Genomic DNA, 71,601 nt, shown 5'->3' with positions numbered 1-71,601 from the left:
CTAGACGTGGGACACCCCCTTGGGAAGGTCCACGAAGAATCAACAGAAGGGAAGGAGAACTGGGCAAAACCTCTTAGCATGTGAGCAGGAATCTTTCTAGTATCACGGGTTTGACCCCGGCCTTGGCAACACATTAGCTATTTAAATTACAAGTGCCTTAACCTGGCTGCTTGGCTTTTAGGAGCTTTGGTTCCCTCAGCGGTAAAGTGTAAATGACAGCACCACCCACCTCACAGGGCTTGTGTGAGACTTAAACGCAGGTAACCCGCAGCGCCTGACACCTCACTGTTGTTTCTTGCTGTCCTCTCACCAGGCTGACCCCTCCCACCTCTAAAGAAGACTCAGTTTCTTCCTCTTTCTGAAGCTCTCAGGAGTCTTGTCTGGCCAGGGAGGTTTCTATGTGCTTTTCCTTCGTGAGAGGAAAGAAGGACCGTGAAAAAGAGAATAGGAACAAGGACTCACACTGAGGGAGAAATTTTTCATGGAATTTTGAGGAATGAAATTCAGGATAGTTCAGGTGTGTGAACCAAGATATAGGAGAAGAGAAAAAAAAAGTAGGTTTTCTAAGACAAATCCTTCACGTGGTTCAAAAAATACAATTATGAACTGGAGTTCGTTTTTAATTAGCTTTTGGTTGTTGGGGATATTTTTTTGATCAGGACACTGCTCAGAATTTGGACCATGTGGAAACAGTTTAGTGTGTGTTACATATTTTTAACTAAAACTAAGGCTCAGAACTGTTGGTATAACTTGATTCCATTTGCATATGCTTTTGCATAGAAAACTTCTGGAGGAAACACAAGCCACTATGAACAGTAGTTTCCTTTGGGCTGAAGGAGAGGCTGTTATTTTGTACTCTTTGATTCCATAAATTTTTCTTTAATAAGGGCATATATCACTTTCTGGATCTACTTAAGTTAGGTGTTTGTTTTTGTAAACAAGTTACCCATACACTGCAGAGAAGATGAGCCACTGCTTGCCCCAACTAGAGAAAGCCTGTGTGAAGCTTTGAAGACCCAGCACAGCCATAAATAAATAAATAAATAAAGAAGTAAATGATGGATATACCTGTGTTCAAAAAAAAACCAAACTGTTTACAAAAACACATGATGTTTTTGTAGTTTGCAACCCTTTCTCTAGACTACTTTCCTTGCAAATAGAAGAAAAACCAGCTCTAATTTGTTGGATATTAAAAAAAAAAAGTTTTCAACTGTCAACTCAGAAGCTGCTCTCTTGATGCAGCTTAAGATTTGGAGGCACTGGGAGGGAACATCCCCAGGCAGAATGACATCAACTCAGAGGGAGGGCCAGCTCCCAGGTCCCTTCCCGGCAAGGACCACCTCCTTCACCTGCATCTCAGCTCATTAAGGCCCCTGGAGATTGCTCCTCCCACATTTCAGGGCTCCTGATCAAGAGGAGACACATCTCACTGTGAAAAACTTGTTCTAGTTCATTCAAGGAACAGCATTTTCTTCCCTTGTCTGATGTATTGATTAGATTTCAGACAGGATAAGTGGGGTTGATGTCATTAAGTAAAAAGTCATCTCCTCTGGAAACAACCCAGACATTCTGGATTCCATGTTTAAAAGCCTTGGATCCCGTTAAGATGAAATATTGAGAACCACGTGGGTTCCGATTCAATAGGAAGTGAGAACTCCAAGTACCAGCAGGTTCGTGTGGACACCTAAGGGGCAGAGACGGGGAGGGTGGGAAATGAGGACAGCATAATTTGTCAGTAAGGTCAGAGAATTCTCAGCCACTTTTCCTCAAGAACAAGTGATCAATAAATCAAAAACAGCCCATTTGCCAGGGAATGGCTGAATAAATTACAGTACATCTCTTACTTCTTTCCGCCATAGTGTGAAGTCTTCAAGCAGAACTGAGAACAAACAACACCTGAGTGAAGCATTTGACATTTTAGTCATATTTCAGATGAGGCAGCTGATATAGTGGGGACAACATGGTGCTATAGGTTGAACTTTGTCCCCTCAAAAGATATGTTCAAGTCTTAACCTCTGAAACCTGTGAATGTGACCTTATTGGGGAACAGAATCTTTGCAGCTGTAATCAAGTTAAAATGAAGCCATACAAGATTAGGGTGGTCCCTAAGTCCAAAGTGATTGGTATCCTTATGAGCAGAGGGAGAAGTTATGAAGGAAACCTATTAGCATTACTGAGTAAAAGAAGTCAATCCGGAAAGGCTACATACTGTATGACATTCTGAAAAAGACAAAATGATGAAGATAGTAAAAAGATCAGTGGTTGCCAGGGGTTAGAGGGGAGGGAAGGCTGAATAATCTGAGTACAGAGGACTTTAAAGGCAGTGAAGATGCTGTGTGATATCACAATGATGGTTACATGTCATTATACACTTTTCCAAACCTACAGAGTGTACAGAACCAAGAGTGATCCCTAATGCAAACTAAGGACTCTGAGTGAACATGAGGTGTCAATGTAGGTTCATCGATTGTAACAAACATATCTCACTAGGGGTGGGGGCAGGTAGGCTGCTGTGGAGGAATTTTGAGCATATGGGGGCCACAGGGGATATGGGAATTCACTGTACTTTTCACTCAATTTTGCCGTGAACCTAAAACTGCTCTAAAACATATAGTCTATTTGAAAAAAAGAGAGAGAGAGGGAGAAGCCAGTGCTCATCTCTTGACGAATAGAAAAATGCCTCTCCCAGTTCTCTTGTCTCTAGTCACTAAAGTGTTTCCTGTTAGCAGTGGCCAGTGGATGGGATAACACTGAGTCCAGGTATAGGAAAAGAAACATGTGGCTGCCTTCCTCACTTGTTAGCTTGAAAACACAAAGGTGAGGGACTTTCCTGGTGGTCAGTGGCTAAGACTCCACGCTCCCAATGCAGGAAGCTGGGGTTTGATCCCTGCTCAGGGAACTAGATCCCACATGTCACATCAAAGAGTTAGCATGCCTCAATTAAAGATCTCACTTGCTAAGTCCTGGCACAGTCAAATAAATATTTTAAGAAAGAAAGATCCGGAAATGTGCTTTCTCTGTGTTGTTTGATGAGGGGCCAGCAGGGGGCGCTCTTTAGCAGGAGCACACACCACTGCACTGTTCCCACTGAAATAGAAGCATGATATTTTTAGCAGAGCTGGTGTCACCTTCACCCTGAAGTGAAAGTGCCTGGATGGTGGCAGAACATCCTGCTGGGGGTTAAGGGGTCAGTCATTCCAGGGCTGTGGCCGTGGGCCTGGATGACAAAGCATGACCCAGAGTTGAGGGAGGGGAAATGTCACAGTATCCCTCCCCACCAATGATACCCTGTGTCTTAAAGGTGGTGAAACCAGAGGGAGGGAGGCAGCTGTGACAGAGGGGTGTTGCCTACTCCCCTCCGCCCACCTTTCCTGCCTCCTCCTCCTCATTTTGGAGCTGTGCTAAGCATTTCACATGCATTTCTTTCTTTTTTTTGTCTTGCTACTTTCTTTTAGTTGATCTACAATGTTATGTTAATTTCTATTGTACAGCAAACTAATTCAGTTATTTATATAGTGAATACATTTATATATATATATATATATACACACACACACATATTCTTTTTCATATTCTCTTCCATTGTGGTTTATGACAGGATATTAAATATAGTTTTCTATGCTCTACAATAGGACCTTGTTTATCCATTCTATATATAATAATTTGTCTCTGCTAATCCTAAACTCCCAATCCATCCATCCTTCCCCTTCTCTCTCCCCTTTGGCAACCAAAAGTCTGTTCTCAATGTCTGTTTCACATGCATTTCCTAGTCTCTGACAGAGTCTAAAGATGACCCCTTCCCCTGTATGTATAAGGGATAGGGCCCCTGAGCCTATCACTTAGACTCTCTGAAGCTCAGTTCCCACATCTGAAATGGGGACATCAGCACCTGCTGGGGTTACTGAGGGTGTGGAGTAGTGGAGACAACTCAGGCTTTGAGTGGGACAGCTCTTGATGTTCTGCTACCAGGTCCCTTCCTCTCCTTGCACTCACAGAGATAATCATACCTCCTGCATAGGATTTAGGGGAGAATTTAAAGAACTTAATGGAGAGCTGCCATTTGAACAACCATCACACCATGGTTCCAACACACACCCATCTAGCATAGTGCCCAATGATAGCATATGTGAGATTAAGCTGTTCCCATTTCACAGATTAAGACACCAAGGGCAGATAGGTTAAGTCCCAAAACTTGAACCTAAAGCCAAGCTGGGGTGCACTTTCTAGGATAAGCATCCACAGTACAGCAGGCACTCGGAGCCGTTAGCGCCCTGACACTTAACTCACAGGGCTGACACAAGAATCACATAACAAGGCATTTGTAAACAACACAAGGAAAACAGTGCTTTGTAAATATAGGCAGCTTAAAGAAAGAGAATTATTTTTTAACTTGACGTTTAAAACCAAGAGAACATCACAAATGTTGTATTCTTGTGGATAGCCTTATTTAGACTAAGATTACCAAAAAATGTTCACCAGTGGAAAATATTTTTACAGCTCCCCCAAACTGTTTACTAACAAGCATCCACAGATTAATTTTTATGGTGCTGATGTAGTTTTGAATGTCAAATGACAGTCTGCTGGGACAGAAAATCAAAATAGAGCTTTTTGTTAAAACAACAACGACAGGACATCATTTAGCCTGTGTGAAAGATATGCAGTGAAAAAAATACACCTCTTTTTTTCCCTTGGTGGCTGTCACATGTAGTCTTATCTCTACCTCCCTCTCTCCCTGTCTGCGCTGACTTCCCTCAGCTTCACCTCCTCTATGAGCATCTGCACTGATTTCCGGCTTCACGTCTTCTGTTCCCTCTTCACTGGGCATTGACCGTTGTTAATGACTGGTTGGTGGGGATGGAGCTCTCTAGGATGGAAGTGAGGGCTACAGGCAAGGTGCCCTGGGCAGGGCCAGCATGACGGACATGTGGCCTGTGCAGCCACACAGGGTTCCACACATTCAAGGCGACTCCCCCACTCTTGGCTTAGAGCTCTGCAGTTGCTGTCATGAAATTCTTAATAATTCTGTCTCTGGATTTGCGTTTTTGAGTGAAGTGTGACGGGACAGTGGATCCTGGTTTCCTTTATGGTCCTTCCCCTTTCTGCCTCCCAAGGATGCTCTTCTCTGGCCCCTGGGGCCCCAGGCCTTGCCTGCCTGCCCCTCCCCACCGCTGTCCGGCAACCACTGTCATCTTCTGCCCAGGGGGTCTCATTGGAGGTACAGTCCCGTGGACCTGATTAAAGGTTTGGGGAGGGTCATGGTCAGACACATACTCCCCTCCTGCCCCAGAAGATCTCAGGGTGCAGCTGCCACCAGCTGTCCTCCGTCAGGGCTGGCATGGGTGGCCTGCCCAGAATCTCAACACTTGATGGAGGCACAAGTGTGTCCCATTGTGGAGATTGCAATCCCTTGAGGTCACCTGGCCCCTGTGGCTTGGGGTGGTAGACAGTGACCTGCTGAAAGGGGAGAATGACCTTCCTAAACCATCAGGGGCCCTGCATTTTTATTTTGCATGGGGTCCCCAAATTATGCTGCCAACTCTTCCTCAGGGGTCTCTCTTCCAGTACTTAAGAGGACCCCAGGGTCTCAGGTTTTGTTTCATTCTTTCCTTGCCTCCTGGCTTCCCTCTCCCCATTGTCCTTGCCTGCTTCCTCCTGTTCATTCAGAGCTCAATTTTGATGCCATCTTGGTACCACCCCCCCCATCGCCAGCCTTCACTGGTGTCTCCTTCCTATCTCTGCCTACAGCACTCGATGCAGCCTGTGCTACCAACTCTGGCTCTTGTCCTTGTACTCTTGACCTCTTTGGGCCTCAGTTTCCTCTTTATAATGGGTGCAGGGTTGATGAGGCCCCTTCCAGCTCTGCCTTCCAGTCTGTGATTCCACACGTGTGGGTCTCGACTCCCAGCAAAAGTGTAGCAGCTTGCAGGATGAGACCTCGACTTTCCGTTCTCTGTGCCTTAGTTCCTGCCTCTGTGCTCAGCCCATCACCAACACCTGACAAATGTGAATTGAACTGTGGATTGTGAGTCTGTAAAAGGCTCAATTTTGAACAAAGGCACAGCAGCCCTTTCAGACTCTCCTGTGAAGGGATCTCTTTAGGTGTGTGACTCAGTGAGGCTTCAGCCTCTCAGATCCATCTTGTGTCCATCCAGCTGTTCCCAGTGGTCTGAGGGCATCAGAGTGCAAAGCCTGGGTCAACCTAGAGGTGGCCTTTCCTGGCTGTGTGTTCAGTGGAGTCCACTGCTCTTCCGATGTGGTCACCCTCTGTGAGCTTCCCTGATACGCTGGCAGGCCTGTATTCAAGCAGAATACACTCCTGACCTTTCTCCCCAGCCTGAGTCAGTTGCCCTTTGCCCCTGGCAGCCAAGTGGCAGCAGCCTGGCCAGAGGCTAAGGGGGATGATCTCTGGAAGGCAGGCAACCGGCCTGGAAGTCCAACCTTCAGATGTCAGCCCATTCCAGGGGAAGGAGCCCAGGTGATGAGAAAAAGCAAGAGATAAGCACCTCCTCCAAAGGGCGTTGATGTCAGAGATACAGAACAGATTTGAACAAGTAGTGAGGGGAAAAGAAGGCCAACTCTTCTCTGTTGGGCTTCTTAAACTTTAGAGTGCAGAGGAAACATTTGGGCAGAGTATAAAATTCAGGTTTCTAACCTCACAGATGAGAGAGTCTGACTCAGGAGGTCTGGGGTAGGCCCTGGAACCTGCATTTGTAACTTCCTGTCTGGACATGATAGAGAAATCCTGCCTTCTACAGCCTCCATTGCCTTGGACCCTGATGATGTCAATGGCAGAATGTAACTGTGCACCCCTAATCTCTCATTCCTCAGGATAGTTTCCTGGAAGCGGGGTCATTGAATCTGAGGGTGTTTCTTCTTTTTCTTTTAAAAATATGAATTTATTTAGCTGCTTCGGGTCTTAATTGCAGCATGCAGGCTCTCTAATTCTTCTTGGCATGTGGGATCTTAGTTCCTCGACCATGGATCAAACCTGCGTCTTCTGTGTTGAATGGCAGATTCTTAACCACCAGACCACCAAGGAAGATCCCTGAGGATGCTTCTTTACCAGAAACCCTGATCTCATGCCTCCTCTGTGGTTACACACTGGGCAAGAAAATTCCCTTTCCAGCTGGAATGACTCAAGATTTTGGGAGCCAAACAGGTCTGCAAGATACTGGATGGGAAAGACTCTCTTTACTGTTGAGCTCAATCTCTGTAGGTCCTGTTTTCTTCAAAGAAAGCATATTCCAACTCTACCAAGCTAAAACACTTTCAAGTGACTGTGCCAATCAGAGGTTTCTGTTGTAAACAATTGAAACTGTTCTTGGTTTTCTGTAACAGAGTGAGAATTATTGGAGAGAAAGATCAGCAGAATAATCATACTCAGAGATGCTCATGTCCTAATCTCTTGGTCCTGTGAATATGTTGTCTTACCTGGTAGAAGGAACTTTGCAGATGTGAGTAAATCCTTGAGATGGGAGCGTACCCCTCAATTATTTGGGTAGGCCTGATGCAATCGCAAGAGTTCTTACAGGAGAGAAGCAGGAAAGTCAGTCAGAGGAAGAGATGTGACATTGGAAGGGGAAGTCAGAGAGAGATTTGAGGATACTCGTCTGCTGGCTTTGAAGATGGATAGAGAGAGGACATGAATCAAGGTATGCAGGAAAAGGCATCATCCAGAAGCGGGAAATGGATTTTACCTGAGAGCCTCAGAAGGAACCAGCCCGGGACTTCCCTGCTTGTGGTCCAGTAGTTAAGACTCTGCGCTTCCAAAGCAGGGGATGAGGGTTCAAGGCCTGGTAGGGAAACAGGCCCCACATGCCATGCAAGGTGGCCAAAAAGTTAAAAAAAAAAAAAAAGCCTAATGCAGAAGGAAAGAGCCTTGCCAACACTTTGATTTTATTCCCAGTAGACCTGTTGGCTCAAGTGGTAAAGAATCGGCCTACAATGCAGGAGACTCAGGAGTCACAGGTTCAATCCCCGAGTCAGGAAGATTCCCCTAGAGTAGGAAATGGCAACCCACTCCAGTATCCTTGCCTGGGAAATCTCATGGATAGAGAAGCCTGGTTGGCTACAGTCCATGTGGTTGCAAAGAGTCGGACATGACTGAACACACATACATACACATAGAACTGTTTTAGACTTCTGACCTCCAGAATTATAACAAGTTTATGTTGTTTTTAAGTCACTAAGGTGGTGATTTGTTAAAGCAGAGTTAAGAGACTTCAACAGCAGGAAGAAGGCAGCTCAGAGAACCAATGGGGAGCTAGAGAATCTGACCCAGGTGGGCAAGGTGCAGGTGACATCTGCCCCAGGAACGGCCTGCTCAGGACACTATCCCTGATGGACACTCACCACTAACTCGGTGGGCCCCATGGCCCAGGGACTGTGCTGCTGCTGCCTGGGCCAGCCTCATCTCACACCTCTCAGCCACAAAGCAGCAACACCAGAGTAATCTCCATGGGTGATGAGCCCGTCTCCCACCTGCCAGGGCTGAGATAGGGATTATCTGTCCTCCTGAAGTTTCCATTCTCCAAGGTGCAGGGGGTCCCTGCCTCCAAGCTATCTCAGGAATTCCCCACTTAGGGAAGTATTCAATTGGCAGCTGGCTAAAATGACAAATTCCCACCCACGTGGCTTTGGGCAGGTCCCTGCAACTCTCTGGGTCTGTTCCCTTGTCTGTGAGATGAAGAGTTACTATTTTTCTAAGGTCACTTCCAACCCTTACATTCAATAAACATTTGTAAATGGTGGGGTGAGGGGGTAGAATGGAGCTGTTCACTTGATGGGACTCTGAGAAAAGCCTCTCATAGCTCTGGCACAGGGCACCCACCTCACTGCCATGGCTTTAAGCACAGCAGGTATAGATTTCAGACTCCTGGTTTGCAGAAACCTAGGCCTTTCTGCATTTAAACCCACACCAAGATGGATTTGTACATCAAGATTCTCAGCGGCTGCTCTTGGAATGGGTGAAGGGAAAACTGCGGCTCTACATAGATCACAGAGAATCCTGGACACTAGGCCCCACTCGTGCAGCCAGCAGCAGCTCGCTCAGCCTCCTCTTCTTGGAGCCCCTGGGGCAACAGGAGTCAGAGACCTCAAACTGCCCTGACCCATGAGCATTTGGGCAAAGGACACAGGAGGCAATGTGCAACAGGGAAAAGCCATCCAGGGTGGCAGGAGCCAAGTGTTTCTCCATCAGTTCTCAGGCAGGGAGTCAACTGGAGAAGGAAATAAACAAACAAATAAGAAAGTGAAAGTGTTAGTCGCTCAGCCCTGTCCTACTCTTTGCAACTCCATGGGCTGTAGCCCACCAGGCTCCTATGTCCACAGGATTTTGGGCAAGAATACTGGAGTGGATTGCCATTTTCTTCTCCAGAGGATCTTCCCAACCCAGGGATTGAACCAGGGTTTCCTGCATTACAGGCAGAGTCTTTCTGAGCCACCAGGGAAGCCCAAATAAAGCCATAAATAATCCACAGAAGATACTGTTATCATTTAGGATTTTGTCTTTTACATGTTTTTCTGTTACATATTATATACACATACATCTATGTTTTTAATTTCATAATTATAGTTAACTTGTTTATACAGTTCTGAATCCCACTTGTTTTTCTCTTAGCATGTTTCTTCTATAAAATTCTTGGAAAACATCACTTTTAATAGGTATCTGTGTCCATCATAAAGCTGTAGCATAATTTATTTAACCTTTTCCCTATTGCTGAACATTTATGCTACTTTCAGCTTTTCACTATCTTTAGTGATAATGAAATGTCTTGAACATCTATATACATCTTAGTTCCTATCCCGGAATATGTCTTCAGGAACCTGGAATTATTGGTTAAAGAGCACCAATATCTATCCCCCAAAGAAACGATAACCCAAATATTTAGAAAAAATATCCCAAGAAGGAGTTTCTTCCTACTTTCAGCCCCCAAGTCAGGAATGCTTCCTAGTTACATTGTTTGCCTGGGACTTTTTGGTAAGGAATGAAGAGTGGCTCAGTGATACCCACCTCTGATTCTTGAGTAATTAAGGCACGATCCCAGGCAACGGAGAGCACCCTGTTCAGGATGCCAAGGGACTCTGGCTCGGGGTCCCTTGGTACTGAATTGCTGGGCTGATATGTGTTCTCCTGACGGTGGGGACGGGATGCAGGGTGGAGAGGAGATGCAGAGGACAGGAACCGTTCTAGCTCTGCTCCTCGGCACCCTCCTCATGGCAGCCCTCCAGGCTGGGAGTGCCAGCAGAAGCTGAGGAATCAATGACCTCAAGGCCAGCTGTACCTGAGGTTTGCTCTTGGCCAGAACTGCGAACGGGGTAAAGGGAACTGCCACTGGGTCAAGGTGAGCCCGTCTGGTTGGAGGTCCCAGGGCTACTGCAGAAGAAACGAGCAAGCAGAACATCAGGCTAGGTGTGCTGGTAAAGGGGAACAAAGATGCTGGTCCACGCGGGAACCCAGCCAGAGGGGCCCTTCCATCTGAGATAGCGGCCCTGCCTGTGGGTCAGTCTTAAACCTCCATGACTTATGGCTCAGTGCTAAAGCCATCCCTTCATTTTAAAAGGAAGAAAACTAGTATCCACTGGGGAGGCACTTTACAACACAAGGGAGGCCTGTTAATCCCCATTTTTACAAAGGAGCGCACCAAGGCCAAGAGAAACAGAAGGCCTTGCTTAAGGTTACAGGGCTAATTATTAAAGGGCTGGGACTAGAACTGGATACAGAGGCAGGTACAGTAGGGAGAAGACTAGAGACCTTGGGGTCTCATCAAGCTCTGCTGTGTGTTAATTCTTTGAACATAAGGACGGTACTCCTGCCCTCTGAGCTTCAGCTCTCCTCGTCTGTACAACAGGGGACTGCCTGCTTGTAGAGTTCCTGTTCAGAGCAACAGGGATAATGCTTGCAAAGGACCTGGTATCATGCTTGGCCCACAGGGCAGCTCACTAGAGACAGTTGTAACATTCATCAGGTTTGCCTCTGTCATCTCTCCTGGGAACCCTGATGGGGAAGCCATCCAGGTATGGATCACGGGGATTTCTGGGAGACTTAAATTGAGAGCAAATCCCCTCACTCCTTGACCACCTCCCACCCTGCATCATGTTTTACCCCTGCCGTGCTTGCTGGCTGCTTGATTATAATGTTCTGGTTTTTCGCTCAGAGAAACAACTTGACCAGAATGCTAGAAAGCAAGCTCAAAATTCTACATCCCTTTCCTGCTTCCCAGATAGATTTGGTCCCGATAGAGGGGGGCTCCCCAATGACCCAGCAGTAAAGAGTCCTTCTGGAATGCAGGAGCTGCAGGAGACAGGGCATGGGTTCAATCCCTCGGCCTGGAAGATCCCCTGAAGGAGGGCATGGCAACCCACTCCAGTATTCTTTCCTGGAGAATCCCATGGACAGAGGAGCCTGGTGGGCTACAGTCCATGGGGTCGCAAAAGACTTGGACATGACTGAGCAACTAAAACAGCAAACATCAGATGAGGTCTGAGGGGAGCACTCTTAAAGGCAGTGTTTTTAACTCTCCGTATATTTGTACACCATCCAGGAATCTTGTTACGATGTAGATTCAGATTCAGGAGGTCTAACGAGCACTTGAATGAGGGAAGTCCATACTGCTGGTTCCAGGACCACGCTCAGAGAAAGACATTGATGTTCTGCCTCTCTCTTACCTTGTTTCAGTCCTGAAGTTATGTGACCTTATAAAAACCTCCTTGCCATCTTCATGCAGATGGAGCTGTATGGGCAAGTGCTGACCAAGTGAGCAGACACGTTAATGTAGTTAAAACCCACGCTAGATTCTTATCAGTTCTGCTCTGTATAAACAGGGTATTCAGATATACACATTTCCAAAAAAGGTGTCTTTGGACCAGAATCTGTCCCCATAGGTCACACAAAGACTATTATGGGGGAGCGGGGGCTTCCTTCTCTCACTCCTTTCTAACCTTTGAGTTATTCACCTTTTGAAAAATGAAATTCTGCTCAACCATTATATTACGCTGAAACTTTTGCTATTCCATGAATGGGCAAGTCTCTGAATACCCAGTGAAAATTACCTTTCTCCTTCTGTATTTGCTAGTTGCTTATATAAAGATTCATGTTCTATGTATTTAGAGCACATAGGCTCACCTTTCAGAAAATGCATTATATGGTAAAACAAACATAATACAATGGATATTCATTGTGCATTAGAAAGTGATCTTGGTTTCATAGAATCACTACAGCATGCCATCAGGTGATAAGCTCTTTTCTGGTCATTTAACTGTGAAAATCTTGCTCTCGCAGATTCTAGTTTAATTGGTCTAAGGAGGAAGTAGGGTCCTAATTATTTTTAAAGCTCAGAGAGTGATTGTAATGCACATCCAGGTTTGAGACCTACTAGCCTAAACGATGTCAAGCTTCCACCTTTAAACTCTTCAGGTGACTTGCTGTTCATTTAAATTCAGCACACATTTCTGTACAGCAGCCGAGTTCCAGGCACTGTGTGAGGCTTCAGATATATGAGTAAATCAGTCCTAGTTCCTACTTTCAAAGCACCCACAGTCTAGCAAGGGAAATAAAGCATACAGAATTAGTTTTATCTGGAGGCCCCACAAACAATGAAATAGGGAAATAAAGCATACAGAATTAGTTTTATCTGGAGGCCCCACAAACAATGAAATAGGGAAATGTTGTCTGTAACATATAAATAAAAGATGAAGAAGAAATGGGCAAGCCTCTATGTTTCTCTTCCTTCGTCGTTACTCTGCCTCTCCCTTCCCCCCAGAAGGAATGGAAGATGGATTAAGTAGGAACACAATGAGCTACAGGGCAGCTGCTTGGCACTCATATCTGAGTTCTGGGGTGAGTTAGCAGGGCTCTGGGAGGCTGAGGTGTGTAGTCGTCCAAACTGGATGATTTCTTAATGCAGGAATGCAAAACCTGCCCACAAATGGCAAACAGTGTGAGATGCGTTATCAGCAGAAACTGTCAAGAAATTCAAGTTGCTTTCTCTACCTCTTTTCCTGAATAGTGCCCAACCGCCAGGTTTGAGTGCCCTTCTTCCCAGATGGTCTCCCCTGATCCCCTCACTGCTCTGTATTCCTCACCCCATCCAGGCTTACCTACCCCCAGATAACCTTTCACCAATGGTGGTTCTGACTCCTATGCTGCAGGTGTTAATGAGCTGGGCTGGCTTCTGTATGGTGCTATGAATGGCCAAAAAGCCCACTCAAAAACTCTTGTGTTGTAAAATAGGGAGTCTCTTCTTCCAAGAGTCACTCCAATATGGAGGAATTCAAGAATGGGATGTTTTAATAAATGCAAAACTGGGCAACCCCTAGCTTAAATTAATCCACTGAAGAGTAAACCAAATGAATTTTGGCAGAAAGTAGCATATGCCCCAAGCATTCCCCTTGACTTCACTACTGGGCCTTAGCAAGTATGATCAGTATGGTCTCGTGGGGTCCTCTCCCTAAAGCGAAAGAGAGTTTGCTTTCAGGCAGAGTTGGCCAAAGAGGAAATGGGCTGCTTCTTAAGATGCTGAGTTTCTGCACTGGAAAACTTGTGTGAGGATATGCGGTGAGGTTTGGGGGCAGGACTATTTGAACAATGAATAGGGTGTTGGCTACTTTTAATGTGCTTTTCAGGGAGCCTCTAAAAACCACTTCATAACCTGTGTTTAGCTTCCTTCCAGATCTATGCAAGCAGAGGAGCAGGGAAAATCTTGCCAGGCAATGAGTATGAACAAATATAACCTGAGACTTTCCTTGAATCTCATTCTGTGACCCTCAAGTATTTCCTATACCTCAGCCGTCACAGCCTCTCCAGGGGGCAAATGTTATACCCGTTTTTTGTTGTTCTTGTTCAGTTGCTAAGTAATGTCCAACTCTTTGCCACCCCATGGACTGCAGCACGCCAGGCTTCCCTGTCCCTTACTATCTCCCAGAGTTTGCTCAAACTCACGTCCATGAGTCAAAGATGCCATCAAACCATCTCATCCTCTGTCGTCCCCTTTTTCCTCCTGCTCTCAATCTTTCCCAGCATCAGGGTCTTTTCCAGTGAGTCGGCTCTTTGCATCAGGTGGCCAAAGTATTGGAGTTTCAGCTTCAGCATCAGCCCTTCCAGTGAATATTCAGGACTGGTTTCCTTTAGGATTGACTCGTTTGATCTCCTTGCTGTCCAAAGGGCTCTCAAGAGTCTTCTGCAGCACCAGAGTTTACAAATAAGGAAACCGAGGCTCAAAAAAACTGAAAGATTTGCCCAATATCCCACAAAAGACAAGCACTTCAAGCCCATGTTTCCTAATTTTTAGTCTGATGTTCATAGTATGATATCATGATCTCTATTCTATTCAGACACGGTAAGAGCTAGAAAAATCCCAGGGTATTTATTCAAGAAAGAAAAGGATAAAGAAACAGATTTGGTGGAATGGAATGGTGGTTAGCTCAAGGCAATGTCATGAGTCGCCAGCAGAGGGCAGAAGCCTGCCATTCTAGATACTCACATCCTTGAAAGCCCACGGGCTCCTGGGAAGGAGGGTACGAAGAATTTTTCACTGAGAGGGCACCCAAAAGAAGAGCAGGAAAGCGCCAGTGTGGACTGCTGCAATTTCAGACGGCATCTGGGAGCCAGGGGCACTGAAAGAAAATCCCTCCCTACTCTGGTCCCCTACACCCAGAAGGCAAGAGGCCTACAGCAGCAAAAGACATTGGAACAAAAGCAGGATTCAAATGCGAACAATCCAAGATTTGGGTCTGTGTCTAGCTAGTGTCACTTTCCTTCTGGATGCCTGCCTATGCATCCATGAAAAGAAGATGACAACTGCCTTGTAGGAGTATTAGGACAATCTGCTAAAGCGTTAAGGAAACTGTAAAATGTGCTGACAGGTTAGTGGAGGTGGGTTTGAAGGAAGGTTGCTCCCTCTAGTCTCTCACTGGCACGTGACCTGTTGGCCAGTAGGCCAGGTTGACACCTATGGTGGGAGGTGGGGGAGGGACGCGGGACTGGCATGGTGGTAGGCAGAGGAGGGGTGCCGCTGCCCCTATTCTCTGGTTCGCGTCACTCTGACCTCAGGACACTGCTCTCCAGTTGGCACGCTTCGCGCGGGCTGCCTGTCCCCTGGGGTCCTGTGTCCTCAGAGGAGAGCCCCAAACCTCCCAGGCAGCAGCTGGTTTCAATGACGTGGCCCAACTCCCTCAGCCCCAGGGGTGCTGGGCAGAGTCCCCTCCCAGCCAGACAGCTCAGAACTGAAATGCTGCTGGTAAGGCTGAGTACAGGAGACCAAGGGCCCATAACTGCTCACTCCCAATCTGGCACTTGTCACAGTAACACTTTACAGTTCTTCCCAGGAGCACAACTTCCTGTCTCATTCGTGATTTCGTTCATCAGGCCAACAGTCCTGAGAAGACAATAGGACATATATGGTTTAATTCCCATTTTTTAAGATAAAGAGATTCTCAGCCAGTTTAACAATTTGCCCAAAGTAATGCGGTGGTTAAACAACAACCAAAAAATGCCAAACTCAGAATCTGGTCTTCTGGCCCTAGAGATACCACCTTGTGCCAATGATTCTAACAACAGAGATCTTCCATCTCTCTCCGTCTGCTCCCCCTGTTTTTAAACTCCTGGTGTTCCCAGATGGCTCAGTGGTAAAGAATCCTCCTGCCAGTGCAGGAGACACAGTACAATCCCTGAGTTGGGAGTATCCTCTAGAGAAGGAAACTGGCAACCCACCCCAGTATTTTTGCCTGGGAAATCCCACAAACAGAGGAGCCTGGAAGGCTACAAAGGAGTTGTAAAGGAGTTGCAAAGGAGTCTGACACAACTTAGTGACTGAACAACAAAAACAACACAGACATAAAAGATCATCATTCTCAACTTGTGTACATTATCATTGTCAAGCTAGGCAAAGACCTTCTCTTGTTTTGTTTGATTTAATTTTATTTAATTTTCTCATCATCCCCAATTTGTGTTCCCATTCAACACTTCTTCTTACCCCCTAAATGGGCAACACATCCAATTTGGTTGATTGGTTCTTTCATTGATTGATTGATTCATTCATTCATTCATTTGTAGGCTTGAGTCAGAAACATTTCTAATACTGTGTTTATGATGTTATTAAAACAAGCATTTTTTGTTAGTGTTGTTCACAACTCATGGACTCTAACTATGGGTGTTTTTTTTTTTTTTAACATTCCTAGTCATTTCCCATTTCTATGTATATGCTTTACTCATTCCCAGACTCTGCCATCCCTAATTGTATTACCTGCTACTTGTGCCTACTTAATTTGCTTTATTTTTACCGGCTTCTGATTTGTTTTATATTATTCTCAACTTTATCACCTCGGAGGTATTTCCCTGCTCGTTTTATATTATCTGCTTATTTGCTATATATGCTTATGAGTCCTGCATCCACACTGGTGATGGTGATATCCACAGTCAACCACATTAGTCAGTCCTCACCCTCACCTAAAGTCCGAGTGAACTCCTTAAAAGGTTGACAGTAAATCACTGAACTCTTGCTTTGATCTTGATCCTTTTATAAGGTTCACATACCACTTAATAGTTGAATGCTGGAACAGTGGTGTCAGGTAGGTCTTTCCATGATAATGGAAATGTTTTATACTGTTGTGCTGCCCAATATGGTAGCCACTAGCAATATGTGGCTATTTAAGCAGCTGCAATGTGGCTTCTGTGATTGAGGAGCTAAAAGTTAACTTTAATTAATTTAAATTAAAATTTAAATAGCCTCATGTGACTACCTAATGGAATACATAGACCTATCACATTACTACTCAAAATGTGGTCCCCAGACCAGAAGCATTGTCATCTGGAAGTTGGGAGCTTATTAGAAATGCAGAATCTCAAGCATACCTAGGTCTGCTGAATTAGCTCTGCATTTTAACAAGATTCCCTATATGATTTCTATGCACATGCAATTTTCTGCCCTTCCTCCAGAACTATTGAGATATAACTGGTATATAATTGTCTAGGTTTTTAAGGTATACAATGGTGTTGATTTGATATACTTGTATATTGAGAATGATCACCATAGTACTAACACCTGCATCATGTCACATAATTACCATCTCTTTATTTTGGTGAGAACATTCAAGTTCTACCCTCTTGGCAACTTTCAAGTACATAATACAGTATTCTTAACCATAGTCACCATACTGTATATTAGATTCACAGAACTGTTTCATATTATTACCAGAAGTTTGTACTCTTCAAGCAACATTTCCCCATTTCCCCCACCTCCAGCCCTGGTAACCACCACTATAGTCTATTTCCATGAGTTCAGCTTTTTAGATTCCACATATAAGTGATATACAGTATCTTTCTCTATCTGACTTGTTAGTCACTTAGCATAATGTCCCCAAGTCCTATCCATATTGTCACAAATGACAGGATGTCCGTCTTTCTCATGGCCAAGTAGCATTTCTAGATATGTATTTCACGTACAAATGGATAGAGAAGCTGTGAGATTATATCTGTATCACATCTTTTCTATCCATTCATCTGTTGATAGACACTTAGATGGTTTTCAAATAAAATACTAAAAGAAACATGAGAATGCAGATTTCTTTTTGAAAATCTATTTCCATTTCCTCTGGATATATACCTAGAAGTGGGGTTGTTGGACCACATGGTAGTTCAATTTTTAATTTTTCTGAGGAATTTCCATAGTGGCTGTACCAATTAACAAGCTTACCAATAGTACAAAATAATATCTTTTTCTTTACATCTTTGTCAGTACTTGCTATCTTTTGCCTTTTGGAGGATAGTCATTCTAACAAGAGTGAGGCAATATCTTACTGTTGTTTTGATATGAATTTTCCTTGATGATTGGGGCTTCCCTCATAGCTCAGTCAGTAAAGAGTCTGCCTGCAATGCAGGAGACCAGGTTCGATCCCTGGGTTGGGAAGATCCCCTGGAGAAGGAAATGGCAACTCACTCCAGTATTCTTGCCTGGGGAAATCCCATGGACAGAGGAGCCTGGCGGGCTATAGTCCATGGGGTCGCAAAAGTTGGACACAACTTAGTGTCTAAACCACCACCTTTCCTTGATGATTAGTGATGTTGAATGCCTTTTCATCTGTTGGCCATTTATGTGTCTTCTTTAGAAAGAAATCTTTTTTTTTAAATTAAAAAGAGGGGCCTTTCTGTTTGTTTTTGCCATTGAGCTGTATGAACTCTTCACACTTTGGGATTCTAGCCCCTTATCAAATCTATGATTTGCAAATATTTTCTCCCATTCTGTAGGTTCAAATTTTTTTGTTTAATTCTTTTTTCTCTTTAAAGGTGTGATGCTTTTTTGTAAGAATGATACTCAAATACTTCATCATTTATTTTTGCTATTCTGAAGAAAACAGAAAACAGCTTCTCATGTATTTTCTATTTTAATATAATTTTTGGTGATGTAGAAAAAAGATATTTGTGATAGCTCTATTGAGCAAACTTGCTGAGCTGTCTTATTAGTTCTGAAAATATGGTGGATTTTCAATGTGATTGGTCATCATTCTCTCTCTTTCTTTCCTATAGCTCTTATTTATTCTTCTGATAAATGCTTTGGCTAAGTCTCTAGTACTCGGCTGAACCATAATAGTTATAATAGCCACCCTTGGTTGTAGGGATGAATCTAACTTTCTTCATGTAACATCTATAGCCTGGGTCTCCTGCATTGCAGGTAGATTCTTTACCATCTGAGCCACCAGGGAAGCCCCAGATACTTAATATATAGTCTTCATCAAGTTGAGAAAATATACATTTATTCTAACTTTGTGAGAGACTTTAAAAAATTCAAAAGTGTTTATTTGATATAAATGCTTTTCAAATTAAAAGTTCAAATATTTTAAAAAACATTTATTGAGATAATCATGGGAATTTTCTTCTTCAGCACATTAATGGTAAAAATTACATTAATAGTTTTTTTCTCACACCATACTTTCCCATATTCTAAAAATAAACCATACTTTGGACATAACTTTATAAATATACTGTTGGATAAAGTTAGCTAATATTTTATTTAGAATTTCATATCTATATTCCAACATAAAATAGCTGTATAGTTTTTTGTTTGTTTTTACCATCTTTGTCTGACTTTGCTATGAAGGTTAGACCTACGTTATAGCAAAGGAGAAACTGACTTCTATTTTCTGGAACAATTTGTATATATCAGTATTATCTCATTCTTACAAGTAGATAGAGCTTATCTATAAAATCATTGGAGCCTAGGGCTTTTCAGGAATAGGGAACATCTTTGATTATATTGTTATTCTTAATTAACCCGTGACAATTCAGTTTGCTATTTATTGTTGTTGCAATTTTAGAATTTCATATTTTTCCAAAATTGTATCAATTTTAATGTCTCCAACTTATAATTCTTCATGACATTGTTAATCCAAAATTTTTCCTGTTCATGCTTCTTTCAGTATTAATTGCATATTTACATCTTCTCTTTCTTTCCTTCACTAATTTTATTACATATTATTTGTATATTTTGTAACCTTTTAAAGAAACCAGCTTGTTTTATGTCTTGTTTCTGCACTCTGTTTATCATATTTCTGACATTGTATGTATGTTTTCCTTTCCTCTCCTCCTCCTTCTTCTTCTAGGTTTATTTTGGAGCTTTTTTCTAGTTTACTGCATTGAAAAATTAGCTTTAAGAATGTTTCAAAAATGGTTTGGATATAAACTATCTTAATAATTATATACTTGATACTATTTTATTTTAATTGCATCTTTTAAACTTGCATCTAAATGATAGCTTCATTGGATATAAAGCTCTAGGTTTGAAATCTTTTTCCATTAACATTTAAAATATCACTTCATTGCTTTCTTATATCCATTTTCATTACTGAGGCTTCATGTTATTCTGATTCTTTTTCCTTTTTATTTCATCTATTTTCTATTTATAAGTACTTTGAGCATTTTCCTTGTTGCTAATATTCTTAAATTTCATTACAATATTTCTAGGTGTGACTTCCTATTTCATCTATCTTGTTTAGATGCACTGAATCCTTTCAACAGGACCTTTTCATTTATACAAAATTCTCAGTTATTATACTTCCAAATTTATCCTCTCTCCTGAGTTCTTTTTCCCATTCTGGCTGCAAAGCCTGTGATACTAACCACTACAGTATCCTCCCTCTCTGAAAATTAAGTCAACATTTTGTTGTCCTTGTCTGTTTAGGCACTGCTTCCCTCCCCGACACCGTGAAAGGCAGTGGCAGGGGCCTGTTTTGCCTCAGTATTCTTTTTGCACCTGGGCTCACTGTGTGTTGAATGAATGAATGAATTTAGAGAATAGAGGAGTGGCAGTGGATTGGCGTAGGAGCTGCTGTGGGGCCAGAGCAGCAACCAAGCTTGGTGACACTGTGTGCCCACACCCCGTCACCTCTACAGGCTGGCAGCCCCTTTAGCAGACCCCTCCCTAGGGGAGCAAACACCAGGAGCACCCAGCACAGCCCAGTCATGCTCTGAGATAAAGACCTGGGGTAAGTGTCTGCCATATCTCCAAGCAGCTCTCCACTTGACCCAAAGCTCCTTTCTGACACCCATGAGGATCCCGATGGGTTGCTGGTCTGAGTCCCTTCCTGTCCAGCTGTGGGACCTATGGCATACTGCCCTCCTCATTGATCCTCAGTTTTCTTTTTCGTAATTTGGGGATAATGTCACTATCCTATCCAGCTTCCCGGGGAGTAAGGAGCAGCAAAAGAGATGTTTAAGTGTCTGTAAAGAGGGTGCTGCTGTCCTCAAGGACATAGGATAGTGCACGTAAAAATCTCTGACCCTGCAGCCTGTGTTCTGAAGGGAGCGCCCACATGGTGCTCCATAGTTCTTGATATAACCCTGATTCCTTGGAGGGGAGCAAGATTACCCGCAGGTCTATGGCTTTTCAGATCATTTGAAACTTCTGAGAGCTAGAGCCAACTCCAAGTGGATGATTCGAATCACTCTTCACCCTCCCCTTCCACACCTTCACTCATACCCCTAACCCTAACTCCATCCCCTCACCATCTCCTGCTCTGGTTTCATTGAGTTTCCATTCTGGCCTTCCCTCCTTGTAAGAGCGTCCCACATTCTGAGCATTTTATTTTCCCTCTGCCCAGAAGAACTGCGTTTGCTATGTACATACGTTATGACCTGCTCTCAGGTAGGCCTAAGCTGAGGAATTCAATCTAAGAGTTCCTTGATAATATGGGTTTACTCCTCATAAATTACATATATTTTATTTCGATAGGAGATCCAAAGCCTTAACACAAAAGGTAGAAATGCCAGGTCTCTCGGCAGCCTGGTAGCAGGAAGAGAGGAGAGGGTTGTTTCAAGTCCTTCAAATAACCCAGTTAGGCAATAATGTGGACTCTTCAGAATATGCCCTTGGTTTCCCAGGCACAGACATTTTTCTGAATGAGATTCTTTCTTTCGGACCAAGGCTATCAGCTCCCTAGAACCATGCCCTTACTTTCAACTTCTCTTAGCGGCCAACCTCAGAAAACATTTTCCTTTTTTTTTTGGCTACACTGGGTCTTCACTGCTGCATGCAGGCTTTCTGTAGTTGCGAAATTCAGGCTTCTCATTGCAGAGGCTTCTCTTGTTGCAGAGCACTGGCCGTAGGCGTGGACTTCAGTAACTGTGGCACATGGATTCAGTTGCTCCAAGGCATGTAGGATCTTCCCGGACCAGGGATAGAATCCATGTCCCCTGCATTGGCAGGAGGATTCTTAACCATTGGACCACAAGGAAAGTCCTCTTCAGTTTTAGTTTTTAAGTAGATCTGATGCCCTTTTAGTATCCCTGTTTTTCTAATCTTCTTTCATAAATGTCTTCCTTTTCTATAGCTTTATTTTAAGAGGTTTCAAGCATGAGGTAAGAAATTGGATTTGATTTTCTTGGGCACCATCCAACCCTGAATTCAATGACTCCATGAAATTTGCAACATGGTTAACACTAAACCAGCACTACTGAGTACCACTAGTGATTAAACCTGTAGCGATATGGATGGGAACCATCTACTTAATGAGAAGAAACAAGCCTAACCAGCAAATTATTTATCTGAATTAAGATTATTGAGTTTTTCTGACATTATCTAGGTTGAATATTCAAACTGACTACATTCCCAGTGTGCCATGGAAATTCTGTCTTAGTAATGACAACCATAGATAACACACCATAAACCAGGCACCGTCTCAAGTACTTTACATTCATTAACTTATTTATTTCTTGTAATAATGCTGTGAGATAATTAATACTTTCACCCCTACATGACAGAAGGGAAAACAGGCCAAGTAAGGTTAAGTCATTTGCCCAAAATTGAAGTTGGTAAACAATAGACTTGGGATTCAAACTCAGCTCAGCAGAATGGCTTCTTTCCCACTACACATACTACCTCCTGAAGCTCAGAAGAGATTATTGTGCATCCCTCTGTATATAATTATGCTCTTATATTTCCTCATACGAGACTATTGGAACACTTTTCTTTGCCTCTTGTCATTTTGTGTATGGGTTTTACCTTTTGCACACCAGGAAAAGCTGGAAGAATTAGGAGACCTTTGAAGGAGATAAGAACTACAAGTGAAAATACTGAAGCTGCAATAAGAAATAGGAAGTAAACAATGTTTGAATCTAAGTGAGAAAGGTTAGAGAGGGGAGGAAAGGAGGAAATGAGGGGTCTTATGGAGAGTCTGAAATCATTATCACATATCATACAAAATGAAATGAATATATAGGAACATTCAAAATCATAAGGATGTCAAATTCATCTGTGGGATTTTAATCAAAGTCCAACAGGATGTTTTGTCTCATTTGAAAGTAGACAATCTGATCCCAAAAGTGATTTGGAAGAGGAAAGAGCCAAGAATAGTGGAGAAGCAATTTTGAAAAAGTACAGGGTAAAACTTGCCCTACCAGATATCAAGACTTATTATCAAAATATTTAGTAATGAAGACACTATTGTTTAGGCAAAAAGATACACCAGTGGAGCAGAATAGACAGCCCCGCCACTGGCTCACCCATACTTGGAGACAATGCAAGGCAGAAATGTCACAAATCAGTGTGCATCTATTTAATCAATGAGTCTAAGGAGCAACTGTTACCCATATGGAAAATATAAAATTAGATTTCTACCCTAGATCAACTCCAGGTACATTAAGGAACTAAAAACAAAAAGCATAAGTTTAAAATACAAGATGAAAGTATAGAAAAATTCTTCATGACTTTAAGATAAAGATTTCTTTCAGAAACACACACACACAAATAGAAACCATAAAAAAATGGATAATCTTGGCTGCTACATTAAAATTAACTTCTATACAACAAAAGGCCACTATAACAAAGGGGAAAACAAACCATAGTCTGGGAGAAGATATTCACAGTGACTATAACATGTAAAGAAATCTCTTAAGATTAAGTAGAAAAAGATAAACAACACATGGAGGGAAATGGGCAAAGAATATAAACTATCGATTTGCAGAAAGGAACTTTAGAAGATCAATAAAAATACAGAAAGATGCTTGCTCTCACTATTAATCAAAGAAATACCAATTAAAATAGTAATGTAATACCATACACACCCACCAGATCAGCAAAAATTTATGTTAGCCAATGCCAGGTGCTGGCAAAGATGTTAAGTCATGGAGCCTCATTCACTGCCAGTGGGGTTGTAAATTGATACAAGTACTTTAGAGAGCAATTTGGCAGTTGCTAGTAAAGTTGTAGGTGGTCACGTCCAGAAATTCCACTCCTAGGTGTATTGTCTTGTATGTGTGCACAAGGAGACATTTATTAAGATGTTGCTGCAGCATGCCCATCAAGAGAATGGATGACTAAATTGTATTATAGTTATACAATGGAATACAATACAGTGTGTGTCAGCATAGATAAAAATCTCATAATTGCAATACTAGGGGAGACATACACATTGTAGAAGATTATGATAATGTTTATGTACACACACATACATATATTAAAAGCTAGCTCAGCATAATAGTAGTTTATAATGTTTATGGATACATAAAAATGCAATAAATACAGTAAAAAATATAAAATCATGCAGGAAGATGATTTAACACTGAATTCAAAATGGTGCTTCAGCCTGGGAAATGCGGGAGGAGAACAGGGTGGGTAGGAGTATGGAGGGAAACTCAGTTGTGTCTCTAATATTTACTTTCTTTGAAGTAAAAAGACCTGAAGCAAATAAGACAATATGCTAATATTTGCTAAAGCTGATGTGGCCATCATTAATGCTGTCTACCAAATACTCTGGCTCTCTGCCTTCCAGGCCCATGTTAAGATTGCATTTTCCATTCACTTTGAAGTTAGGGGTGGCCTGGAGCCTTTGGCCAATGAGTTGGAGTGGAAGTGACTTACATTTCTGGTCTCACGAGCCCACACACAAAAGTGTTGCCCAACATGGTCGGCTAGGGGCAAAGCCTCAGGCCCTAGGCAGACATGATATCTCCAGGTAGCCTGTGAAGGACAGGTAGGTGAGTGAGAAATGAACTTTTGTTCCTTTCAGTCACTGAGATTTGAGGATGTTTGCTATCACAGCACAACAAACTCTGTCCTGACTGATATAGCTGGAAAGTATGTCCACAGGGGTTCATTGTATTAGTCTCTGATTTTATCTATATGTTGAAATATTACAAAGACATTTTAAAAACAGCTTTAAAATTGGACTGGATTAATCACATTTCTCAGTTCATGGCACATTATCTTTATTGGTCTGCATAGGTCTCCTCTCTTATTTTATCAATGCTTGTTTTCTTAGTATCTCAGACTGCAGATGGAAGCAACATTGAATGACAGAAGATCTAGATCCCTTGATAGGGGGAATGAATGATGGGCTTGCATTCCTAGCCTGAGTCCAGATTTCCTACAATTCTGTCTGGTAGCCTCCAGCATCTCTCATCAGCTTGTGGGAGTCAGAAATTCAATTAGAAAGTCTCAGCTCTTCTCCAGAGAAATGTAAGCAAGAATTACGATGAATGCAATGGTCCCAACTGTTGCTGACTCTTTGTCTGGTTTTAGAAAAAATCATTTCACCCTTTGTTCCTAATTCCCTGATGTGTCAGAAAATGCTAACCTTGCCCCCAGGGAGTCCTTCCCCTACCCCCTCAGAGCCCAACACCTGCCCTCCATCCCCACCAATCAGCAACTGTTTCCCCAGATGCAGGTCATATCTGCAAGAAAGGCTAAGAGAACTTTCCTACACTTTGTGGCTCCCAGGTCGCTTTTCAGGGCTGCCTCCAAAACTCTCAGGGAGTGAAAACCCCAGGCAGAGGTGGGGGCAGGGGACAGAATGCTGGCAGAAGGAAGAGAAACTTGTGCTTCTGGACAATTCTGTCCTGTACCATGCAGCGAAACCCAAGTGGTGCCTGGAAGTCACCGTGAAATGCGATGCCTTTGAGAAGTTCCGTGGAAAGAATGACATCATGACCAACCACTCCCCCCACCCCACCTTTTTTCCAGTGGGAGTGAGAAATAAATAGACTGACACATTTTCCAGTCAGGGAGCGATTCTGGAGAGCAAGTTTACCTTGGCACAGGAGCTCAGGTGGGGCTGTGAGAAACCTTATCTGTGCTTGCCCTGTAAACAAGGAGCCTTCCAGCTCCCCGGAGCCTTGGCCACTGGGCAGGTGACCGCGGCAGGCAGGTGAGCAAGGTGAGCCATGGGCTGGCTGGAGTCAATGCAGAGTCAGCTTGGCCCCGAGCAGGCCATGTTAGGTAAATATTGTAAATAGGTAGATTTGACTGACGGACTCATTTACTGACTGTCAGTTGGTTGCCAAGAGAAATGCCATCAACTCCGCCAGATTCAAAGGTAAAACTGATGTCCTTTTATTTGATGTTTTTCCACCTGTAAAGTGCACATGGTCCCCCAGGGATCTCGTTAAACTGCAGCTTCTGATGCAGCAGGTAAGGGCAGGGCTGAGAAACTGCATGTCTAACAAGCTGCTGGGTGATGCTGATGGTGCTGGTCCGTGGACCACATGGTGAGCTAGCAAAGCCTGAATGTTTCAATGACTGTGTACATTTTATAGTCGAAATAGTTACCATTTAAGGAGCTCTGTCTGACTCTGTAGCAGGTGCTATGCTAGGTGTTTTCTGTCATCAGGCTCTTTTAATCTTCTTACCAGTTCTGCAAGGTGGGCGTTGTTATCCCTACCCCTTCCTTGGCAGGCAAGGAAGTTGAGATCTAAGAGAGGTTAATTCCTGCTTATGTAAGTGTCATTTCTAAGAGCTTTCATTGCTGCCTTCCCTCCCCTTCACAGCCATCTGAAATAACCCAAAGACAAAGGATAACAAACACCCCATGGCAGGGCCGGGCGTTGTCTGCTTGTGGTGATCGGCCCTCTTGAAAACTAGAGAATGAGTAATACCTTTTGTTCAGTGTCAACAGGGCCAAGTACGGGAATTCAGGAATCCTGGAATGAATGTTTGGCTCATAATCCCTGGTCTCAGTAGAGACAGTCGCTCAGAAAGGTGGACATGTCTGGATTTCAGATCCCTCTGGTACTGATGTGTTCACCCCTAGGACATGCAGTTTGAGATTCTTAATACCAGGAGGAGACGCTTTGATGTGTCAGCTTGGAAAGAATGCCTTTTAAGGGCCATTCAGGACTGCAGGAGGGGAAAACAAACGCCCCAGCTTGTGGAAACACCAGAGTGAAGGCAATTATAACTGACTGACCCACCTGGAGACATTTAGATACCTCGAAGAACTGTGATGTGCCGTTGCAAAACCTAGACAGCTTCCTGATAGGCACTTGCATCACGTCTGCCTCTCAAGAAGCAAGGCAGTCTGACTCGTCCCCATCACACACACAGGCAAAGCAGGAAAAACATGAAACTCTCTCCCAGACCCTTGGAAGACCTATATTCTGGTGACCATTCGGGAAACTGGACTGCTGTAGGACTCCATTAGTATCTGAACCTCACCCACGGTGGTTCTAAGAAGCAACCATGATCTGTACTGCAGGGTGGGGAAGGCCAGGTTTGGGCCCTCTGGGAGGCTATTATAACTCCATCACTGTTACACAGAAGAAAATACTCAGAGAAACAAGTCCCAAGACAAACTGAAGCCCTCCAAACCACAAACAAAGCTAGTGGAGGGGATGGAATTCCAGTTGAGCTATTTCAAGTCCTAAAAGATGATGCTGTGAAAGTGCTGCACTCAATATGCCAGCAAATTTGGAAAACTCAGCAGTGGCCACAGGACTGGAAAAGGTCAGTGTGCATTCCAATCCCAAAGAAAGGCAATGCCAAAGAATGTTCAAACTACCAAACAAGTGCACTCATCTCACACGCTAGGAAAGTAATGCTCAAAATTCTCCAAGCCAGGCTTCAACAATACATGAACCATGAACTTCCAGATGTTCAAACTGGATTTAGAAAAGGCAGAGGAACCAGAGATCAAATTGCCAACATCCGTTGGATCATCCAAAAAGCAAAAGAGTTCCAGAGAAACATCTACTTCTGCTTTATTGACTATGCCAAAGCCTTTGACTGTGTGGACCACAACAAACTGTGGAAAATTCTTAAAGAGATGTGATTACCAGACCACCTTACCTGCCTCCTGAGAAATCTGTATGCAGGTCAAGAAGCAACAGTTAGAACTAGACATGAAACACCAGACTGGTTTCAATTTGGGAAAGGAATACATCAAGTCTGTATATTGTCACCTGTCTTATTTAACTTATATGCAGAGTACATCATGTGACATGCCAGGGCGGATGAAGCACAAGCTGGAATCAAGATTGCCGGGAGAAATATCAATAATCTCAGATATGCAGATGGCACCGCCCTTCTGGCAGAAAGCAAAGAAGAACTAGAGAGCCTCTTGATAAAAGTGAAAGAGGAGAGTGAAAAAGCTGGCTTAAACTCAACATTCAGAAAACTAAGATCATGGCATCTGGTCCCATCACTTTCATGGCGAATAGATGGGAAACAATGGAAAAAGTGAGAAAATCTTTTTGGGCTTCGAAATCACTGCAGATGGTGACTGCAGCCATGAAATTAAAAAATGCTTGCTCCTTGGAAGAACTTATGACCAATCTAGACAGCATATTAAAAAACAGAGACATTACTTTGCTGACAAAGGTCCATCTAGTGAAAGCTATGACTTTTCCAGTAGTCATGTATGGATGTGAGAGTTGGACTATAAAAAATGCTGAGTGTCAAAGAATTGATGCTTTTGAACTGTGGTGTTGGATAAGACTCTTGAGAGTCCCTTGGACTGCAAGGAGATCAAACCAGTCCATCCTAAAGGAGATCAGTCATGGGTGTTCATTGGAAGGACTGATGCTGAAACTGAAGCTCCAATACTTTGGCCACCTGATGCAAAGAAATGACTCATTGGAAAAGACCCTGATGCTGGGAAAGATTGAAGGCAGGAGGAGAGGGGGATGACAGAGGATGAGATGGTTGGATGACATCATGGACTTGATGGACATGAGTTAGAGCAAGCTCTGGGAGTTGGTGATGGACAGGGAAGCTGGCATGCTGAAGTCCATGGGGTCACAAGGAGTCAGACACGACTGAGTGACTGAACTGAAAAATTCATACTTAATTTGGCTCTTTACATATTACATCATCCCAGAAAGAACTGATATTTGAAGGAGTTTTCAGAAACCATATAGAATAGAGCAAAATCTGAAGAAAAAAAAAAGTAGTGCAATTATGAGAGGAAGAAAAAATAAAAAGTAAAAGAGAATTAAGTCTAGTGTTGTCAATAACTCAACAGATGTTTTAAGGTCCCATGCACAAGACTAAGGTATCTTAAATCCAGCTGTGACATCCTAACCTACAAAGCAAAAAAGAAAAACATGGACAGTATTTACTATACCTATGCTATAAAAGGCAAAAAGATAGGACACTGAAAGATGAACTCCCCAGGTCGGTAGGTGCCCAATATGCTACTGGAGATCAGTGGAGAAATAACTCCAGAAAGAGTGAAGGGATGGAGCCAAAGCAAAAACAACACCCAGTTGTGAATGGGACTGGTGATAGAAGCAAGGTTCGATGCTGTAAAGAACTGTGGTGTTGGAGAAGACTCTTGAGAGTCCCTTGCACTGCAAGGAGATCCAATAAGTCCATCCTAAAGGAGATCAGTCCTGGGTGTTCATTGGAAGGACTGATGTTGAAGCTGAAACTCCAATACTTGGCCACCTGATGTGAAGAGCTGACTCATTGGAAAAGACCCTGATGCTGGGAAAGATTGAGGGCAGGAGGAGAAGGGTACAACAGAGAATGAGATGGTTGGATGGCATCACCAACTCAACGGACATGGGTTTGGGTGGACTCCGGCAGTTGGTGATGGACAGGGAGGCCTGGTATTCTGTGGTTCACGGGGTCGCAAAGATTCGGACACGACTGAGCGACTGAACTGAATTGAACGCTGTAATAATGAAGCAGTGGCTGCTCCTGGTGTTGGGGCTCCCCCGTGGGGCTTCAGGATGGAGAATCAAGACACAGCAGAATGTCATCGACAGTGTCCTCAACACCAGCTCTATGGGGGATCCCCAGGCTGTTTCCTGGGGACGTTTCCTCTACTGCGGCCAGTGTGGGCTGATGGCTGTGCCAGTGCCTAATCCATTGACAGCAATTGTGAAAGATTCCAGAGTGACCCCTTCAGAGCTGGCTTAGTCCCAGGATAAAAATCAGAGGCAAAGAACTGCTTTGGGAATCTGACAGTGTGATTTCTAAGTGCTCCCCGGGCCTGACTCTCTGGGAAAATGAATTCTGTCTGCTCTCCAGGTCTCGTGCCCACCTCACTCAATGCTTTGGCATGTGAGTCCTCAGCACTCCCAGCAAATCTGCGGACAATGAAGGCAATGTAGCCCTTCCCTGAACTGGGAGTGGTCTGCCCACCATGGCTCGCTGGGCACGGAGCAGTCTCTTTTCCTGGGCAAGCATAGGCCAAGGAGCCGAGGGTCAGGGCTGGTCCTGAGTTCACGCTGTCAGAACTGAGGAAAGTCAGCTCCTCTCTCTGGGCCTTAGCTCTGCTGCCTGCAAAACGGAGAAGGTGGGCTGGCATCTAATCTGTCCCTTCCCGGAGGATTCCACCAGCTGCTGTTCTATGTGATGCATGGCAGATCGAAGAGTGGTCAGAAGGCAGGGCTGCCAGCTTCGGGGTCTGTGGTGGAAATGGAAATGTGCCACCTGGATCGCCTTCAGGAAAGGACCTGCTGCCAGCTGCTGCAAGTGGGGTGAGCAGACTCTTGCCAGCTGCTGACTTCTTCAAGGTCAGTCCCAAGCCTCCTCTCCCAAGATCAGGCCCTCCTCAGGACAACTTACACTGCAGATGCAGGAGGAAAAAGGCCTGGGTAAGATTTGTCCCAATATAGGACACTCTAAAGGCTTCCCTGATGTCTCAGCAGGTAAAGAATCCGCCTGCAATGCACAAGAAGCAAGAGATGCTGGTTTGATCCCTGGGTCAAGAAGATCCTCTGGAGGAGGGCATGGCAACCCACTTCAGTATTCTTGTCTGGAGAATTCCATGGACAGAGGAGTCTGGAAGACTGCAGTCCATGAGGTCACAAAGAGTCGGATGGGACTGAAGTGACTAAGCGCAGCACAGCACAGGATACTCTAACAGGTTATATTTGCCCCAAAGCTCCCCATAGGCTTGGCTGAGATTTGTTGAGCCTGCATCAGTGTTAGACTTCTTTCTCAGCCCAAGTCGGCTTCTTCTCCCTCCTTTCATCAGTGTTGGTCCCAAGCCCTCTCTCCACAGCTGCCTCTGAAGAACCTAATCAGAAACATGTTCAAAGCACTCACGGCATAGAGACTTGCCAGGCACTTGACCTTCAGAACAGAAGCCTTAGTCACCAAGGACCAGAGGGAGAGAAATAGCTAGCGTTGATGGTATGACAGCACTTGCAGCCACAGCTGCATCTCAACGGGCAGTCATCACAGGGACGCCCCACCCATCTAAAAACCAACATGACCCTCTTCTCCCCAGACCAGCCCCTTCTGGGCTTTGCGTTTCCAGCAGATGGTGACAGTTTTCCAGTCATGCAAGCTCAAGGACTCCAAGACTCTTCCAATTCCCTCTGCCTTCTGCTCCCACGTCCAAACAATCACTGAATTCTAAAGCCTTCATCTTTGCATGGCCTCTCACCTTGTCGTTTGCAGCTGCCCATGTACACGGCCTCCCTCTTGGGCCATCACAGCAGATCCCCTTCTGACCTCCCTTTCTCCAACTTGCCCCTCCTTTCTTACTTTTGGATGGTTATCCCCATGCGGGCTCCTGTCAAGAAGACAGCCCCAGCTGCTCCCCGTCATCTCCCTACAGAAGGGAGAGAACGTTAGAGAGAGCGGAGTCAGGCCAGTCCTTCACACCTGTTTCCCCTGAAGTCACTGGGAGATATTTGTTGCTGCTTGTAACAAAGACTCAGACACAAACAAAGGTGGTTAAACAACATGAATTGGATAAGAAGTTTCTGTTTCTATTGAACGGAGGTCAGGGTTATTTCCCTACCTTAGACCCAGAAAATACAGCACTTGTTCCACGGCCGAGGTGCCCCTGGCACATAAGTGTATGTGCCTGTATGGACATGTGGATGTCCCAAGAACAAAAGAAGAGCTGGGTGACTTGCTGGCATTCGATACCAGGGCATTTCTTAATGTTCTTTGTTGAATAAATAGATTTCATCTGCCCATGTCCCTTTGTGCCAAAGGGCAGTCTGGCTATGAAGGTAGGAGGCCATTTGCCTGCCAATGAAGGCCAGTGGAACCTCCCTGGGCTTTGATAGAAATGCAGCAGTTTATATGCCATGTGCTTCTAGCTAAGGCACTGGCAAGAGTGAGACCAATGCAAACATTCCATGAAATGTGCTGGGAAGAAGGAGAGATGGGTTATCAACAATTACATTTTATAATTTTGTATTATATCAAAGTCATTCTCTTCTAAGACAACTGGCTTGGCCTCTCTGTCTCAGGAAATAAGAAAGGTTTGCTGCCTTTACTATGTTTTCCTGTTAGCAAGCACCAGAATGAAATAATTGATGCAGGTTTTACTTTCCCTTCTTTTTCCTGTTCATCTTTAGGCAGATCCAGTAGAGGGTAATTGAACACCACCCCGCCAAGGAAGCGAGTGTCTGCCCCTGCATGCGTGCTCTGTCGCTTCAGTCATGTCTGGTGTTTTGCAACCCCATGGATCTGTCAGGCTCCTCTATCCACTGGATTCTCCAGGCAATACCACTGGAGTGGGCTGCCATGCCCTCTTCCAGGGGATCTTCCTGACCCAGGGATCGAACCCACATCTCCTGTGTCTCCTGCACAGCAGGTGGATTCTTTATCGCTGAGCCATCAAGGAAACCTATGTCTGCCACTACTGTACCCTTATGTGTGAGGAGCTGATGACAGGGAATATCAGGCCTATTTTACAGAGGGGCAAACTGAGGCCAGACTAGTGAAAAGACCTATTTGTTCTCTTGTTAAGAATGTCAGACAACATCATATCTGGTGTGTAATTCATTAGTCTTTATATTTCCTTCTTTTTAAATGAGGAAATTAGTAAGAACTGTGGAAGATTAGGGTCCCACAGACAGAGGCAATAATGTGAGAATAACCCTGGGGAGTGGGTGTGGAGGGGACCCCTCTAGTGAGGAGAGGGATGTGACGTGGATCAGGGCTCTCACTGCTGGGCTCTCCACCTACTCCTAAACAAAAAGAGCACGTGGCGAGGGGCAGGGAACCCCACTCCCACGTCCTCCCCCAGGCTCCAGAATGGTTCAAACACATCTCCTGCCCCAGCTGTAGTAACATCGGGGGCGTTAAGTTTAGAAAACAGCCTCCGAAGGATGTCTTTCCCTCTTTCCGGTTTTCCTTTCCTCAGAAAAGGCTGGGGTAACAAGGAACAGACAGCCAGGTGCTTTCAGAGGGCAAGTGGAGATGCAAGGCAAGACTCCTGCAGGAGTTTAGGCTTCACATGTCAGGACTGGGGTCATGGAGGCCAACTGCCCCCTGTACTCAGTAGCTGGTGAGCAGCACTGTTCCCTGCTTTGCCTGAGCTCATGTGCCACACTGTCCGCTGGCGAGGCTTCTGGTGGGCAGAAGCCTCTGCCCCACCCCCCACCCGCCCAGGGCCTCAGCAAGCAGGTGAAAGGGCACTTGTCTTTCTCACCATCACAGTCTGTCATCGGCTTTGCTCAGGCTGGTGCAGGATTTCAGCAGTGACATCAGGGCCACCTCTATCCTGGTGCACACCTGAGCTGCTTGGCCTGGCCTGGGCCTGAGCAGAGGCACTGGGTACCTGGGGTCCACTTGGAGAAATTCCCTTTGGTCTGAAGTTACCCCTTCTTAGTAAAAAGGAAGGAGGAAAATGATCTGCCCAGACATTTTGTTGACCCCTCCTCGCTGGTGTTAATCTGCTATAATGCTGTCGGCAGGTTAGAGCTGGGGACTAGAATTCCCATCAGATCCTTCCAGAAGGGCTGTGACCAACTATGGAAATCATTTTCCATGTGTGCCTGTGGTTGCACGCACCCAGACTTTCTGAGGGGTGCACTTCCTTCTCTGTCCCCAGCCTTCAACCAGCAACCATCATCCAGCGTTCAAGCCCATGAGATCTTCCTTCTCACTCACTCAGCCCGCCTGAAATGACACTATTAGACGGAGACCCTGGAGGTACTTGGAGCATGTCATTCTCACAACAGTGTGAATTTATTTGGCAGATCAAGTTTGCTTGCCTGGCAGCTGCCTAAGATTAGAGAGGTGAAGGACAGACATTTCAATGGAAAAGAAAAAGATGCTTTTGGCGTTTGGAGGCTGTTATGAAGGAGGGAGCATGGGTTTCTTAAGATCAACGGGTGCCCAAGGCGGGTCATAAAAAGGTGAGAAACAAGAGGAGATGGAAAGGGGAAGTCTCAGAAGACACAATTTCACATAAACTCAATCTGACCTACTTAACACTTCTGCTTAGGCCCCACCCAGCTGGAGGAGAAATGCTGATATTAACTCAAATAACAGAAAGGCGAGGAAAACGGGACTGGTTTGGCTAATAGAAGTGACAGACTTTTTCCTACCAGAAATTCCGTGCACAGTCCACTCTGCAGAGCACACGGCCCTTTCCTAACAAATAAGCATCCGATTAGCATGCAGACTTGGGGTCCCAGGGGCCTCCAATGCCCCTTCCCAAGATCTCAACTCTTTGGCTTATTCCTGGTTCCAGGCACACGCTGTCACTTTCTCACCCCTAGTCTTTGCTTATGCCATTCTTTTGCTAGGATTTCCCTTCTCTGACTTTTCCCCACCCTTTGAGGCCAGCTCAGTTCAGTTCAGTTCAGTTGCTCAGCCATGTCTGACTCAGTAGCATGCTTTCCCTTTAGCTTCTCCAGATAACATTCAGTCGATCATTCAACCACTATTTCTTGAGTGCCTACTATGTGCCAGGTACCTTTCCAGGTGGTGAAAGTACAGCAGGAAATGAAACACTCAATCCTTTACCTTATAGAGCTTATATTCTGGGGGTCAGCATCCATCTTACCAAGACAAGAGCAATCACAACAACCCCCTTGCTCACATCTCTATCACTCTATCAGATGGTTCTAGAAGGGGTTGGCCTTGCCCCTCCTCCCCAGGGACAGACACCATGCCAAGCACCAGAGGCAGCCCCTGATTTCTTTATATAAGGAACACAGGGACAGAATATCTGGTAGGAAGGGTAGAGGCTAGGGGTCTTATATGCAAACTGTACTTGCGTAGCTTGTGTGCTGTTTTTATTCAGTTTTATCCTTGTTTAGAGGATCACTAAAGCAATTTAGAATTGATGTTTTTGAAATGTGTTGGAGAAGACTCTTGAGAGTCCCTTGAACTGCAAGGAAACCAATCCTGAATACTCATTGGAAAGACTGATGCTGAATCTGAAGCTCCAATACTTTGGCCACCTGATGCAAAGAAATGACTCACTGGAAAAGACCCTGATGCTGGGAAAGATAGAAAGCAAGAGGAGAAGGGGGTGGCAGAGGATGAGATGGTTGGATGGCATCACCAACTCAATGGACATGAGTTTGAGCAAGCTGCAGGAGTTGGTGATGGACAGGGCAGCCTGGTGTGCTGCAGTCCATGGGGTCGCAAAGAGTCAGACACGATTGAGTGACCAAACTGAACTGAAAGCAATTTAGTGATTTGTCTTAGAGCTGTGTTGGCCTGTCAGATCCCTTGTTATCACATAGTTTGTGTGTCTATTTGGGGTGGTTTTCAAGGGTGATGGAGGTGGGAGAGAACTGAAGATCTCCAAAAGTAATTCCTTAGAACTCCACCATCTGGTACATAGTAAGTGCTTAAAACTTGCTCATTCTACCTGTTGGTAGAATTGTTGTTGAAAGGTTAGGAAGGTGTAATATGGACCCAGCTATCTGATCCTGAGACTGGGCACCATGTGGGTGTGAAACATACCAGGGACTCCAGCGTTCTGGTGTTAGCTCAGGTTACTGAGTTGGCAGGGGCCTTCCGAAGGAGCTGTGCCTCGTGCATAATTCACTGCTTGTTCCTCCAAGGAGGAGCAGTGGGTGTGAAATCAACAGGGACGCCACTGCCCCTGGAGGAAGCTGGCTGACATCCTGTATATTTGAAAAGAAAACTGAAAGCGCTTTTCTTCACAAGAAACCATTGTAAGTGTTTTCCTCTTTTTTTCCTAACCCCTCAGGTACCATGGAGTTTCTGGGGTCCAGAGTTGTGGGTGAAACAGTGAGGGGTGGGGGGTGGAGTGTAGGGTGGTACGAAGGGAATTTGGGTTGTTCTGTGGTCAGTGCTCTTTGTCTGATTTGAGGAAGGTGTCAGCCTACCGGAGCCCACCCCGAGGAGCCCTCAGCTATATGATCTGTGATCTGCATCCTGATGATAGTAACCTCTTTTCTGGCTGTTAAAGTGCATTCCTGTGTAGATGGGGAAAGAGAGAAAGCAAGCTAGGGCCAGAGCCGGGACAGGAATGTGACTATTTCCTTAATTGGACATAAGAGCCTTGAGCTGTTCCAGTTTCAGGGTTTTCTTTTAAGAGCCTGGACCCTAAAGATTCCATAGAGTTTTCTTTCTCTGAAAAACCCCTTTGGTTCAAAGGCCCCTCGATAGAAATAAAGAATAAGCCAGGGTTGAATGTCTTTGATATTTAGGAAGGCAAGAGTTCACAGGCTGCCAGATCCCAGGCTTCTCTGGGGTGGGGGGTGGGGGTGATGAGAGCAATCTGGGCAGAATAATGAAGGCTCCTCGCATGATGGCACATGGCAAGAGCATCCACGGGCTTTATACTGGGCTGCAGAGCTCTGAAGAGAGGATGCAAAGCACTTCCCTCTTGAGCATTTATAGAAGCAATTTCTCTCGGCCTTATTAGCACCCTGAGAGCCAAAAAGAGACGCTATTGCCTGCTTTATTGCTTTAAGAGCCTGAGACCGAGAGTTCACACAACGTGCTGCAAAGTCAGAGGAAAGCTAGAGGGTTCTGTCTGGTGGGTTAGGGTTGCTATGCATGGTGGGCTGCTAAGTCCCTAACGGCTGAGGTGGGAAACTGTGCCCACACTCTCAGGCCTGCTCATTCATCGTGTGCCCAGAACCCAGCTGAACGCTTGCTGGGAGGCACCAAAAACTCCAGGGGATGAGAGGCGAGCTGCCGTGTTCCTGGGGCCACAGCAATGCCCACCAGGCAGAGCTGCTCCGCTTGCCTCTGATGTCTGCCCTCCCCCACCGCCCCCAAAGCTGGAAATTTCAGTCAAGGGGCTCCAGGGGAAAATGGGGCAGTCTGTGGTTGTGAGAAACTGAAGCATATGCAATCATGTCTGCTGAACACCCCTTTCCTCCCCCCACCCCACACCTTAAAAACAAGCTGCGCGTCTGCTCAGTGCTTTCCAACTTACCAAGTGTTTTCATAACATTATCTCATTTCATCCTCACATCAACCCACACACATTCTTGCCTTTCAGATTTCTTATACACTCAAATGAGTTTCACTGAAAAAGGCTAGAAACTCCCCATCTCCCACTCACTTTTTTTTTTTTTTTTTTTTTAAGCCCCAAGCCTTGGACGGATACCTTGAGAAGTTCCTAGATCCCCAGGGTAGGAAATTTGTTTATTTTACCCCACTGGATGGACACAAACTAGTCCTGATCTTTGCTACTGGAATCAACACTTTTGTATTCAGTTTATAGATTAGTAGTTAAAACAAGTTAAACTACAGAGACCAGAATAAACGTATTGTGGGGAAAACATAGGCTTTAGAACCAACAGCCCCAAAGTCAAATTTTAGTTGAGCCATTTGAGAGTCATGTTACTTAACCTCTCAGATCCTCTCTTTTTTAGCTATAAAATGAAGCAATAGTGCCACTGTCTTCAAGTTGTTTGTGAGGCATAAGGGTTTTAACAGATATGAGTGTACCTCAGCATGCTTACATTGTGAAGTTCCTTCTAACTCCACCACTAAGGACCAGCTCCACCATTGCTAGCACATGACAAGCAATACTGCCTTTTGGCAAAGCCAGAGGGAGATAATGTGTGGAAATATATTGCTAAATGAATGTGAATGGAGACTTTTTCTCATCGATGAATAATCAGCTACATGTCCTGCATACATGGCACAGTGCTGCCTGAGATAGCTCTAATGAAAAATAAAGCTCAGTGCTTTTATCCTTTTTAAAAAATTATTATTTTAGGTGAGAGGAGAAAGAGCTGGGAAACTAGATTCATGTAATGTGGGAAAGCAAGGCAGTTCTGATTATGCTTTATCGAAGCATAATTGCAATGCAACTCTCTAGTTCCTGGGGATAAAGACAGGAGAAGGGAATACAGAGGAGTATTTAGTTCCCTGTTCTGCACATAGTAAATGCTTGGTAAATGTTGGTGGTAGACTGAGAGGGTTTTGAGAGACCAGGTCATGTGTTTGATTTCTGCTGCTGACTTCCTGGCAAGTGCAATGCAAGGTGTGGTGTTGTAGTGGAAAGAACATTTGACCAGCAGTCTGAAGGCCTGCGTTCAGTTTCCATCTATACCCCTTTAACAGCCTGGCGACCTAGGACATGCCACTTAATCTTTGATGTCTTCTTACCTGTAAAATGAGGAGACTGGACTCGGTGATTTGGAAAGTCTCTTTCAGCTTTAAAGTTTTGGGCCTCCATGCAACTTCATGCATTTGTGTTCCTGTTTCTTCATTTATTCAAAGGCAGTAGGTAGTAGGGATAGAAACCTATCACATGGGATATTGGGAAGAAATGGTCAGCCTGTAGGTTAAAATAACCTATATCTCTACCCACAGCAGTGTACCTGAGTGGCTGTGTAATCCTTGGAAAACCCCTTCATTTGTTTCAGATTCAGCTGGAATATTTGTAAAGTTGTGCTATAGTAATCTTTCTATTGATATGTTCTTTTGAGAGTTGAGATCATGGAAATACTTTGAAAACCTGCAAGGTACTATATAGAGTATTCTAATTGAGAAACGGTATAGCTGTTATGGGCTTCCCAGTTGGCACTAGTGGTAAAGAACTCACCTGCCAATGCAGGAGACATTAGAGATGCTGGTTCAATCCCTGGGTCAGAAAGATCCCCTGCAGGAGGACATGGCAACCCACTGCAGTATTCTTGCCTGGAGAATCCTATGGACAGAGAAGCCTGATGGGCTATGGTCTATAAGGTTGCAAAGAGTCAGACACTGACTGAAGCAACTTAGCATGCACATGCATGCATGTGTAGCTGTTATACTTGTATCAAAGTTTAGCCCCCTGCTTCCCTTGTTTTCAAATGAATGAATGTGTTACAAGGACCCAGAGGAAAAATGGAAAGTATAGATTTGGGGTCCCAACCCAAAGATTACTTTCAACTCCATCCTAAGAAATGGAGGTGAAATTTAGCTAAAACTGGCATTAATACAAAGTTTCCCCAAGAGGAGCATAAGATAAATACCTCAATGTTCTCCAATGTAGGAAATTTTTCCAGAGACCAGATAGGCCAGATATCTGCTGGTGGGGGCCTTACTTCCCACCCTCTTCTCCAAATGAGGCCATTTTGACACTAAGGGGTGCCTAAGTGTGTGTGGGGGGGGCGGGGGTAGCTTTCTGAGTTTTGAGAGTTTCACAAAGCAATAATCACAAAGATGCAACACAGGGCTGTTGGGTGTATAAGTGGTAAGACAGCCCTTCATGCCAGGCCTTGCCAAGGATTGTTACTGGGGAGAGATGGCAGAGAGCACCCAGGCCCTGGCTCAGGAACCTCGTCTAGGTGCCCAGAAAGTCCAGGCTGGAAATCAGGTCTTCAATCACTGGCTTCTATTTGGGTGGAGTAGACGACTTGTCACACTCACAGGCATCCTTGGAGAAGCTTCCCTACCCTGCAGACAAGGCGCAAACAGCGCCCCATATCGGCAGTAAACGCACACTTGGAATCCAACCCCCACCCACCCCCATGACACCTGTCCGTAGAAGCATCACCGCCCTCAGCAGGATACTACCGTCAAAGGAGCAGAATGAAGGTGGTAATCGGCAGCTGAAATCAATTTCTGATAGATCTTGTGGGGTAGGAGTGGAGGACAAGTTGGTGAGAAGCTCCTGAATTTCTCTGGTTGGAAGGAGCAACTAGGGATCTGGCCTGGAGGCACATTTTCACAGGAAGTCCTTTGTTTTTATTCAGATTATATATATGAATGACTAAAAAGAGCGAAATTGGTTTTCATGTAATTATTCTTGTACATTCTTATCGATTATTTTTATTTGGGTTGGCTTGAGAGGGTTGATCAAATTATGAGGGCCCCCCTCATGACTCTGCTACTGTTAAAACCTCGCCATTAATCCTATCCTCCTTTACCCGAGATAAACCTGATGTTTCTACTTTTAAGCACAAACATATGGGCCCAATACATTCACTATCTTTCAAAGAGCTGAGTTCAACGCACACTTCATTTTGCCTAGTTTGGGATACCTCCCTCCCCCACCTCCCCCACCTCCCCCTACCGCCCCACAGACATCCTCCGCACGCTTAAGTCAGGGTTATGAAGCTATTTTACAGGAGTCTTTGAGGCAGAGGTGTGAAGCAACGCACTCCAGCCACAGCGGGGCAGACTCCACCCCTGCTATGGGGGCTGCTCGGCAGCCTGAGCGCCCCAGAGACTCCTGGTGGCAGCACCGCAATTCCTGGGCAGGGTGGGAGGGTTCGGAACCCTTTGTTTCTTCTTTTGTTTCTTCTTGAGCAGATCTGCGAGCCCAGGCTGGTGGGTGGTGTGTGCTTGCGCGGCGCCAGTCCCAGCACCCCCGGTCTCCCGCCGCCGGCCGAGTGTGTATGTGTCCAATGGAAAAAACCCTACAACGACACCACATCTTTTCTCACCCAGATCAAAGCTTCCACAGCTCCCAGCGCTGCAGACCAGCCCCTTGCAAGCTAACCCGAGCCCCCGTGGGCACTCGGTCGCCCCAGCTCCGCGTCCCCTCCCACCTTCCCACCGCCTCTTTTGGAGTTGTGCTCTCATTTCCACGCAGCTCCCGGGGGACAGAAGAGACGCGCCTCGCTTCGGGCGCAGCGATCCAGGTGCTGCGGACAAGGATGCCAGGGAAAGGCCTAATCTGGGGGAGCGACGGTGAACCCCAGGTGTGGGCTGGGGACGGCACGTGGGTGCAAAAGAGGGCGCTGGTTGAGGGATGGCGCCCTCCCCCAGCGCAGGGCGGCCACGGAGCGGTCGTGTCCAGAGCGGGCCCCGGCGCCCTCCTCACGCCACAGTCCTCAGCCCAGAAGTCCCCGGGGTGTGTGCTGGGAGAGGGGTGCGGACGCCGGCGAGATTGTAAGCGGGTAGCGGCGTTGACATTGAACTCAGGTTCTAGTGCGTGCGTGCGGGTGCGCGCGCGCCCGTATCCACGCGCGTGTTTGAGTGTGTGAGTGGTGGGGTGGCGGCCGGGCTAGAAAGCTGCAGCAAACCACGGCCCTCGGGGAGCGGAGCCGAGCGCGCCCCCCAGCCGCCGCCAGCCGGAGCTGCGAGCGCTGAAGCCATTCATGATTTTGGTGACGTTATTCCAAGAGTGGGCGAGGGAGGGCGTGGCCTCCTGGAGCCGAGCCCCGCCCCCGCCCCTATAAATACCGCTTCCCCGGCTCTTTGTGGGGCCGTGAGCTCGTCTGCCCTGCCGACTTCGCAGGTAGTGGGGCTGTCTCCCGGAGGCGGACCAGCGAACGCCGAGTGCCCGCATCCGGCAGCCTGCCGCCCCTCTCTGCGCCGCTGACATCCTTACACGGGACGCAGTGACCGTGTTTAAATCACAAGGGCGTGGGTCAGGCTCCCCTAGGAATTCATGTCTGTTTATTTCCCCATTCACTGGTGAGTATCTTCTGCGCTCTCGGCGGGCATCCGTCTCGCGGCCGTGGCTGCTGGGCCCCGGGGCGCCTGCTTGTACCGGCTGGATTGCGAAGGCAGCGGGCGGCGCGCGGGCACCGGGCACTAACCAGCCGCCCAAGCCCGGGAAGGCGTCAACGTCAAGGTTGCCTAGGTGGGGGTGGGGGGTGGTAGTGCTGAGAGCATCCAGACAAAGGAAGTGAACTCGCAGCCTTCACTTAAGTGACGGCTGGGAGGGTGTGTGTACAGTCATGTTGGGGTGGAAGAAGAACCAGAGGTCAGGGCTGAACCCGGCTAATAAAACCCTCTCTCTGCGGAGGGCTGCAGGAGGCGCGCGCCCGGCCTGGCGCAGGGGGCTCCAGCTCTCCCCGGCCCCTCCCCTTTTCCTTTTTGTTTGCATGCAAGTCTTGGCGTCGAGGCCCGCGGCCACCAGGCTGAGCTGGTGCAGCGGCCGCGTTTGCAGAGCTCCGAGTGGTGGGGAAAACGCCCTCCCCACACGGAACTCGACTGAAGCCACAAGCAGCCGCACAATCACTCGCTACACCTCTCGATCCCTTTCCTCTCCACAGCCCCTAAACCCGACGCGCCTTTCTGGGGGCCGAGGCTGGGGAGGAGCCGCCCTCCCCCCCGGGCTCGCCTGGAGGAGCCCAGGCCGGGCAGCGGGAGGCGGAGGTTTGCACCCGACCTGAGAGTGGGCCTGGGAGGGATGTGTCCTGGGCGCTCGGCAGGTTGAAGAGCGAGCCCCTGGCCGCTGGGACTTGCGTGCCGGCTGCTGCTTCCTTCCTGCGCTGAGGAGAGGAAGAGCGGTCGTGGGGAGAGCGCTGGCGGCCCGGAGCGCGCTCAGGTGCGGGCGCAGAGAGCCCCGCGGCGCAGGCTCCAGCTCCGCGCAGTCCTGCTCAGCTCAGAAACCGGAAAGTTCATGCTTCTTGCTTCAACTTTTCGGCCCCGCGCCGAGAGAGGAGTGAAAGCCGGGACATCAGGCTGAGAGCCCGGCCAGAGTCGGGTGGGCGCTCTTCGGTCTCGTTTCTTCGAGGGTGGGCAATAGCCTTTCCCGAACCCAGGAGGAAACTGACTTTGCAGTCCTAGTCCTTGACCCCAAACTTGCCCGGAAGCCTAGCATCCTCTCTTAGTCTCCCCTCGCCCAACCCAGCCTGCCCGATTAGAAAAGAGAGGGCATTCTCAAAGCAGAGTAAGAATTCCCTCACCCCTTCCCTCCTACTTCCAGGTACCATATGGGTGAGACTTGCAAGGCCATTGGAGGCTGTGTGCCCCTGACCACTCAGAACTCACCAAGATGTGTGTCAAGGCCCATCAGGGTTATTGTCCCCTGAGAGATTAAGGTTGGGTCTCACTTTATAGTTGATGAGCATGTCATAGTTTGTAGTGCTCCACCCCTCACCCTGTGGAGCATTGTGAGCATAACTGTGAAACTGTAGGCCCTGCATTATTAGTATCATGGTAACTAACAGGGCACCTGTGGCTCAGAGAGGCTGTGTGATCACACAGCACTTGAGTGGCTTAGCTTGGACCAGAACCTATTGCTTTTGTTTCCTAATCTAGTGCCATTTCTACACTATGTAGAAACTGTAAAATGTAAAATGAAGATGAGTTTGGTACCCCTGTTTCCTCAGCTGTGGTCTTTCTAAGGCCTACCTTACTATTTATTTTTAACCATTTATAAAGGCATGATGGTGAAAATGTTGAGTGTTATGTAGCAAGTATGTTGACTTTGGTATGTGCTATTTGGCATTACACATTCGGGACCCTGTACGTGCCCATGGCTTGTGTGAGGATAATGGAACACTTGTCTCCTGCTTACAGAGTACAAAGCACTTTCACATGTCAGCCATTGGTGGGCCAACTTGGCCCCTCTGGAAATTTCCTTTTCAATCAGAGTCCGGGCATCCTTAAGGCTTTTAATCCAGGGGATGTTCTTCGAGCTGTGAGCTTTCAGCTGCTGTGGCAAGGGCTAGAGAAGGGGCTTGGATGGCAGATGTGAAGTTTGGGGAAAGCTGACCCCTTGGGGCTTTATATGGGACATTTTGCAAAAAGGAACACCAGAGAGATATAGAAATTTAGGAAGGCAGCAGTACTGGACTTGGTTTACCTGAGGTTGGCCTGTTATCATTATGTAATAGCAATATTCATTTTCCCTAGAGAAGGGTTGAATTGGTTTTAATATAGACAGATGGCCTCAGCTACTTACTGTTTTGGGTTTTTTTCTAGTTCTGTCACTTAAAAGAAAATTCAGAGTCATTTTGTGCCAGTGGGGACTAGTACAAGAGAGGAGGAAAGAGGAGGTTTGCCAGAGTGGTTTTCAGACAATGGGCTTTTTTGAGAGCCCTGATGCTTTGGGCTCGTAAGGCGCTTCCTCGGGGTATGAGCTTGTTTTTCTGTGAGTTCTGTTTTGAACACCTCTCATCCTCCTTCCAGACAGTTTCCTGATTTAACAGCAGAAGGCACGAGAGTAGGAATGTGAAAGTATGTATGTTTGTTGACTTTTGTTCTGGGTTTCTTGGCAGCCCTGACTATCTGAGCTCGGCCGAGATGACTGAAGTGATGATGAACACCCCATCCATGGAAGAAATTGGTCTCAACCCCCGAAAGGATGGTCTTTCCTACCAGGTGAGTTCAGTACAGGCTCCATTCTGGCTTCTTAGAGCCTAGTGGCTTTTGCTGGGGTTGGTGGTAGACTTGTTTCTGTATCTGAGTGCTGTTTGTAAGATCTTTGTGCCCTTGAGAAAGTTCCTGAATGCCAATAAGCCTTAGTTTCTTCATCTGTAAAGTGGGACAACAGTCATTCTTACCTCATAGAATTGTGAAGATTCAACATGATGAAATAACATGGGTAAGGCAGTCATAGTGCCTGGGACACAGTAAGCATTCAGAAAGCGTGAGCCAGTTCTTAATTAGTCATGCTGGCTGCTACAAACTCTTCCCTTTATGGTGGCAAAGGGGGAGGTGATTTGTGCAGTCAGTTCAGACCAGAACTTCCCTCCCCAGGCAAGCCTTGGGCAGTAGGAACGTTGCTGTGAGGGGCGTCTTATGAAGAAGGGTGGTCTGGTGAAGGAATTGCTGTGTCCAATGCTGCTCTCTTCCTTTGATTGATGGTTGACCAGCTGATTCCAACAGGGTTAGTGTTCAAACTACTTAGAACTGAAGAGACCTTTCCCCAGAGGGTAGCTCTCTCAAGGATGTGATCACCAGGATCCAGCACAGAGATTATCCTGTGTGGTGGATCCAGAATATATAAGGACCAAAAAAGTGGTCTGAGTAATGCCTTCAGATTCTCAGCCCCATGCTCTTTCTGGCCTACCATATGCTTTCCACTGCACCTGGCCCACTAGAGAGACCTTCAGATACCTTCAGGGCAGTGAACTGTTTTCAAATTTCTGAGGAGAGTGCCTAGGTCGTTACATATGGGGAAGGAAAGAGTCTGTTTTTAAGGGAAGATCTTGGAAACTGTGTAGCATGGCTGAATGGGGAAAATGAATGGGGTGCTGTGGGCTCATTCAGCAGATATACCTGAATGCCGCTATGGGCCATGCACTTTACAAACAGTACTTGTTCAGTCTTGACCGTCGCTCTGAGGTGGGAGTTATTGTTCTGTCTCACAGATGAGGAAACAGGCTCAGACTGAGTGGCTGACTTGGGTCTCGAATTCCAAAGCCTTGGTCTTCTGGTGCGTCCTGTGACTATGCCTTAGGGTTGGCTCTTGGCTCGAATTGAGACTTTGCGCTGGCTAGTCTCTCCTTAGAACCATTCTAGGTTTGTTTTTGTGAAGAAAGAGAAAACAGAAATCTGGGTGGGTGTGATGGAGGGAGGGTGATCAAAGAGAGCTGAGATGAAAGCTGAGCTTGGCTAAGGTAATTTGGCAGGTGACAGCAAGAGTCACCTCAGACACACTTGGGACGTTCAAGAAGGCCACTTTGTTGTGTGTCGATACGGCCAAGCCTCTTCTGTTGGCTGGAAAGAAGCCTTTAGGTGGCTTGCGGGGGTTCGGGGGGGGGGGGGGATACCCTTTCCTGGTTGGTTTTCTCCCTTACACTCTCAGAGTGGGTCTGAGAGAGACAACTGAAGGCCCCACAGCCTGTGGGAGGGCAGAAGTTTCCTGACCCACTGGCTGGGGTGTTTTTGGATACCAGTTTCCAAGTCACTGAATCAGACTGAATCTCTTTGTGGTTACAGGTGAGAGGTTTTTTTTTGGTTTGTTTCGTTCTGGGTTTCAGATTTCCATCACAGAACCTTTCCAGACACAGTCGTCGGTATATCTTGTGTGTGCTTTCTATATTCTCCTTTTGAACACATCCCAGGATAAAGGGCCAGGTCCTACAGGGCAGTTTTCTTGACCTTCAGGTTACTCTGTTGAATCTGAGGGATAGAGCAGATAATGGCAGAGGAAGGTGCTGTGGTGCTGAGTGAGGACAGCTCAACTGGGGCTGCCGCGGGCCGGAGGACAATAAAATTGCCTCTGGGCTCCTGACATAACTTGATGCTGCCTGAGCAAAGGACCGTCAGATCTTCCCTTGTGGTGCTAGACTGAGGGCCCAGTTTTCACAGCCTCTCAGGAGATTTGTTCCTGCTACCTTCAAGCAGACTACTGCCCAGTTCCAAAATATCTTACCTTGAGCTCCAGTGCAGTCCATCACAAGATTTCAGAAAGGTCTTCCTGGAGAAGAGAGAGGGGAGCAGTAGTTATTTTCAACCAATCAGCATTTATTGGACACTTGCTGTATGTCACATGCTATGCTGGGCATTGTGAGGAGGGTCCAGGGCTTATGGGGGAGACCAGCATGCACATAACTGGAATACAGGCCATCTGGTGGAGCAATTGGAAAGCTATGGTCAATCTGGGGATGTGTGGCAATGGGAAGGCTTGGGAGGCGAAAGTCAGACTGGGGCCTTGAAAGAAAATTAGGACTTTGAGAGGACACTTCCATCTCTAATTTTGTAGCACCTTTGGCTTGCCTCCATTTGGGCCAGGCTCAGGTCTCTGCAGCAAGTTGGTCTGACAATTGTCATATAACCGGTATTCTCTGGGCCCACTCAAAGCCACTGCCATCCCATTAAACATATTCCCACCAGAGCTCTGGGGACTGGCCAGGTCTGTCCATTGTACATGTTCAGGCTGGGCTTGGATCTGGGGGCAGCAGAGCTTTGAGCTCTGTTCTTGGCATTCCTCCTGAGGGTAATAATAGTACATGGCTTTTACTGCGACCTGCTTTTCCCAGGAACTAAAAGTGGGATGGAGACATCAATCCCGACTTAGCAGTTGAAACAGAATCTCAGACTTGTGGTTTGACCTTGAAATAAGGTCATAAAATAAATAGGCACACTGGAATTTGTCAGTTGTTCCCCCCACCTTCCAGACCTCCCCAGAACGAAGCTTTGCTGCTTTCTTTGCCCCAGATGTGACATCTTTCTTCTCCAGCGCCTGTGGCCTTTGAGCTTAAATGATGCTGCCATGGTCCTGCCTGACCTTTCCTTGCCCAGGTCTCCAAGGGCAGAGGATGCCTTATTCCCTCTTTGTGCCTATCAGCCATCACCCTTCCAGTAGCCCTCCCCAACCTGAGGTGCCTGCTGGCTTGGGGCCTTGACAAACCAGGTCCTAAGTGAATGGTGGTAGTTTCAGTAAAGTTGAGTCTCTTGATTCTAAAGCTGCTCACCTGCACTTCTGCTTTAGAATTTTTAAAGGGCCTCCTCAGCATCACACCTCTCTCTGCTCAGTCATGTCTGATGCTTTGTGACCCCCTGGACTGTAGCCCACCAGGCTCCTCTGTCCATGCGGCTTCTCCAGGCAAGAATACTGAAGTGGGTTGCTATTTCCTCCTCCAGGGGACCTTCCCCATCCAGGGATCAAACTTGCATCCCCTACACAGGCTCAGATAGATGTCTTTTTATCCCCTGAGAGATTTGGGGAAGCCCTATCTCTTGTGCTTAGAGAGTTAGTGCTGTTTTATGAGCACGTATAAAAATTGGCAGAGCCAGTACCCTGTTTTATCTCAGCATTTACTTAGAGAGTCAATTCAATATGTGCAGCCCACATCTGCTGTCTCACTTGGCATGAATTACGACACCCTCCCAGGTGGGTGAATAAATGGTTAATAGAAAGTAGAGTACATTTTGGGCAGGGATGTAAGTGGTGGCCAGCACACAGGGGGCTGAGTGGGAGGGTCTTCAGAAGGAGGATGAGGTTCTGTCCCTGCTGGGCTGCAGCTCCCTCCTCACACTGCATCTGTCAGCTTCTTGTTCTCTGGCCCGATGGATAGGGATGTTTGCCTAATGCCTTCCTACTTTCTCTAATTCAAGGAAGCAGGTCAGTGGCTGCCTTGCAGGCTCCCCGCAACACCATTAGATTGTGACATTTTGGAATGCCTCTCTGACTGGGTCTTCTGTGCTGCGCCTGAGTTGGTCTGGGCCCTGAAAAGGGCAGGGTCCTGGGCATTCGCCTCTGGTCATGGATGTTGCTGCAACCCAAAGGCTGTGCCTTTCGGCCTGGCCGCCCAGCTTCCCCAGCACAGCTTGCTGAGGCTTCTGCAGTTTTTAATCCCCCCTTGCTGAGTTCTAGATAGAGATTTGGCTCTTCGGTCTTCACTTAAATCTGTCCCTTCTCAAGCATCTGGACCAAGATCTGATAAATTTTATCCTTCCAAGGCTCTTGAAATTCCTCTCTGATCAGCACACTGTCCTTCCATGGCCGCCCGTATTCCTCCTGCTGTTCTTTGTCTCATGCTCCTACCATTTGATGTCCACCCACCAGTCAGAGGAGCAGCGGACTCCCCTCCTTCTCAGGGAAGCCAGGGAGGATGCGCCGTGAACTAGAGCACTAATTCTATATGCACCACAGTGCCTCGTGTTCTGGGCTTTCCCTTTGATCCTCAGTGCTGAGAGCTTTCCTGCATCTTCCCCTGCGTTTCCCAAGACGGGAGGGAGGGATGTCCTGGCTTTTGTAGGACAGGGAGGAGGGACAGTAGTGGGTGACCTTTTCTGCCACAGTCCTGTCATTTGCTTCTTGCAGTCTGAGCCTCTCTTTCAGCTCTGCATTAGGACAGGTCTGAAGCACTAGGCTGGCTGAGACCTGGCCCCTCCTGGGACAGACTTTCTCTGTCTCTTCCATCTCCAAGACCAGCATTAGCCAACTCCCTTTTCTCCCCCTCCTCACTCTTTATCAGAAGCAGCAACTCCTGTCTCAAAGAGTAGGCTCAGCCGAACCTCTCCAATCAGACGGTAGCTCAGAAACGCTTGCTCTTCACTCACCTGTCCACTGAGCCTTTCTTGATGAGACCCCCGAGCCTGGCTCTCCTGTTCCCTCCTGTGTAAGTGCAGGTGTGGAAATCCGTGACGGGCTGGGGTTCCTGCATGTGTCTCTGTTCTGTTTTCCTCGAGCCCCTGCTCACAAAGCCACTCCAGGCGTGTCATCAGCCCCTTGTCTCCTCTTCCTGGTGCCCCTGTCTCATTGGTTACCCCCAGCTGCATACCCCCGCATGGTTCTCAGGAGTTTGGGAGTCCTGGCTGAGCAGGCACACAGAAGTCCATTGGTCACCAGGAAATCATCTTTCACATCAGACTTAAAAAGCCTCAGTTGTCCCTGGAGGGACATAAAGCTAAAATTCCAAAGCACTTGGCAAGAGTCGTCCAGCCATGAACATGACATATTCCTGGAATCCCAGCATGTTTTCTCTCTCCTGTCCCTACCCCGTCCACTGCACTCCCTGCTTGGTACAATTCAGAAGAACATGAGGCAGAACACGGCAGCTAGAGCCACAAGATTCAGAAGCACAGGGAGTCTGTTTCTTTGAGTGGCACTGGGCCTGCGTCTGCACGTGCTGCCTCCTTTTGAGCCAGCGCCCAGGTCACATCAGTGTTCAGGTCACGTCTACTTTGTGTAGGGGATCCAGCACCTTCCTTCCATGCCCAAGGCCTTGACACGCACGTACACACGGCATTCACTGTTTTGGAATGCCCCTGGGTGAGAGCCTGCAGAGGGCTGGACTTATTCCCACGGGGGCTCCCCCCACAATGCACACACCGTGGTCACAACAGTGAGTCTGTAGCACCGCCAGGGAGAAAACAAGCTTGCTTCACTTCCCCAGCCAACGTGATACACACTGGAGCCATACAACCCGGCCTTCTCTCAAAGGGCCTGTGTTAGGCCTGAGGCCTCTCAAGCGGTGGTGTGTTCATCACTCTCCAGGCCTAGGGTCTGTGTCTTAGACTGCTCTTTGTTCCCACCGTGCCGGGCGCAGAGTCTGGCAAATAGTTGTTTACTGGATGCTGTGTGATTGATTGGCCCCTTCTTCTCTCCCTTTCCTGAGCTGAGAATGCTCTCTCCACCTTGGCCACCCCATGGCGTGGGTTCTCATAGGATCAGCATTTTTCTCTATGCTGACCTAGTCTCCCAGATTGGATAGAGAGGAGGATTGTACCATGAGGAAAAGGAATGAGTTTGGGTGGCGAATCTTGTGACTGGAGCCAAGAGCTATTCCTGGGTGTCTAGTGAATGTCCTGAAATGATCTCTCAGCCCAAGTCCTGAAATAATCCTCTCAGGATGAAGACAGGCCCTCATTCACATGGGGATTGGAGCGGCCCGGGCTCTGTGCCTTTGCAGTTTCATAGCCATGGGGTCCCCTTGGCCACCTCTCATCTTGCCACCTGCCTTCCCTTGTCCCTGAGCCCAGCTCAGGAGGATCTTTATCAGTCAATCAAATCCTGTGTCTACGCCTCACTCCTTGACTGAAGGAGAGCCCTTTGTTGCACAGACCTGTCTTAGAAAAAGAATTAAAATTTGCCAAAAGTTGCTCCAGACTGTTTTGACCTCAAGGGAAGTTTGGGAGCTCCCTCAGCCCCCTCTCTGCTAGAATTAATTGTCTTGCACTATGAGAAGCTGCTTTTACATAAACTGTAGAGAAGAAACACTCAAACGTTTAGCTGAAGTGACACTGTCTATAACTCAGCCAGGGATTGTATTGGAGCCAATAGGAAGGAAGGTTCTAGATCTCTCACCATCAGGAGCATTGCCCTGATCAAGGAGAGCAGTCACAAACCTCAGTCCAGTGTGTGTGGCGGGGTGTCTCTAGGTCTGACTTTCTCCTAACTTGAACCTGAAGGTGGTTCCCAGGCAGAATTAATTAGTGTGCCTTGAATTCATCTTCTGTCTTTACTTTGTAGAGCTTGAGACATCTCTGGATTTGAGAGGAATCCTTGGTTTTCCCAAATTTCTAAACATTTTCTCCAGATACAGCCCTATGTGTCAGCTCTAATTTTTCAGCAGGCGAATGTGTGTGGGCAGCACCAGGCTTAGCTGCTGATTCCTGGGGACTGAGCCTGAGATGCCTTCATGAGTGCATGTGTGCACGCGCGCACACACACACACACACTCACATCCACTTACATGAACTCACACACAGGAGCACACTTACACACTCACTTATGACCAAAATGGCAGATGGCAGAATGTTAATAGCGGTTATCTTAGATCAGAATTCTATAACTATAGGAAAACTTTCTTTTCCTTCCCTCCTTTTTGAATAATTTCACATTTTCACTGGTGAAGTATGTATTTTATTATTCTTATGCTTACTTTTCAAATTTTTAAAGTAACACATGCCCATTGTGGAATTTTTATTTTCTTCTTTAAAGTTTTTTTCCAAGTCACCACAATTTGACCATTCTTAAATTGCAACTGTTAGCATTTTAGCATCTTTTCCTTTCTTTTCCATGGCACTTGTATTTTTATGTGCCCAAGATACTGAGTTGTGTTCTGCTTTTTCACTTAATGGTATGTAAGTCATCAGCATCACATTATCATAACTTACCTTAAAAATGCCTCAAAGTCAGCATTTTAATAACTGTATGGTATTTTATCATAAAGTTACAGCATGGTTTTTTTTTTTACCATTCTCCAATTGTTTAGTTTTTTAGATTGTATACATTTTTATTTTATAAATAATATGATAGTTTATATATAATTTTAAATATAAATATATGTTTGTAGTTTATATTATAGTCTTAGAATAGGGTCTTAGAAGTAGAATTTCTGAGTCAAAAGGTGTAACAGTGTCTGTGTGTGTGTTATAATTTATAAAGGTGATACTAATTCCTTCTAGAAATTTAGATTAATATAGAGAAGTACAAAGGAAATTTTAAATGCCCGCATTCCTATCACTGAAACATTTTGGTATGTTTACTTCTAGTTTTATATTCATTTTTATTAAAAAATAAAATTGAGGAAATACTGTGTGTGCTAGAGTGAATCTCGTGAGTCTTTTTTCATTTCGTATAATATTGTGACTATGTTCCTGTCATTTGGTTTTCTTTGTAAAATGGCATTTCATTGTGCTGTGTACCACTTATCACTGAATGTTTAGGTTGTGGCACATTTTGTTCTTACAGAGAACACTACTTTGAACATCATTTTACACAAATCTCTGCAAGGTCTGATTCATTTCCAGAAATTCCTGGAGATAGAATTACTGAATCAAACATATTCAACATGATTAAGTTTCTTGATTATACATTACCTTAAAAACAGGAAAAAAAAAGAGTTTATCATAATATCCTAGCTCCCCGCATTGAGAGCTTTAGCAAATAGAATCTCTGGTGGTATAAAAGCTATACATGTAGGATGATGGAAGGGCTTTGTGGAGAGGGTCAGAAAGGTGTTTGATTATTTTAAAGTGTTGAGAGATGCTGTACATCTTCCTCTAGTTTATTAATTGCTTATTTTGAGCAGAGATGATAGCAGTTAATGGTGTTTAGACACCATTTAGCCAGCATTCTAAAATAGCCAGTGACATTCTTGTCCTATAGTGGATATGTTGACACACTTTATGGATTATGAGTATGTGTGAGTTGTCGATTCCCCTATTTATCTCCTTTATTAAGGACGTTGGAGCACTGTGTGACCTTGAGGAAGATTGGGGAAGTTGTCTTGGCTTGGAAACCAATGAAGGTTGAACAGATCCATGTTTAGTCCCCTGAACCCTCTGGGTTTTCCTGGGGTTTCAGGTCTGGCTCATGGAATGGTCATGGTTTAGAAATATTGCTTCCCCTACTCTGCTCAACATTATGTGTCAGCCTGGATGGGAGGGGAGTTTGGGGGAGAATGGATACATGTTTATGTGTGGCTGAGTCCATTCGCTGTCTACCTGTCACAGCATTGTTATTCAGCTATATTTAAATATAAAAGTCAAAAAAGAAAAAAGAAATATAGCTTCCCTGGAATCAAGGCTACATTGGGCTCTTAGAAGTCGATCTGAACATAATAAAAGTCTTGGGCCAGTGTTCAAGGGCCTTCCATCCAACAATACTGCAAGACTCCTGGTTCTTTGCAACAGGTAAATAGCTTAGGCCAACATTCCTATGGGCCCCCATATGCCGGTGGTTTACAGAGTTAATGTGAGTGTTACACAGACAAACTTCGGAAGTGTTAGTGTATTTTATGTTTACCATCTATGATAAGTAATACTAGTTTTCCATTTATGTAGTGATAGAACTTTTTTTTTAATATGTTTTAGACAAGCGAGTAAAGAAAAAAATATAACCGAGCCACAGTGTGTGTGTGGACAGGAAAGAGTAGCAATGGTGGTGCCTGACTTCCTGTGGCTGGTGTCACTTGTCACCATGAAGGAATTGTTTTCTTCCAGAGTTGAAGATATACTCTTAGATGGAAGCATTCTTAAAGATAAGTTAATACTAAATTATGATATCTGTGTATGTGTTTTTTTTCATTTGACTCCTTGGATACAACAGTTAAAGCCATATCAGAAATATTTTTGGCTGTTTTCCTTGGCACCCTAATATTGGAGATTTTAATGCCAAATTACTTCTTAATAAATGTTCTGTGTATACACCACGTCTTGTTTCAGCAAAGTGTTAAAACCAGAGGACAGCTGGCCCTGGGGTTCACAGAAACTTTCCAAGGGATGTGACAGCAGAGAGCATTTGGGGAAAAATCAGTTTCCACATCTTTGTCTTCCCTCTGTTGCTCTCTAAAACTGTATTTCCTGAAGACAGATCTCACCAGTTTTCTTTTCTTACCCTTCTGGTCAAGATTGCCCTCCATCCTCTTTGTAAGAGGACCTGCTTCTCACCAACTTGAATCTTTTAAGGTGCCTCCCCAATGTCTAGAAACTTTAGGGGCATCCAACAAATGGACCATTTAAAAATGTTACTGTCTAAAAAGCTTCATATGTCCCACTTGTCTATAGGAAACCAATGAAAAATTGCCTTTGTCTTTAATAATTATTTGTGGTATATTTATTGATCACTTATATACTAATAGCTGCAGTAAGACAATCCAGAATTTTGTTTTTTAAAAAACCTTAAGGTCACAGGACATAAAAACATTAAAAGTCACTTTATATGCAATAAAGACATATTATTCCTGAGAAGTATGAAAAAAACTAATGACTAAAAACTTTCAAACAGAAAATATATTAAGATAAACTTCTATGAAGCAGTAGAATGGACATATATTTTCAAGTAGAGAAAGGAATATGATTTGACTTAAGAGCTTGTTCATGAGGTTTTTTTAAATAGGTGATGGTTGCTATCAAATTGCTATGGTGTTTATAAGCCATTGAGTACACATTTAAAAGAGTAGCATAAAAGTTTTATTTTAAAATGGTGGTGTTTATAATATAGCAGAAGTTTTAGGTGTCAGTTTTAAAAGGTGTGAAAGGAGACAATTTTTCAAAATTCTTTCAAAGTGTATACTGTATTTGGAGATTGTGGATATAGATATTCTCCTTGGAATAAAAACTCTGGTACTGTAGCATCTCTGAGTGGGGTTGGGGGGAAGACTGGACCACCTTTGAGGCTTGGACCAGTCTCTGTCAGATGTGGGGATGCACTTAAATGCCAGTAGCATGACCTTGGGTCACCTATGTGTTCTTTGGACACTGTTAGTGATATGGAGCTCAGAACCTCTCAGCACAGCAGGGTTTTAGACTATGAATCTGGACAACTGGTTTCTAAGCTTGGCTTTGCGACTGTCTACGTCATCTCAGGTGACTCCCTGAGATGGGAGCATCTCTTTGGGCCTTGCGTTCCCCCATGTGTCATGGAGAGAGAGCTGATTCTATCATTTTTGTTAAAATGTTATATAATGAGGTGAGATCCTCCATCCTAATCTTAGTTGGCCCCTGGAGTTAAACAAATCTTCTCTCTCTTAGGTTTCATGTCAGCCTTTCAATTATTTGAAGGTACCTTTTATGTTCCCCTCAAGTCTTTTCCAGTTTTAAAACATATTATCCTTCAACCTTGACTTATAGTCATCTTTATGAAGGTGTTTTTTTTTCTCTAGGCCATTGGCTTTCAAACTTTTTAATCCTAGTCTCTTTTACATTCCTAAAAATTATTTAGGACCCCCAGAGATACATTTGTTTATGTGGGTTTTATCTTTTGACATTAAGAGAGTGTTTAACATTTTTATTATTTATTAACTCCTTTAAAATAACAATTAAAACCATTAATTAATATAACTAATGATTTTAATAAAAGTAAGTGTATTTTGTAAAACAAAGATAAGTGTTCACATTTTTTGCAAATATGTTTGCTATCTGGCTTAACAGAAAACAGCTAGAGCCTTCAATTTATTGTGATTTGATATGTGTTGATTGAAGTCAATGAAAGAAATCTAGCCTATACAGATATGTACTTAGAAAAGGAAGAAATATTTTAATAGCCTTATCATATATTTTTCTTTGATATTTTGGCAAAACTGAATAAGTGGTAGTTTCTTGAAGGTTAGTGGTAATGTGGAATCTGAAACCTTATCAGTGAACTTTCTGTACTTTTACATAAAATTCATTAGCCTATCTTGCACCTTGAATGACTCTTTTACCCATGCTTGGTTTCACAACCTGATGTACTGATCATTTGGAAAATATAGGTTCACCAAGTTATGCAGATCTTCCACATGTTAATACATTTTGTTATATAATATAAAAAAAAAAAATCACATTAGTTAATATCTCCACTGGTCTCATCAGAAATTCTTCAAGTGATAGGAAACTGTCAAGCTTATGATGGCTGATAAAAGTTTTCCAAAATTCTAATTTTTGCTTGAAACCTCAGTTTTTACCATTGGTAACAAACACCATTAGACATTTTCTTTGAAATACCAGTCTTATGTCTGCCAAATATCCAAGTCTGAATAACCATGGTTTGTTGGTCAATAATTCTTTCAACTGAAATGGTGTTCCATAGAAAAAAGTAGCTAGTTCAGCTTGCAACTCAATCCCATAAGTGTTTTTCTGCGAGACAACTGTTGTGCTCTGACACATACCAGAAATATTGTATTCCAACTTTGCAATGGCACCCCACTCCGGTGCTCTTGCCTGGAAGATCCCCTGGACGGAGGAGCCTGGTAGGCTGCAGTCCATGAGGTCGCCAAGAGTCAGATACGACTGAGTGACTTCACTTTGACTTTTGACTTTCATGCATTGGAGAAGAAAATGGCAACCCACTCCAGTGTTCTTGCCTGGAGAATCCCAGGGATGGGGGAGCCTGGTGGGCTGCAGTCTATGGGGTCGCACAGAGTTGAACACAACTGAAGCTACTTAGCAGCAGCAGCAACTTTGCATAGTGTATTAAAAAACATGTACTTAAAGAACCACCCTTATGGCAGAAAGTGAAGAGGAACTAAAAAGCCTCTTGATGAAAGTGAAAGAGGAGAGTGAAAAAGTTGGCTTAAAGCTCAACATTCAGAAAACTAAGGTCGTGGCATCTGGTCCCATCACTTCATGGCAAATAGATGGGGAAACAGTGGAAGCAGTGTCAGACTTTACTTTTTTGGGCTCCAAAATCACTGCAGATGGTGCTTGCAGCCATGAAATTAAAAGACGCTTACTCCTCAGAAGGAAAGTTATGACCAACCTAGATAGCATATTAAAAAGCAGAGACATTACTTTGCCAACAAAGGTCCATCTAGTCAAGGCTATGGTTTTTCCAATGGTCATGTATGGATGTGAGAGTTGGACTGTGAAGAAAGCTGAGTGCCAAAAAATTGATGCTTTTGAACTGTGGTGTTGGAGAAGACTCTTGAGAGTCCTTTGGACTGCAGGGAGATCCAAGCAGTCCATCCTAAAGGAGATCAGTCATGGGTGTTCATTGGAAGGACTGATGCTGAAGCTGAAACTACAATACTTTGGCCACCTCATGTGAAGAGTTGACTCATTGGAAAAGACCCTGATGCTGGGAGGGATTGGGGGCAGGAGGAGAAGGGGACGACAGAGGATGAGATGGCTGGATGGCATCACTGACTCGGTGGACGTGAGTTTGAGTAAACTCCAGGAGTTGGTGATGGACAGGGAGGCCTGGTGTGCTGTGATTCATGGGGTCGCAAAGAGTCGACTGAGTGACTGAATTGAACTGAACTGACTTAAAGAATCAATATTTAATAAAAATTAATCTTTACTGCTTCATCAAGGACATGGAGAATTTTATTTTCATTGTGAGTGGGGGGTGGTAAAGAATACTTTGACTGCCAGTTTGCTGCTACTCCCATCATTAATTCTTGCATCGTATTAGTATTAGTCACTCAGTTGTGTCCAACTCTTTGCAACTCCGTGGACTTATAGCCCACCAGGCTCCTCTGTCCAAGGATTTCTACAGGCTTAGAATACTGGAGTGGATAGCCATTTCCTTCTCCAAGGGATCTTCGTGACCCAGGGATTGAACCCGGGTCTCCACATTGCAGGCAGATTGTTTACCATTGAAGCCACCCATACCAGCAATTTCACCCACTTTTGTTTTTTCATACCATTAGTGCAGGTATCAACATGAGAAAAAAAGCAAATAACGTCTTAGTATTATGAAGAAAGTATTTTAACTCCAGGGACACTCTCTCCCTGAAAGGACCTGAGGAATTGATCTTTGAGAACCACTGCTTTAGACTGAACAGAGATCAGAAGGCCACAGCAGGGCATCTCAGTGCAGATGGTGTAGATCAGCTCCATGAGAGGAGCTGTTCCTCTAGGAACATAGCCCACACTGTACTTATGATCAACTAAAATCTCCACATCTCTTTTATTGGACCTACTGTCAAGCTTCCTGTTTGGGAGGGAGCAGGAAACTTTTAAAGACATACATTAGCTGATGACCTCACTTTGGGAAAAGGTGAGTGGGAGGTGATGGATGTCATCCAAGTGGAGACTTTTCACAGATGGTGGAAAGGGATGGATAGCCGTGAATTGGGGAATCCTCAGTCTAAGATAGACAGTTGAAGCCAGAAAGCTGCCTTGAGTTCAGAGAAAAACCTAGGGGGACACTGAGTCCAGAGAGGGCACAGGGAAGGAGAGGTTAGCAGGTCAGGCAAACCCGAGCAAGGTCATGAGAATCAGGAGAGAGTGTAAGTCCTGAAGCAGGCTGGCCTCGTAGTGTGCTGCAAAGGTGGTGATGACTGAAAGCCAAGCAGAGGCTCTGGAGCTGGGCTGTAAGCAAGTCCTTAGAGACCTGAAAGTTGCTTCCATACAGTGATGAGTTTGGAAGCCATGTAGTAGCAGAGCCCCAGACAAGAATGGGAAGGCTATGGAACCAGGCCAAATATTCAAGATTTTTGTCTCTAAAACAAAAAATGAGGAAATAGTTGGAAACAGCAGCCCTGTCAATCTGGGCTTTCTGAGAAAGGGGGTATGTGGCTGTGGGACACTTGGGTAGAACAAATGAGAGAGACAGAGAAGCCATTCCCCAAACCCTGAGATGACTGAGAAGCTTGTCTTCTTTTCAAAGGGCAATAACGATATATACAATAGGATGTGGATATGTGAAATTATCCTATGCCACAGATAGCTGCAGTGTTTTCTTATCACCCTGGAGAACTTTGATAGACATTCTTTAATATTCCAAAAGCCCCATCAGCTCACTGGACCCAGAATTATCAGCAGCAGAGAGTGCTAATTAATTGGAATTTGGAACTCTTGACTTGCAGGATGGGTGTGTGTTGGAGAGATGTTTGTGAGAGATGGTGTTTATCCAGAGGATTTCCTTTTCTTTTAAGTTTCAAGGCTAGAGGCTTAAGCATCTTTAATCCAAAGGAAGGAGATCCAACAGTTGTTATGAAATCCCAAATGTCTACTCAAGTCTCCTTTAGGATTAGAGACACCAAGGAAGGGTAGGAGAGGGTGAGGTGGATATTCCATAACCCTGTCCAGGGGAGATTCGAGTGAGGTGAGTCTCATGGATGGAGAATGAGGTCACTAGCATCCCAGTGGAGGTGGCAGATTGTTCCTGCTTGTCCCCTGCATCCATCAGTGGCCACTGTGCCCCTAAACTAATTCTTTCTGTTCTTAACCAGCCACGTTTCACTTTGAAAAGTCAGTAAAATGCAAGTGATGATGAAGCAGGGTGTACTTTTTTTTTAATTAGCTGCCTCTCATTCACTCAGCCTTTGGCAGAGCAGGATGCTGGTAGAGATCTGCCCATTGTTACAAAGCAGCCCCTCCTAGGGAGGGATAAACACACAAGGCCAATCCATTGTTGTTCTCCGGGAAAAATAAGAAACCTAGGCAGCAGGACCTGGGAGTAGGCTGGGGGAGGGAGGGAAGGATGCATAATCAGGAGACCTCTAGCTGCAGGGGCTTCCACTGAAAGGCCAGGATCTGGACCAGGCAGTGGCTTTCATTCCAGCTGGCCTAACTCATGCCCCGGGAAAAGAGAGGCACTGGGGAGGAAGTGATGAAGTCACAACCATTTCTCCAAAGAACCTGGCCTAGAATTTGTAAGCACAAGCCCAGGAGTGCTGCTGATTTCCTCCTGTCCCAAGCTACAGCCACAGACTTTCCAGTTCCTCAATCTAAATGTTCCCTGGGGACCCCAGCTTTACCTAATAAGAACCATCATTAGGAATTTAAAATTTACAGAACATGTTCGCACATACCTGTATTTATTTCTCTCCAAATCCCTGAAAGATGGGAATGAGCATTAATACCAATTTATAAGTGAGGAAAGGATGGGGGTGGGCCTCCATATCCTTCCAACAATACTGTTAGAGTGGGAACTACTTCCTCATTTTACTTGGGAGGCAGCTGAGGTTCAGGGAAATTAAAATGACTTGATCCCAGCCATAGAGATAATAAAACTCAGGGACTAGGGAAAAGCCAGATCTTTTAGACTCCTGGTCTACCTGCGGGAGTGGAGATTTTCCATCACAGGTTTAAGGTTGATATTTCCCCCCCCCCGCCCCACCCCCTTCAGGGAGGGAAGAGGCTCACTGTGTGGTTTTCGGTGCTCAGGCAGATCCCTCTCGGGGCCTTGGAGAACCACCTGGTTATTCATCTCCCACCTCGCCTCCTCCCCCTCCCACCCCAACATGCCTCTTCCCTCTATTCCTCTCCAGCAAAGAGGAACCGGATGGCCAGGCTCCTTGGATCTCAGCTTGCAGAACTGGTAATTAGCCCTTTGTGTCTAGTTAACCACCTTTCATCTCCTCTACTTGCTGGTGTCCACTTTCCCTTATTAGCATCTTTCAACTCTTTGCCAAGCCCTCCACCCTGTTTGTGGCCAGCTCTGGTTGTGGTTGTTTGTCGGGGTGATGGCTGAGGGATGAGTGTACATGGTGGGGTGGCAGAGGGAAGGGGGAGCTGCTCCAACCAGAATCACTCACATTTTCCATCCTAGGTGCCAGGCATCTCTCTCCTCTCCCATCCCAGAGGCAGCCAGGTTTAAGTCACCTGGCTTAGAGGCAGACAGTTGATAGCTAGGCTCCCAAATTTCGGGCCTTTGGAGCTCGGGTATTACCTTTCAGTTTCTTTGCGTGGGTGAAATGGGAGCCATCTGACCGGCAACTTTTATACTTTGAACAAAAGCCTGCTGACTAATTCCTCATCTCCAGGAGATCACCTTCAACCCCAGATTTCCCTGCTCTGAGGCAGCCCATGTGGGCCCATCAGCCAAACATCCTGAGCTTTCCCGGACAGTCCTACTTCCACTGTCCTCATATTTAACCATTTACTTGTGTAGCAATTTATATTTACTTGACTTTACATATTTCATATGTTTATATTAATAAAAATTGAAGGAAATTTTAAAAACTTAGCCTTAATTCAAGTGCTTAAGAGCCACATGTGGCTGGTGCTGTTGGACAGTGCGAGTAGAAAACATTTCCATTATTGTGGAAACATATTCCAATATACTGTTCTATTGGACAGCTCCGATATACACAGGCAGAAATTCCAGCATCCAAACTACAGGTCACAGATCGTTTGTTCCTCGAAGGTCCTAAAGCTTCTCTGACCTTTCGAGTGAACTCATTTGAGTTCCCAAGATGTCAGAGCCTGCTGGCATTGGAGGCCACCCGGCAAAGGATGCCTTTGAAGAAATGTCCCTTATGAAATTCACCATTATCAAGTTTGGAATGCCTGCTGTTCCTCCACAGTGAGACAGGTGGGGCCTGGGATGTTCTTGGTTCATGTGATCGCCAAGACTTCGTGTGCAAAGAAAGGAACTTGGTGTCTCTTGGTTTCATCCAAGCCATCGGCCTTGTCAGCCAAGGGGACAGCTGGTTGTAGAGTGCGGTCTTAGTGGACAGAGCAAGGGGCAGGGCTGAGAGAATTCCAGCTGTGAGGGCTGTGTCTTGACCTGTCCTGCCTGGAGGGTGAGGGTGGGAAGTACCTCTCAGAGCCTCCTCCTAGTCCTTTCCCAGCTTCTTAGAGGGCAGCCTTTGCTGCAGAGAGAAGAGAAAAGGAGTTTTTCCCCTTCCCCAGTCCAGGGAGAAGGGACGCTTTGGGGTAAGAGGTTTAGCCAGAAGCCTTTTCTTTCTGGAACAGGGGCAATTGGTTTATCCCTTGCCAGTTCCTGCAGGCAAACAGCATGCTGGCCTGGCCTGCTGCCCCAGCCCTACCTGTCATGTGCTTGGCAAGTCTGACTTGAGTCCTTTTTTCCACTGCCTTCCCCACCCCATCAAATTGCCATTGCAACCTCTCATTTTTCTGCTGCCTAGATGATTAAAAAGCATGACTTAGTGGAAAAATCTTGACCTCCTTGGGGTCAGCCTCTTAGGCAGCTGTCAGAGATAAGATTGTACTGGCAAAATACTCAGCTATGCTTTGCAAGGCTTTCTGTCTGGATGTGAGGAAATGAGAAGCTGGTTGGTTCTGGGTGCGTTCTGTTTGTCTTTGGAGAGAGCTACAATTTTCAGAGACATAAATTGGTATTATCTGATAATAAAATATAATCTCTGATGGGAAGGTTAGATTACTATAGTGATTTTTTTTTTAAAGTAATTAACAGGCTTTGTTAAAAAAATTTTTTTTTCCCATGGCGCCTGCTCTGAGCAATTCAGGGAGCAAAGTTCTCTGGCAACTAAGCAGTATCAGAAGTTCAATGCTCAGACTTCCCCCAAGGACTTAAAAGACTTAATTGTGCAGCTCCTGGTATGAAATTGTTTGGAGTTATTTTAATTATTGTGTTAGTATTGCTGCCTCTTGCTTAGAGGTTGAATACTTACCATAGTCCTGTTGAAACTGCTCCAAAGAGGACATTCCAATTTGAATTTAACATATGTCCTCAAAGCATTTTATCATCTTTGTGTTTGCCCAGGATTTGTATCCATCTAGTGAGACCAGAGGCTACTTCATTTCTTAAATGGAGAAACTCAGGCCCAGGCGGTTGAGAGGTCTTGGCTAGGTAGGGTTGGACAAGTGATGTCAAGGACATAGTGAGAACCTGGGGTCTGTGTCTGGACCCTTTGTGTTATCAAATGGGCGCCTCTTTTGAAGTCCTGTGGGTCTGAGTTTGGGTCCCCGCTCAGCCACTTCCTGACTCTGTGGCCATGAGTGAGTCAGTTGCCCTCTGTGTGCTTCAGTTTTCTCATCTATAAATAGTGATCACACCACTGCATACTTCAGAGGATTATTGTGATCTGCGATTCTGCTCAGCACATGTGCCTGCCGTAACTTCCATCATCAGCAGCATCATCCTACTTTTAATGAGAGACCCCCTCCCAGCTCAGAATGAAATCACATGCTCTCCACCACACGCCCTTTGCTTGTTATCCTCCTCTTCCTTTTGCTCGCCTTGCTGCTGCATGTCCCTTCGGCTTTTCCTCAGCATGGGCGACTGTAATTAGAAGTCGGTCACCACCTCTCTCAGCCAGGGAGTTGCAGCATAGGTACAGCCCCAGACTTGAGGTCAGAGGGTAGAGGCAGGGGTCCAGGGCTGTCCTGGGCCTGGTGTCCATCCCCTCCTGATATTTCACAGCTCTGTCCTTGAAGATGTAGAACAACTGTCCAGACTCGACAGTTCATCTTCTGGACTTGTCTGCCCAGATGGTCATCTCGGGGGCTGAACTGCCAGATGGGCCATTAAAGCCCAGGGTCTTACCACCATCCCTGATCAGCTTTCCAGGAAATGGGCGTGTTGGCCCAGTAGCATCTATTCATTGTTCAGAAGATGCAGATCTGGTTTGAATCCTGGCTCTTCCTTGTGGCCCTCAGAGTCCCAGGGTCTCTCTGCTCCTGCTGGAGGGGTGTGGTGTGGTAGCAGTAAGGCCTAAGGCAGGTGATGTCTGAAAGAGCTTTGTAAACTGTAGCATACTTTCCACTCGTGGGGTTCCCCTCACTCATGCCCAAGGCTTGTGCTCAGAAGGGCATCTGGTTCCCCCTCGCAGGGAGGGGCTCCAGCTCCACGTGAGAGAGTGAGGAGGGGCCCACGTAAGCCCCGTGACCTTCTCCCTGCTCGGCACTGGAGTCTAGTGCACGCAGCCCAGTCCAGGGGCAGACCTGCAGGGCTGGCTGCCTTGGGAAGAGGAAGCCTGTGGTGGGGGTCATCTTTCCCCACGCCTCCCTTCACCATCACCCCCAGCTGAGCCCCTTCCTGCCTTGTTTTCCTCCTGGCTGCCATTACGATACTTTTTATAAGCCTTGTTAAATCTTTAATGATGCCTGGTTGTGCAGCTGGCTTAAGACTTAATCCCCAGCAATAGGGCTTTATTGGATAAATGGTTAATAATCACTCATCTGCAGGGATTGGGGAGGTTGTATTGAGGCCCATGATTCCCAGAAGCCCCACGTGGCCTCTGACATGGTCAGGGACTTGATGGGGACCACACTTCATGGGGTCTGGTACAGTAAGACTGGGCACCCTCATCACACCCCAGAAGTTGGGAAGGCCTGAGGTTCTAGGAGAGCCCTTTTAGTACCTCCAAGGAACAGAGCAAGGCACAGGGAGCCCCCAGGTTCTCTTCAAATGTGTCTCCACCCTCCTCCTTGTTTCACTTTCCTTTCTTTTGCCATGAACAAGCTGTGTGACCCTGAGCAAGTCTCCTGACCCCTTTGGGCCTCAGCTTCTGTATCTGTTAAAAGGACAGGTTGGGAAGAGATGACCTTATAGGTGCTGTGTGATTCTGTAAGCCCCAGCAGCCCAGACAGTCTCTTCTCCCCAGCTCTCTGGTGAGTCCCCGAGGGCTGTGTGTGGCAGGGGACCAGCAGCCCTTGGGATTAAGCACTTAAGCTGCTGGGCAAAGAATTGGGTCATCTGTAGTCACAGGGCAGCATGTACAAAGGGAAGGCACAGAGCCTGGATTTTATAGCCTGGTTTAGGGTGTCCCCTGGCTCTGGGCAAGACACACAGTAGGCTTAGAAAAAGGAACCGTGTGGACAGGACTTTGGAAAGAGAATTAGACTCTTTCGGGTATAGAATTGTCAAGGTGGGTTTTTTTCAGTCGTTTAGCCTCGTCCGACTCTTTGAAACCTCATGGACTGCAGGATGCCAGGCTTCCCTGTCTTTCACTATCTCCTGGAGTTTGCTCAAATGCAAGTCCATTGAGTCAGTGATGCCATCCAACCATCTCATCCACTGTCACTCCCTCCTTCTCCTGCCCTCAATCTTTCTCAGCATCAAGGTCTTTTCCAATGAGTCAGTCCTTCACATCAGGTGCCAAAGTATTGGAGCTTCAGCTTCAGCATCAGTCCTTCCAATGAATATTCAGGGTTGATTTCCTTTAGGACTCACTGGTTTGATCTCCTTGCTGTCAGGGAGCCAGGGGTTGTTCGCAGGTGGAAAAGGAGCCTGGGATTGTGTTCCCACCTGCCCGTGTCTGGGGCCGTGCATTCAACTCTGATTTGACTTCAACTTCACAGCTGCAGTGAGATTAGAACCCATCTCCTTAAGGGGCAGGTGGTATTGGGCATGGACTTGGGAGTCAAACAGACTTGGGTTTGAATCCCATTCTACCACTGCACCTTTCCAGGCTGAATGATTTGGGCACCCTCCTTCTCCAGGTATCTCTTAAGTGGCATTAGCAGCACCTATATTTCAACATGACTGTGTTGGGTGCAAATGACCTACATAAAATACCTGGTATCTGGCTCACATCAAGTGCTGATAATTATCCTGGGAGTAATTTGCTGTTGTGGCACCTGTTGTATGCATTGTACTTGTAGTTAAAATGCTTGCCACAGTTGGAGATGTGATTTACTGTGGAGGACATGTTCTCAAGTTCTTTTATCTGAAAACAAAACCAAAAGGGACAAACACCAATTTGGTAGCACTGCCATGAAAGCCTTCAACTTCAGGATTAGTCGGCTGAGGGCTGATTTCCTCTGTTGCCCTGGAGTTTGCTCCCTGCTCCCTGCCCCCTGCCCCCTGCCTGATGCTCCCCAGGGGGCAGAGTAGCATGGTCCCTGGTGTGCAGTGGGGGCTCAGTCCTGCACGTGAATGTGACTGGGTTCTCTGCTTTTATTTCAGATCTTCCCTGACCCGTCAGACTTTGACCGCTGCTGCAAACTGAAGGACCGTCTGCCGTCCATTGTGGTGGAGCCCACAGAGGGGGAGGTGGAGAGTGGGGAGCTCCGGTGGCCCCCTGAGGAGTTCTTGGTCCAGGAGGACGCGCAGGACAACTGTGAAGAGACAGCGAGTGAAAGCAAGGAGCAGTAGAGTCCACGCCGGCTCCCTCGGGGTCACACCAGACAGCCTCTGTACCTGAACTGTGTCCTTTCCCACTACCATGGAAGGAGAGCGTGTGTGAGCCACTGCAGGTCTGCACACGTCAGATGATGGCTTCCTTTCTGCACCTGCAAATCACTGAGTTGGTTTTCTTTTCTTTTCTTTTCCTTTTTTGAGATGTCGGGCAGCGGAGCCCTCTGTGACTACGCGCTAGGCCTTTTGAGAAAGGAAGCTTCTTAGAGCAGGGGTGGGGTGCAGGGAGGCGGGCATCTTGGAGATCATTATCTGAACTCAGGAGGGCTGGGGGCAGCCCTATGACTCCAGTGGGCTCCAGGGGAGGGCGTCTGGGGCAAGAAAAACAAACAGGAGATGAAAGAGAAAAGAAAACTGAGCAGAGAAGTGCGGCCAGGAAAGATGGACCCAGCAGCACGCGCTCTGGCTACCGAGGCATCACCCTACAAAGTCTTCATCTCTCTCTCTAATTTTGCCCACTGCCCGTCTTTGTTTTTATTTCGGGTGTGTTGGTCTGTAATGGGAGGCAGGTGAAGGAGAGCTGTGGAGCCTGGCTTCCTGCAGAACCAGCCAGAGGTGATGCCAGAAAAGAGAAAAGTCTCCTGGTTCCTTCTCCAGACCCTCCCCTCGGGCCCTGGCAGATGTTCCTGCCTGCTGTGATCTGGAGGCTTTTTGAGAGGCTGCACTTTTGAGCGTTCCCCTGACTTATCCTCTTTGCCCCCCACCCTAGCCCTTTTGGAAATAGCGAGAGCCTCTCCCACCCTTGTTGGAGGGCCAAGATAGATGCTTGGACACCGAGGTCCATCCTCTGCTGCTCCCCCCAGACTCACTCTCCCTCTGGGTGGAGGCACAGCGTGGCGGGCCCTCCCTCCAGGGCTGGCCCTTCCTCCTCCTGACCCCTACCCTCCCAGCTCCAGCACAGCCGTTTGGGTGTGCTAGCCTGGCCGTGGGTTCAAGCCAGCCTGACCAACTGCAGTACCCACTCCTACGTGGGATCTTGGCTTCTTTTTCCGGTGGGGGCTGAGCAGCCAGCAGGGGAGAGTTTCTCTGTTTCTCATTGGGAAGTGAGCGTCAAGGCAGGTCCTGAGAGCTGGCAGAGCCTGGGAGTTGTGGATGGTGGTGACAGGCAGCCCAGGGATGGAATTTGAAACTCAAGGGTGTCATGAGATCCTGGGCTTCTTCCCTGGTGTTCCTGGATGCAGAGGGTGGGTGGCGTGGGGAGGGAGCCGCATCCCTTCCCACTTGACCCCTGCGAAGGCTATAGTTGCAGAGAAAGCTAACCTGGACTTAGAGCTCCTTATCACAGTTAAGAACCATCTGGAGCTGCAGAGATTGCAGGACGAAACCCTTCACACATCTCTATCTCAGAGCAGGACCGTGCAGCCAAGAAGTGAGCTCAAGTCCCTCCCTGGGGCTGAACGTAGCCAATTGAGGCACCCACCTCGTCCCCTCAGGGCCCCAGGCCATCCAGGCTGAGCCCCTTTGGTTGGGACATGTGTGTAGACTTGTACTTAATACCTCAAGGTTAGTGTGGCTCTTGGGAACGCTGGGGCGGGAGGACCAGCGTGGCTAGCTTGTATGAGCAGGACTTGGTTCTGGGCAGCCGATGCTCATCCCCCGCCCCTCCGCTCCTACCCTGTGTTGTCTGTCCATGTTGCATACACCGATGGCAATAACTTCTTCCAGCTCCTCGGGCAAGTGGGAGAGGCCTGCAGCCGGCCCTGCGAGAGAGCTTCTCTCTCTCTCTCTCTCTCTCTCTCTCTCTCTCTCTCTCGCTTGCTTGCTCTAGCTCTCGCTCTCCTCCTGTTTCAGCCGCAGGGAGCCTGTCCCCATTCCTCTCACCCCTCACAGCTGCAGTTCTCAGCCCATGCCTCCCTCCGTGGATGGGGTCTTGCCTTTGAAAATCCCGTGTTTCTGTGTCCCTGTCTCATGCTCCCCTGTATCATCTGTCCCAGTCTTGCCGTGTGATGGGAACATGCTTGTAAACTGCATAACAAATCTGCTTTGTGTATATGTGTGTTTATGGGGGTGGTTTATTATTTTTTGCTGGTCGCTAGATCCCTTTGTATGACCACGTGGAGTCTGAGCAGGCCAGGGGCTGACAGCTTAAGTCAGGACCCTCAGCGGTGAGCCTGCTGTGGGGACCCAGCTGCTCTTGAACAAGTGGCTGAGCTCCAGTCTGGCCTCCTCTTTTTTTTTTTAAAAGTAACTTGTGTGTATTTCTAACTGATCCTATTGGGGGAAAAAAAAAAACCAACCCTAGTATTTCAGTAAAAATGCCTGTTGTAAGATGAACCTCCTGTAACTTCTATCTGTTCTTTTTTGAGGCTCAGGGAGAAACTAGCATTTTTTTTTTCCAAACTACTTTTTGTCACTGTGACAGTTGTAAATAAAGTTTGAAAATGCTTTCCACTCTGGTCTGGGTTCTTTTTTTCTTGCTGCTCCATTGGAACTGACAAAGCGTAGGAGCTGCTCTCACAGGAGACTGAGTTCAGCACAGCCGCCCCTTGTGAGGGTCCTTAGGTACCTCACCTGGTGGCCCTTCTGGGATGAATCCGTTCATGGTTTTTATCAGCTGGTTGAATGAAAGCAGCTTTTTTCTTCTACACTGGTGGTTCTAACTCTGGATGCACATCAGAGTCACCAGCAGAGCTCTAAAAAGTCACAAATACCTGCATCTTATCCCCCACAGACTTGGATTTGAGTGGTCTGGGGTGAGGTTCAGGCATTAGGATTTTTTAGAATCACCTGGAGGAGATTTTAACACACAGCTATGGTTTTAAACTACCTTTCTAAGAGAAGAGAAAGTGTTAGTCACTCAGTCATGTCCGACTCTTTGTGACCCCATGGACTGTAGCCCACCAGGCTCCTCTGTCTGTGGGATTCTCCAGGCAAGAATACTGGAGTGGGTTGCCATTCCCTTCTCCAGGGAATCTTCCCGACCCAGGGAAAGAAACATCCCCAATTTATTGCAAAGTTTTTCACAAAGACTGGGAGTGAATGAATGAGTGTGTATGTAGCTCAAGAGAACTCCAGGAATCATTCAAACCGTTGACTGAGTGCCTAGGACTTATCAGTCATTGTTAAGAGGCTGGGTAAACAAAATAGCAGTGTCCCAGCCCTCTCTGCACTGCTTAGTATAGAAAATTAAAGGACAAATGTGGTGAGTGCAAGGCAGGAAAAACATAGCGAGCATCTGTTGGAAGGGTCAGGAGAGGCGTCTGAAGAAATGACAAGGAGCAGGTGAGGTGCTTGGAGAGAGTGCTTCCGGCAGAGAAGGTTTGAGATGAGCTTGACTGGAGGGGTGGGGAGGAGGAAATAGTGCAGGGAGGGCTTCTCAGACCTGGGTGAGAAGTTTGGGCTTTTATTTTAAGGGCAGGGCTTAGGATAGTAGCATTTACATTTTTACACAATCTGGCTCGATGGAGATGGAATTGGAGGGGGCAAGATGGAAGGCCCAGAGACCAGGAAGGGGGCTACGTGGAGATCAGAGTGAGAGACGGTGGTGCTTTTATGGAAAAGGGTTTTGGACACTTTGAATCTGGGGCTGGATATTTTTACCTTTACTCAGCCCATATCTGGGCTTTTAACCATGGAGAATATAGAACAATCAAGTGATCTGTGCTGAGATTAATTGATCCTAATGGAAGATTGATCCATTTTAACATTAGCCTGTCAGACCATTTGCTCTATGGATCTGCTGCCCTGATGATAAAGTCCAAGTCTTGACCATCCTCATCTTGGATTGTCCCTCCTTGACTCTCCAACAGTTGAGGATGGAGTTTATTAGGACACAGCCTCCTTAAATGTAGTATCACAGAAAACTATCTCTATTCACAGCTGACATCATTTATGTAGAAAAATCCTATGAAATCTACCCAAAAGATCTACTAGAGCTGACCTGTGAGTTCAGCATGGTTGCAGGATCTATGATCAATATACAAAAATTGAGTGTATTTCTATATACCAGCATTGAATAACTGGAAATTAAAATTTAAAATACCACTTACATTAGCATAAAAAACTACTTGGGGAGAAATCTGACAAAAGGGGTACAAAACCTGTTCAATAAAAACTATGAAACACTAGTGACAAAAATGAAATAAGACCTACATAATCAGAGGAACCTGGCAGGCTACAGTTGATGAGGTCACAAAGAGACACGACTGAGCAACTATCACTCACACTTAACCAGAGAGATATATCATATGGGCCTAAACACACAATGTTGTTCAGATGTCAGTTCTCTCCAAATTGACCTGTAGATTCAACACAAAATAACAGCAAGCTTTTTTTTGCCAGAAATTGACAATCTGATTCTAAAACTCATGTGAAAATGCAAAGAATCTAGAATTGCTAAAACAACAAGGAGCAAACTTAGCCCAAATCTCAACTTTAAACTCTATTACAAAGTTAAAGTATTCAAAACATTTAGTATTGTCATCGATAGACAAATAGATCCATGGAACAGAATAGAGTCCAGAAATGGGCCCAAACATAAATGGTCGATCGATTTCTTTTTAAGTAGTTGTGACATTTTTAAAAATTTATTTTTAATTGAAGGATAATTGCTTTACAGTATTGCATTGGTTTCTACCAAACATCAACATGAATCAGCCATAGGTTTACCCATGTTCAATTGATTTTTGACAAAGGTGCCAAGGCAACCCAGTGAAAAAAGGACGATCTTTTCAACAGTTGGTGCTAGAAAAATTGTATATCCTCATGCAAATATCCCCTGGGGGTGGAAATATGAGTCCTTACTTCTGCCTCCTGTTGTCTCCATGTGACTTTCTAAATAGAATAATTACTCATTTAGGAAAAAAAATTTGTTTTTCATGGTTGGTCATTGGCTTCAATGCTGTCCCACTCCACCACAGGTCACCTCCTCTCTCCCTAAAGGAGGAACATTCATGGAAACTGGTGAACATTGCTGTGTTATTCAGGATGACTTGTATTCCCATCCTGCTCAGTCCATATGTTATCTGGGGCCAGATTCTTAATGTCCAAGATCTTCAGGTTTCTTTTCTAGTACCTCTTGTGCAGGGATGTGAAGGTTGAACACTCAGTAGCCATTCCACAAGTCGAGGTTTTATCCCTCTTTCCCTTGAAAGTTGGGGTAGCTAAGGAACTAGCCCCTGACTTTCCCCTGCTTTTCACACTGAGTCCTGTGCATACCAAGTCAAGAAGAGCTTCAAGGTGAAGGCAATTGTCTATCCATAAATGCTGAAATTAACTGATCGGTGATGAGATTAATTGATCTTAATGGAAGATAAATGCATTTTAATAATTCAGAGTTGCTTTCTTTTTTAAAGCAAATTTAAACAGAAAAAAAATTCCTCCCTTAGTTTGCCCCTTTCATTTATCATCATGATGGGGGAGAAAGCAGAAAGACAAAAAAGGGACTATTAATGCCTCTGTCCACCAAAATATTGGAGAGGGGAGAGGGAGACATCTCCCATCAAGCTAGGCCTGATGTCTGGCTCCTTTTTAAATAAGAGGAGATCCTTGGGCAGAGACCTGTTGGAAGTGATGGTTCTATGTGAAATGGAGAGAGATTCAAGGTGTGGGTGACAGCAAGTGCAAAGGCCCTGTGGTGGGCATTGACTTGACTTTTTTGGAGAAATGTCTGTGAAACCAGCAGGGCTAGAGCAGAGGAAAAGAGAAGTAGCTGAGGTCAGATACCACAGAGTGGAGTTTAGAATCACTATTGTCCATTGTGAGAAGCCTGCTGGGGAAGGAAACAGGCTCATCAGGCATCCCAGCCCCTAGAAATCCACCTCTCAGTCCATTCAAAGATGTCTCACCGCTGCAAATGGCAGTCAGGGTTGATGGACCTGAGGCAGTGTCATAGGCTGAAGGGGTTTCTGGGTCATCAAAGGAGGATTAGACCAGGCAGAAGTCTGTTTGTACAGCTGTCCTCCAGTTACTGAAAAGTGGTTATGGCTAAGAGAATGGGCACTGAGCTCGGGCCACTGGATCTGTATGTAGCTCAGCCCTGCCTTTTACTGTAATGTGACCTTAGGCAAGTTACTTTCCTTCTCTGGGCCTCACTTTCCTCCTCTGTAAAGTGGGTACCTACCTCACAGAGTTGAGGTGAGGCTTAAATGCACTGTTATAAGTAGTAACAAGCTTAGAACTGTACCAGGCACAAAGTAAGTGCTCAAATGTTAATCATTGCAGAAGGGAGAATAATACCCTCCCCCCCACTCCCCAAAGTTGTCCACATTCTGATCTCAGCAACCTGTGACTCTGTGATGTTACATTGCAAGTGGGAATTAAAATTGCAGGTGAAATTAATGTTGTTAATCAGCTGACTGACTTGAGAGAGCCTGTATTATCCAGGTGAGCCCAATCTAATTACACGGGTCTTTATAAGGGGTCGGGGAAAGCAGATGAGCCAGTGTGGGAGTTAAAGAGAGGTTTAAA

General features: G+C 45.9%; 1 protein-coding gene across 1 annotated transcript; it reads left to right on the top strand.

The window, feature by feature from the left end:
* Positions 1-41,026: 41,026 nt before the first annotated feature.
* LBH (LBH regulator of WNT signaling pathway) lies at positions 41,027-67,584 on the top strand. The gene is made up of 3 exons (XM_020890733.2): positions 41,027-41,258; positions 43,796-43,898; positions 64,963-67,584. Exons 1-3 carry the CDS (start codon positions 41,233-41,235, stop codon positions 65,149-65,151), a joined length of 318 nt encoding a protein of 105 aa, XP_020746392.1. The 5' UTR covers positions 41,027-41,232; the 3' UTR covers positions 65,152-67,584.
* Positions 67,585-71,601: the final 4,017 nt, after the last annotated feature.

Source organism: Odocoileus virginianus, chromosome 2 (assembly GCF_023699985.2).
Source record: "Odocoileus virginianus isolate 20LAN1187 ecotype Illinois chromosome 2, Ovbor_1.2, whole genome shotgun sequence".
In the NCBI taxonomy this organism is placed as follows: Eukaryota; Metazoa; Chordata; class Mammalia; order Artiodactyla; family Cervidae; genus Odocoileus; species Odocoileus virginianus.
Note: the sequence above shows the minus strand (reverse complement) of the source record. Positions and strands in the feature narration are given on the sequence as shown.

What these genes read in the sequence shown, in the direction of transcription:
- LBH (XM_020890733.2), top strand. Translation starts at nt 41,233, where the DNA reads ATGTCTGTTTATTTCCCCATTCACTG. An exon ending in GTTTATTTCCCCATTCACTG is followed by an intron (nt 41,259 to 43,795) that starts GTGAGTATCTTC and finishes GTTTCTTGGCAG; the next exon opens with CCCTGACTATCTGAGCTCGG. An exon ending in AGGATGGTCTTTCCTACCAG is followed by an intron (nt 43,899 to 64,962) that starts GTGAGTTCAGTA and finishes CTTTTATTTCAG; the next exon opens with ATCTTCCCTGACCCGTCAGA.